The sequence below is a fragment of the Camelus ferus genome, chromosome X (genome assembly GCF_009834535.1).
Source record: "Camelus ferus isolate YT-003-E chromosome X, BCGSAC_Cfer_1.0, whole genome shotgun sequence".
Taxonomy (NCBI): Eukaryota; Metazoa; Chordata; class Mammalia; order Artiodactyla; family Camelidae; genus Camelus; species Camelus ferus.
In genome coordinates this window covers 49,052,492-49,107,272 of record NC_045732.1, presented here as the reverse complement: position 1 = coordinate 49,107,272, position 54,781 = coordinate 49,052,492, and the positions used below count along the sequence as shown (strand labels likewise).

Genomic DNA, 54,781 nt, shown 5'->3' with positions numbered 1-54,781 from the left:
ATAGACATCTTTATTATGTTGAGCCTTCCAATCCATGAACATAGTATGTCTTTTGATTTATTTAGTTTTCCTTAATTTCTTTCATCAGTATTTTGAAAATTTCAGCATACAGATCCAGTACATGTTTTTCTAAGTGTATACTTATGCATTTCATTTTCTTTGTAATGATTGTAAATGTTGGTGTGTTTTCAACTTCAGTGTCTACATATTCATTGATACTACATAGAAATGTGATTTATTTTTGTCTGTTGATCTTGTTTACTGTGATGTTGCTGAACCACTTATTAATTCCATAAAGTTTTTGTAGATTCCTTGAGATTTTTTACATAAACAATCCTGTCATCTGCAAATACAGTTTTATTTCTTCCTTTCCAATCTATATACATTTTATTTCTTTTCCTTGTCTTATTGCAGTGGCTAGGTTTTCCAGTACTATGTTAAATGACAGTGGTGAGAATGGGCATATTTGCCTTGTTCCTGACATTAGCAGGAAAATATCGAATACTTCCCCATAAGGGATAATGTTGGCCCAAATGCTCTTTATCAAATCGAAGTAATTCCCCTCCATTCTTAACTTGCTGAGAGTTTTTAATCATAAGTGAGTGTTGGATTTTGTCAAATACTTTTTCTGCACCAATTGATAGTATCATATGATTTTTCATCCCTAAGTTGTTGATATGGAACAATACATTGATTAAATTTCAAATATGGAAATAACATTATATACATGGAATAAATCCCATTTGGGCATGGTGCATAATTATATTATTGGATTTGGTTTGCTAATATTTTGTTGCTGAATTTTACATCTTTATTCATAAGGGATATTGGTTTATAGTTTTCTATTTTTTGTTTTTGGTTTTAATATCAGGTTAATGCTTATCTCATAAAATCATTCGGGAAGTGTTTTTTCATCTTAAGTTTCCTGGAAGAGAGTGTGTAAAATGCTGTTAATTCTTATTTGGATATTTTGTAAAATTTTCCAGTGAATCCATATATGCTTTGCTTTTAGGGGAACTTTTAAATTAAAAATTCAACTTCTTTGGTAGTTGTAGGACTATTCAGGTAATATATTTCCTCTTGATTGCATTCTTATAGTTTGTGGGTTTGGGGGGATTTATCTAATTCTTCTAGTTATTGATGTTATGAGTGGAAAGTTGTTCATAGTATTCTCTTATTATCCTTTTAATGGCTCCAGGATCTGTAATGTTATCCTGTTTCATTCCAGGTATTGGTGATTTGGATCATCTCTTTTTATTCAGTCTTACTAGAGGTTGATAAACAGATTTTTTTCAAAGGGCTTTTTGTTTTATTAATTTTCTCTATTGTTTTCCTATTTTCAATTTAATTGATTTCTGCCTTGTATTTCCTTTCTTCTGCTTGCTTTTATTTTGATCTTCTTTTTCTAGTTTCTTGAGGTAGGAACTTAGATTATTGATTTGAGACCATTCCTAATTTATAATGTAAGTATTCTGTGCTATAAGCTTCCCTCTCAGTACTTCTTTAGCTCTGTCCCACATATTTTGATATGTTGTATTTTAATTTTCATTCAGATGTCTGTATTTTTTTAAAAAATCTTTTGATACTTCCTCTTTGATCTATGCATTGTTAAGAAGTATGTCGTTTAATTTCCACCTGTTTTAGAGATTTTCCTGTTGTCTTCCTGGTTTTTATGTCTACTTTGATCCCATTATACAGAGAAAAAACACATTATGTATGATTTCAATTATTTGAAATTTGTTGAAGTTGGTGTTATAACTCAGGATATGGTCTATCTTGGTATATGTTCCATGGGTGCTTGAAAAGAATGTATATTCTGCTGTTGTGAGGTATAGTGCTTCCTAAAAGTTGATTATATCTTCCTGGTTGATGGTGTTTTTAGTTCTTCTATGTCCTTACTGATTTTTCTGTCTAGTTTTTCTAATTTTTGAGATATAGTATTGGTGTCTGCAACTATATTGTCTATATCCCTTTGCTTTCTGTTTTTTGCTTCAAGTGTTTTGCAGCACTGTTTAGGATTGCTGTATCTTCTTGGTAAGCTAACCTTTTTATCATTATGTTTTGTCATTTTATCTTTTGGCAGTTTTATTTGCTCTGACACCTACTGTATCAAAATTGATACAACTACTCTCACTTCCTTTTTATTAGTGAATATATATATATTATAGATACACATATGTGTGTGTGTGTGTGTATATATATATATATATATATATATATATATATATATATATATATGTATATTTGGCATATCTTTTCCCATCCTTTTACTTTCAACCTATTGTTATATATTTCAGAATTTCCTGTAGACAACATATAGTTGTGTCATTTTTTAAATCCACCCTGCTCATCTCTATAGTTGATCTATCTATACTATTTACATTTAATGTAACACTTGATATGTTAGTGCTTAAGTCTGACATTTTATTTGTTTTTTGTTTTTCCCTCTGTTTTCATTTATGGCTTTTATTCCTGCCTTTCTGTGGGTTATTTTAAACTTTTTTTTAAAGAATTCTATTTAATTTCTGAGGGTATTTCTTTGAATAGCTTCTTTAGTGGTTGATCTAAGTATTACATTGTATGCACATAACTTATCACAGTCTATTGGTGTTGATATTTTACCAGTTTCAGTGATGTGTAGAAACCTTACCTCTTTTTTGTGTCTTTTCACTTTCCTCCATTTATAATATTGTCTTAAATAATTTCTCTACATACATTGAGATCCACATCAGACATTGTTATAATTTTTGTTTCAATTGTTAAACATAATTTAGAAAACCCAAGAGGATAAGAAAAACCTGTTATATTTACTCATATTCTTACTCTATTCATTGTATTTTCTTGCCTCATGAAGTTCCAAGATTACCCTTGTCACTTCTTTTTTGTTTGGAGAACCTCCTTTAGCCATTCTTTTAGGGTTGATTTGCTTACAACAAATTCTAGTTTACCGTCATCTGAGAATATCTTGATTTTCCCTTAATTCCTCAAGGATTTTTTGCTGGATTTACAATTCTGGTTTGAGAGTTCTTTTCTTTTGGTACTTGAAAAATGTATGACTTCTTCCAACCCCCCTCTGTGGTTTCTGATGAGAAATCTACTGTTATCCTAATTGCTTTCCCCCTATAATTAAGGTGTCATTTCTCTGACAGCTTTCAAGATCTTTCTTTGTTTGTTTGTGTTTAGTTTTCACATTTTATATGATGTGTTTTAGCATAGATTGTTTTTAGTTCCTCCTGTTTGGGATTTGCTCAGTTTCTTGAACCCATAGGAATATGTCTTTTGCCCAATGGGGAGAGTTTTCTTTTTTCACATTTTTAGATTGAGGCATACTCAGTTTACAATGTTGTGTCAATTTCTGGCATACAGCACAATGTTTCAGTCATACACATACATACACATATTCCTTTTCATATTCTTTTCCATTATAGGTTACTACAAGATACAGAATACAGTTCCCTGTGCTATACAGTAGAACCTTGTTGTTTATCTATTTATATATACTAGTTAGTATCTGCAAATCTCAAATTCCCAATTTATTGCTTCCCACCCTCTTTCCCCCCTGGTAACCATAAGTTTGTTTTCTATGTCTGTGAGTCTGTTTTTGTTTTGTAGATAAGTTCATTAGTGTCATCTTTTTTCTTTTTTCAGATTCCACATATGACTGATATCATATGGTATTTTTCTTTCTCTTTCTGGCTTAGTTCACTTAGAACGATGATCTCCAGGTCCATCCATGTTGTTGCAAATGGCATTATTTTTAAGACTGAGTAGTATTCCATTCTATATACATAAATATATACCACAACTTCTTTCTTATCTGTCGATGGGCATTTAGGTTGTTTCCATGTCTTGGCTATTGTAAATAGTGTTGCTATGAACATTGGGGTTCATGTGTATTTTAGAATTAGAGTTCCCTCCAGATAGATGCCCAGGAGTGGGATTGCCAGATCATCAGTTGGGGGAGTTTTCAGTCATTATTTCTTTGAATACTTTTTCAACCTCATCTACTTTCTCTTCTCCTTCTGGGACTCTGATTATATGAATATTAGATCTTTGTTGTAGTTTTAGCAGACTTCCTCTGACCATGTGCCAGTGAGAGAAAGGGTGCACTACCTCATTACTGTCAAGGTAGAAGTCCAGGTTCCCCACTGGTCCTCCCTTGGCACCCAGGTGGTGAAGGACTCCTCATTACTGCTTCGTGGGGGTGGGAGTACAAGCACCCCACTAGGCTTCCTCTCATACCACCAGGGTTGTAAGGGACAGAGATCCGTCGTTACTATTCCTCACATTTTACTGCCTGGCTGGGATGAGTCTGGGCTCTAAATTTGGCTGGCCTGTGATACCACCATGGTGATGGCAGGGAGAGGTGATTTGTTAAAGCATGGTGAAGGTGGAAATCTGGGCTCTGCACTTTGCCTTTGCCTGCTGGGGTGGAGGTGGGGCCACAATTTTTCCATGGTGTCTGACTGGAGTAGTACAGTTATTGTATAAAAGTTTTCTCTTTCTAGACTCTCCCTTTCCGGATTCTTTGTCCAAAGAGAAAAAAAAAAAAAAAGATTTCCTTGGGCTTTTTATGTCAATGCCCATTGGCATTTCTGGGTTTCTGGCTTCTCTATCACCAAGACTGGGATATGTAAGGCAAAAAGGAAACCTAGAGCATTCATTCACCTCAAGTGAATCACTCTTCAGGTTCTGAGGTCCCTAGCTGTTCTGTCTTCTTCTCTCCAACATTCAGTGTCTTCTTTGGTGTGTTTTGTATATAATATCCAGCATTTAAGCTGTTCTTCATTGGAGGAATAGGGAAAATCAGTCACAGAAATTTTAGTGGACTTTGAGGTACCTATATAAATCCCCCAAAGAGTAATAGAGAGTGCAGTATGAAAATTACTGGATCTGAAGCTCTCAATCATTTCAACTCTGACCTTTTTTTGTTCTTTGACTTCCTCTGGGTAGGACAGCTCTTAATTGTATTGACCAAGGATTATGAAAAAAGAACCTATTTGACTAGAAGAAGGGAATTGAGGTAAGTTTGTTTGTAGCCCCTGTGTTCTGTCAATATAATGTTTAAAGTACTCCTAAAGTTCACTAGTTACAACTATGTACACAGCTACTGAACTGGAACTAGCTTTGCCTAGAACTTGATTTTCCTTGAAAGTTGCTTCTCCCTGCTTTCCAGGCCCAGCCATTGTATTTTACAGGTGAGTCATAAACTTGGAGGGTCCTGGCTTGGATGCTTGAAGCTGTTCACCCTGAAGAAATGGCTTAGGGTAAGATTTTTTGGGATCTGGGAATTTAGAGCCCATCAAAAAAATGTGGTAGCGAGGGGTGTGGATTGCTAGATGACATCAAGCTCCCCTGCAGATATAGGGACTCCCTTAGCCGGGGGTAGGGGAAATGAAGAGGAGGGTAATGGCCGCAGTTACTGAGAGGCATATTCAGGACAAGTCCACCTAACAGCAGTGTGTGGTCAGGCGTCTTAGCATGTTCTCCACTTTTCCTTTCCCTGGGTGCTATCTTGGGAGCTAACCTTCCTTTAATTGCATGATATTTACTACTCCTCAACCCACCCCTCTCTGTAGCTCAACAGAGTGCTGGAAGCTTAGAAGAGAGGAAGCCTCTGAGTTATAGCTGTGTTGACCACTTAGACACATGAATCCTGTCCCATGAAAGCAGGGCCTCCCAGGAACAGTTCCTCAGTTCCTTGCCTCCTCTTTTGACATAATTAGACCAGACAAAAGGTCCTCTGGGGGGTCTGTGGGCAATAAAAAAGGTCCTGGAAATTATCCCTGGAAATCAGTAATGATAATTTTATTGAATAATGAGAGAAGCACTAAGGAAGAAAGGCACAGGAGAGCTCATTTTGCAGCTTTATACCCATTTTGAGGCAGAGAGGAACCCAGAAGACAGTGTTGTGTACTCCCAGAGAAAGGCAGATCAGAGACTCTTACTTGTTCTTCCTCACTCCCCTCCCCATCCCTCTCCCTCCATAGGAGAGGCTGGGGTGGTGGGTGGGGGGCCCATCCTGGCTCAGCTTCTGCTGCCTCCCATGCTTCCATTTTGGGCCTGTGGTACCACTCACACCCAGAGCCCTCGTTGGGGGGCAGAGTGGGCCTGGGGGCAGCAGATGCTAACTCCAGGAGCTGCAAGCAGGCTTTCCGAGAAATCAGGGGAAAAGAGATTTGCTTACTCCCCCACTTTCTGTGAGGTGGGGTGGAAGGAGCCTTGGAGAAGGAGTTTGAAAACTGGCATTCAGCTCCCCTCTGGAGCTTCCTTTCCCCGTTTGTAAAACAGACACAAGAGCAGCTGCTCCCAGGGTTGGAGGGAGGATCAAGCATGATGAGGGATATGGGAGCACCTGTGAACCGTAAAGTGCCCACCCTCAGGTGAAGGCGACCTGTTGTCATGGAAGGGGGCCTCTGTGTCCAAATATGGGGGAGGGAGGCCCTTGTGTTCTTGGAGCTGAAGGAAGGGAGTGTCTCTGTGCACGTGTATGGGGGAGAGGAGGTGAATGAGGAGGCAGGTAGCTGGAAGATCTTGGACTGACAGGCGGAAAATCTGGCCTTTGCAGGCTTTAAGGCAGAAGGATCTGCAAGGCTGGGATCCTCAGAAGACTCCACCCTGGGGGAGGAAGGAGGTATGTGGGTGCGTGTGGGAGGGGAGTGCAGAGGGCTGCCCTGGCCCCCCTTTACCCACACTTAGGCAAGTGGCTGGAGGAAGCGGGTTGACGGAGAGCAGGGTGGAGAGCAAATGGAGGAGGGCAGGTCTTAGAGTTAACCTGGTCCATTCCTGGGGCTCTGTCCGGGTTTGGAGGAGGGCTCTCAAGCCTAGGAAATCCTGCTGGTTCCCCTCTATGACTCTAGGGCAGCTGGTGGGGGCTTACCTTCACCTTGGGTGGGATCTGGGGACTGTGTGATAGGAGAGCAGGCCTGAGCTGGGAGCTCCCACCAGTGAGCTGTGGTTGCCTTTGGGAGTTCTAGCAAAGGTGTTGTGGGGCCAGCCAGCCATCCCAGGGTTGGAGGTTGGAGAGGAGGGCGGAGGAGATGGCTGCTCTGGACCAGAGTGAGGCCTTTCCTGGAGGCAGTTCTCGTTCCCAGTCCCCTCATCCTGGTGGGCCTCCTGCCTGGAATCACTTAGGTCCTTGCTAGTTGTGGGTGGACCCCAGCTGGTGGGGCCTTGGAGACAGATCTGGTAGGGGGAAGAGAAGAGGGGGCCTCTAGTGACAAGGGGTTGTTGGACAGCCCAGCCAGTATCACCTCCAGGGCTCGGGACCCAGAGCTCGATGGGTTCTGTGATGCTGCAATCTCTGGTGATGGTGGCAGTGATGTGGGCAGGGCAGTGGGGGTGGGGGACCGAGCAGGAGCTGAGCTCAGGAAGCGCGCAGCTGCTATCTATCCATCTGGCTTCCCAGACAGTTAGCAGGGCCTGGGGCTGGGCTCTCCCGCCTTCGTTCCCACTCCCTTCCTCAGGGAGGGAAGGCTTGGTTGTCCTGGGCAGGCGTGATTCCTGTCTGAGTAGCAAGGGCAGATGCATCTCCATTGGCACGTCTCCTGGGTTCTTACCCATCATTGCAGACTGGGAAGTGGATAGAGGGCCACAGAGGGGCAGGAACCACCTTCTTCTCTGCTCAAGGTGGCCCGAGGCCAGCAGCAGGACGAGGAGCAGCCGCCAGGGCCCCTGAGACCTCCCAGCCCCATCTCCATCCCCAGCCCTCCCTGAGTGTGGGGTGGGTGTGGGAATATGGTGGGAAATGGTACCAGGTAGCACCTCTATCCCTGAATCTCAGGGTCCAGTCTTTGCAAGGGGAGTATAGTGTGGGTGTGTGGTGGGAAAGGAGGGTATATCTTGCCCCACCTGGTTCTAGCCCTCCATCCCTAGGGCAGGGAGGCCAGGAGAGCCAGGAGGTCCTGGGCCGGGGGTGCTGGATAGGTCAATCCATGTGTCGACTGGCCCAGCAGAAGGGCTGATGGGTCAGGTTTGCCCTCCCCTCCCTTCATCTGGACCTGGATCTTACACTAGTTAGATGTGAGCAATAGGCTAATTTGATCCTGCTCTAGCTCAGCAGGAAACCAACACTGAGGAACTCGTAGTTCTTCCAGGAGGCTCTAGTCAGGGGAGGCCAGTCGCAGGGCGGTGAAGAGGGGGAGAAGCTGAGTCCTCTGTCCCAGAAAGGGCATGGTGGCCCCTGTCCTGTCCCAAAGGCTCTGAGATCTGTAAGATCTGGGCCCTGGGGTCCAGAAAAGGAAAAATTATTTTGGAAAGAAGATAGTATGTATTCCCTCTTGCATTTCTTCTCTTTGTTACCTCCACCTCTGTTCCTTTCATTTCTGAAATTCCTGGGTTCTAGCAAAGTGCCTGACACAAAGCAGGTCCCTAGAAAATTTTGCTGAAATGACTTGAAAACTAGGCATGGAACTCTGCTTCTGGTGACCACTAGAGAGAGCTGAAAGTCAGGAATTGAAATGCCTTCTAAAGTTGAGCCTCCTATCTAATCCCTTTCCTTGTGCCTCTGGAGTCTCCTTGACATTTCAGCTTATTAGGATTCAAAACTTGCTTCAAAAACTCTGGCTCAAACTAGCACCCACCCTATCTAGGCACCAGCTGTTGGATACCAGGGATTTGCTGGGGGCACCTGTAATTCCTGTCAGCTGGCCTGCTCTGCTGCTATGAAATGGCAGGGTACTGCTGGCTGCCTCTTCAGACATGAAAAGGCCCTGGAGGAGAGCATATGCTCATAAAAATTATGGGATTCCATAGCTTTGAAATCTAATGATCCTCAGTGATCAAAACAGACTAGAGCCTTGGGGCTACTAGGGAAGGGACTGAGGGGGCAGCAGATCTTGGGTGGGAGAGCCTGGGGCCAGTCAACAGGACAGAGTAATTAGTCTCAGTGGGAAGAGATGAGGAGGCTGGCAGCTTGAGGATGTCTGCATTGAGTCAGGGGAGAAACGACAAGAGCCAAGAGCAGGGTGGTAAACCACCCTCTCGCAAAGGAAACCAGTCTCCTCCACCCCTCCCCTGCCCAGTGTATGGTCACAGGGAGATAGACTTGTACCTCTTGGGTTGCTGGGGGTGGAAGGACAGTAGGTGGGATCAGCTCTCCAAGGCCAAGGCTACATGAAGGTCTGGAGAACTTGGGAAGAGAGAATACCAGAAGTATAGGTTGGTTGCAAGTGAAAGTAATAGTGAAAAGATGGGCTATGTTAAAAGTCAGATTTTGTTCAGACTCAGTTTTTGCTCAGAGCTGGTCCTGCTGACAGCCTTTTGGAAATAGGCTCACTGTATAGTTGTTGAATGAAGTGGGCAAGTCATTTTCCCCTCCTTGTGTTGGCTTCCTCATTTGTAAAAGGAAGGATTTGGACTGGACTGGAAGTTAATTATCAGAGCTCAAATTCCAGCCTGCTCTGTTGCTGTTGAAGTGTGTGAACCAGCAACAGACCCTTTTTATTAAACAGGTTTCAGTTTCTCCACTTCAATTCAAGGCAGAATATGAACAAGGGAGACTCTACAGTTACTCCTAGCTTTGTCATTGTCACAGGCCTCTCTTTTGCATCACCCTCAATTGCAGGCTGTGTTGCTGCCTGGCTGTTTAACCCAGCTACATTAGTCCCTTCAGGTTCCCCCATCAATAACAAGGGAGAAGAAAAGGGCTTTAAATGGATTATTGCTAAGGTCTTTGCCAATTTTCAACATGGCATGCTTGTAGCAAGGTGGTGGCCTTGGTGGGGCCTCCACTCCAACTCAGTCACTAATCATGTTCTCATTTTGTGAAGTAACCACTTTTCTACTTCAGAGCTCCCTAAAAAAAAATCCAATCCTGAATAGTTCATCCAGCTCTAAACTCCTTTTCCACTTTCTGCTCTCAGAGAAGATTATATATCTTGGCAGAAATTTGACTTGAAATGAGAGTTCAGTTCTGAAGCTAAACCTCCTGCTGTTAACCAGGTTAAGATTATTTCACCCTTGGAGGCAACATACAAACCAAAGCTAGATTTTTAGATCTGTTTATTTTGTTCCAAACCTTTTGAGGATTTAAATGTCCCAGATCTCAAGCTCCCAAATTTTGTTCGTTCTCCTAGATTTAACTGTGGTGCAAAAGAGGCTGCATCTTTCCCTAAGTATTAATACTGTGCTGCTTTCACCAACCAACATTCTCTCCAAAAGTGCATAAGCACACACATGTACATACACATGTTTGGGAGAAGTAAATTGACACCCGGCCATGCCATGTTATGTAATACCTGATAGGGCAGATTTGAGACCTGTGAATGTTTTCCCTCATCTGGAGAGAAGTGGGTGGCAGCCTAATTCTTAAGAGCGATCCACACTTTGAGCAACAAAGGAGGCCCTGCAGAAGTGCCCTCAGGTGACTTGGTGGGGGTCGGGCAGGGAGGAATGGGAGCAGGGGCTTTGTTGCTCCAGTATTCTCAGTGGTCTCTCCTGGGAGTTAAAGTGCTCCTGGGGCCCAGCTTCTCCTATTTCAGTGCTGTTTGAGATAACAGGATAGCAATTAGGCAAGCCCCTTCCTATTCACGAGCTAAAAACCAATGGGTTTTCCTTTGGGGAGTTGATAAGAGCTGGACTGGGACCAATGTAGAGGGCTCAGGACTTTGGCCTTGAATGAAGCCATCAGAGGCCAGCCACGCCCCAGCTGCCTGTTTGTAACGGAAAAACTCATGGGTAGGGACCACTGTCTTCTTTGGAGCCCCTCAGGGGCAACCTCATACTCCTGGCCCCGGAATGGCCCTGGCTTGGGGTGGCAAGTCACTGTTAACTCTAAGTGACCGCCAAGGATGCCTGGCAAGAAGATGACGAAAGGTGAGGGTAACAAGAACACAATAGACAAAGACCCAGAATAGGGAGAGACACAGAGGCAAAGTGAGGAAAAAGGCTGAGCTCCTAATGAGGTGAGTTGTGCTGGCTGGACACAGCCTGGATGGAAATGCTCTTCAGTAGGAGTGCTGCCCAGAGCCTAGGCATAGGGAAGTATCTGGCACCTATTTCAGAGGGATAAAAATGGTCCAGAGTCTACCTTTTCTGGCAACTTTAATGCCCACTAAGTAGAGTGGTCAAGGATGCCCAGCATGGGGACACATTGGGTGGTAAAGGCTAGGATGGTTTCCCTTTCCTAGAAGAAACTGTCCAACAATGTGCATTTCCATCTCTACCTTTTGAAGGATCCAGGTTGGAGATGGGATTTTTCCCTAAAACAGCTCATTTTCTGGCCTGGCCCAGGTGGAAATGTTGACCTGTAATGAATAATGAGAGATGGAGGAGTTGGTCCTTCACCGGTCAATAACTATTGGCCCTTCCCCCCACTATGCCCTGTCATCAGTCTTCCTCTGCCTGCTGAGATGAAAGGAATTTCTTCACATTTTGACAGGTGGATTCAAGGATGGGGAGCTAGGAGAGCCTGCAGGTTAATGCACTGGCCTGGGAAATATGTAAAAATCAGTGAGTGGAACTTTATGGCATGTAAGGTTTCTTCCCTATGTGATATTCTACTTTTCCAGTCTATGATTATAGCAGCTTGAGCCAAAAAGTGAGATGTGGTTCAGCCTGAGATGAGTGGGATTGATTCTAGTGTTACAGGTGGGCTAAGCCAAGGTTAGGTTGATTGGCCCAAGCCCTGGGTCCCTCCTTTCTTCAAGCACCCATAAGTCTATGACAGTAATAAAAAGAAATAGAGGGGAAGGAGAAGGGAGAAGAGGCAGTAGAGGGAAAGAAAGGAGGAAGGGAAGAAGGACCAACCATATGATGTGGAAACTGTCTGTACACTTGTAAAATGATGTCAGCCACAGCTCTTGGGAAGCCATAGCTCTTACAGACTTTGAGGATAAACAAGGTTCCTTGTCTCATTTTACCTCTATGCCCTTCCCCCCATGCCCCCAAACAGTTCCAAAGGACAGATGGCAAGGAACTCCTCTGCACACAGGGGCTTGGATCTTCCCACCAGGCTTCTGGGGACACAGTAGCACCTTTGGCAGTTGCTTTTAGTGAGTGACTAATAAGCTGGGCCAGGAGTTCCCATCCCCCAAGAGTTGAAAAGTATATGGAGAGGTTCCAAAGGCCAGGGGATGAACCCAAGCTTTGCTAGATCCTGGGAGAAGAGAACCCTGGCAAGTTTAAAGGCATTCATGGGGAGAATTTGATTAATGAGTTTGGAACACCTGGAGCTTTGGCTCCAAGGGATGGTCAGGTGGCTGAAATGCTGTGTGTGCAGGTTTGGGAACAAGTGTGCTGGTGGCAAAAATGTAAATGCTGAGCAGGGCAGGGTGAAGGGAAAGGTTTGGGGAAGAGCACACAATGGCAAAGAAGAGGCATTAGATTTGTTCTTCAGGGTTGGGGGAGCCCGGCAGCAGCTCCCCGTTGGGATCTGGGTCAGGGGCCAACATCTTATCCTTGCTGGAATCCCTTTGCTCTTTCTTGAACATCCTTTGATGCATCAGAGGGACGAACAAGAGGATTACAGCCCCGATGATAGGGGGCACACCGGCAAAGTAGAAGGCCACATGATAGTCCCCAAAACAGTTGCGGAGGAGGCCTGAAACAGTCAACAGAGACAAGTCAAGCTCAGCTTTGCCCTACTGCCCAAAAGTGCTCTCTGCCCCTTCTAGGGGCCATTAACAATGCCTATCCAGAGAATCTTGGACTGTACAGCCTTGACCTAGAAGCCCCTCTCAGTTTAAATATGCCTGGATGGAAGAAACAAAACCTCTATTATAAAGGCAAGTGGCCTTTCCTTGAGGCACTGGGGCTACAGGTTCGTGAGGGTAATGCTCATTATAAAATAAGCTAATGAAGCTTCTCAAAGATCTCCATTTTTTACTTTCATGAAGCTACAGCTAACTTCTAGTCACTCCTAGGTATGGAGTTAGGAAGGAAGCTAGGTTAAAAGAACTCTACAGAAGATGGCCAAGCCTTGTCTGGCTTCACAGTGATATACCCGCCTACACCCTAACTTGGGCTAGAATGTTCTTGTGGAACAATTCAGCCAAGTTCTCATTTTCCCTTTCTCTGAAGTGCCTGCTTGCCCTAAGAGGAGGCTGGATGTGTCTCTTTCCTTCCAGCTGCAGATATGTTTGGCTCTTCTGGGTTCCTCTAAGTTGTGGATGTGTTTGGCATGGAACACAGGGCCTCCCCTGCTCACCTCCAGAAGCTAATGTGGGCCACCTCATAGGGAGGATGGGCCCAGAAACACTACTGAGGAAAAGTAAGTCAGCCTGGAGGCTGTTTAGGAGGTAAGCAAAATGGACAAATATAGATTCTGGCATCCACCCTTGGGGTCAGAGCAGGTAGAGGCTGCCCTCCCTCAGTTGGCAGTATGGCTGTTGTACAAGGGCCTGAGTAGAAGGTTTTGTCACTATAACACAGCCTGACCAGTGCTCTCACAACACTTTGTGCAGAACTGATGTTCAAGGAATGTTTTTTGAGTTAGCTCAGTTGGCCAGCCTAGGAGAGGCTAGCCCATGAATCAATATTTGCAATAAATCCTAAAGAGAGAAAATGTTCTCTTCTTATTAGTTTTTCTTGTTTCCTATGTTCCCTGGAGCACCAACAATGCCTTTCTTGAAAGTGGAGAGAGTGCTGAAAGATAGCAAGCCAGAACTTTTGCCTGCTGCCTGCTGCCTGCTGCCTGCTGCCTGCTGCAAGTGAGCCTCATTGGTCCAGTCCTGAGTTGTGGTCTTAATCAAATCTTCTCTACAGTTCAATTCAGAAGCCAGTAGAGGAGAAGGGGGATGTCTCTAAGTCTTAGTAAGACCATGGCCCACTTTCTCTTCTCTTCCTGCTCAACTATCTTTCTAATAATGACTTGCCTATGAAGAAAGAGAAGATTCTGGACCAATAGAATGGCCAAGAAGGCCAAACCCATTTCTCTCTCTACCCTCCTGGAATGTCTACAGTAAGACTCCACTGAAGCAGATATACAGCCATGAAAAGCCCATTTCCCAATGTGAATCCATGCACATATACTGTGCTTAGTCACTTTCACCAATAGTGCTAAGGGGTTTCGTGCACTCTGACAAGGCTGCATAAATAGAGAATGAGAAGAAAAGGGACTTCAACCAGAAATTCTTAGGAGAGCTAGATCCCAAGGAAGACAGGACTCCCCCACTCATACCCTCCCTATATATCATCCTCACCTGCAATGGGGGGTCCAGCAATCATTGGCAGGGCCATCATGCCCAGGAGGTAGCCAATGGCCTGTGAGGCCTGCATGGGGCCCACCAGCTCAAATGCGATGGGAGCCATGATGGTGATAAAGAAGCCATCACACAGGCCCAGGAAGAGGCAGACGACGATGAGGCCCCCGAAGCCCCGGCATAGGGGAATCATCATGGACATCAGGCCCAGGAGCAGGAAGGAGATGACCTAGAGGAGCAATAGACTGAGGTCATGTTGTGCTTGCCCGCCAAGACCACATAATAAATCACATCTCTTTCCTTAGGGCCTCATTTATACCATCTGTAAAATGGGGCAAAAGGATGTCAACAGAAAGACTAGTTGGACTAAATAGTTACTTAGGCCCCTTCTAAGTCCTGCTTAGAGGGACTTAGGATTCAAAGTTCTTAAGAGATCCCTTATTTAACTTTGATTCTGTCAAGATTTTTTAAAAGGTAAAGGGCATGGTCCCTGTCTTCAAGAAGTTGTCTTTTCACTGGACTCTAAGATAAACAAAATTGCTGTTTCTACTTTCTGATTCTTGTGTTTGTCTGCCCCAGGCATCAGGGTCTGGGATCAGACCATGCTGGTGTTCTTAGATCCAAGTTAGGTATGGGAAAAGGAAGGGGAGGAAGTGAGGATGACTTGAATAATGATTGGATGCATGAATGGAAGGCACAGCTTCCTAAAATGGGAAAGGAGCCAGTGCCCATTTCTGTGGGAGACTGCTTTTAGAAAACATCTTGGTGTGAAGACCATTGGGAGGTTCACCCAGGTTCCTTAGGCTTTAGGTCATGGGACACATTACCCATCACAGATATCTTAGGGTGGCTCTGGGGACTTCTAGGCTTGTCTGGGCACCCTGCAAAGGCAACAAAAGGGTCTTTAAGGAGAACCAAGACACTAGGAGGAGGTCTAGGGAAACTGAAGCCAGCCCAAGGGCACTAACTAGCCACTGGGCTTTCTTTGGGCTGAGAAAAATGACTCTGAAGTAAAGAAGCTGCCTTTCCAGAGGCTGTTTTTCCCATCTCAATAGAGAGAAGGGCCACTGGAAACACAACTGGCCTTTTGATTGAGGTCATCTGCAACCTATGTCAGTGAGCCAGACTGAAGAGCTGGGCTGTGGGTAGAGAAAGGAGCTCTTTCCCCCACCCACTTGTAGCCAGTGGAGTCAGGTTGTCCCAGGGTCAGGGCTAAGACCTGATCTGTTTACCAATGCCTTGACAGGACCTAGGATTTTCCAGTAGTTCACATAAGCAGACTGCCTTACCCAGGAAGGGTAAGTCACCGCATGATAAGGATATGTCACCATTATCACCACATGGAAGGTGGGTAGGAAGGTCAAGGATGTCTCAAGCCCTAAAGATTTCCTGTTTTGTTGCTGGCAGTGGGTTTGTTAGGCTAACTGGTTGGTTTTTAGAGAGGATAAGAAATGTCCTGGTCATGCCGTCTGAGGAAATCTCTTTGTTGAGGGACTTTTGAACTTTGCCAAGGCTGTCTTGGAATAGCTACTCAGAATCTAGGAATAAAGACTTATATATCTTAGTTTCTTCTCTAGGTATTCATGCACAACTGTAAGATGAAACCAAGCTATATCAACCAAGCTATAATAGTATGGCAATTAAGAGTTAATATCATCATATAATACAAAGGACCCCATTAACTGATTTCAATTTGCTCTAATTACTACCTATTGTGTCTAACTGCCTCTTAACATCTTCCATGACGTCTTGCCAAGATTTGGAATTTAAAAATCCCTCTTGGAACTGAGAATCAGGCCTCAAGAATTGGCCCAAAGTGTGGTTGTCCTGCAGGTTGTCATCATTTCCTTTCCAACAGACTGTCTAGGGGCTTGACACCAGACAGATGTGCCTGTCTTCATCAATAGTAGGAACCACAGGGTCTAGTGGATGGCTCTTCAGAACCTGAAGCTCTGTGTACCTACTTTCCTCTCCCAGACCCTCATTCTTGCACCTGACCCAGGGAAAAAAGGAGGCAAATTCCTGCGATGGATTATCTTGAGTAGCTCAAGAGAAAGAAGTTCATTCATTGTCTTGTGCTCTCAGCCTGAGACACTTACCAGCACAAAGACTTTAGACAAATCACTTTCCCTCTCTGGGCCTTAGTTCCTCAGTTTGTAAAATGAGGGAGTTAGACTACAAGTTGATGAAGATACGTTTCAGCTATAAAGTTCTCAGATTATTTTTAATTATTCTAAATGGTAAAGTGGGGTTTAAATAAGAGTGGAAAAGGGGAGAGAATGATGGGTGGGTAGGGGAAGTAATAAACAGAAGAACTGGGCCTTAAGCCTAGCTCTGCTTCTGATTAGCTAATGTCTCTGCCTCCCTTGGAACTCCCTCTGCACTATAGAAAGCAAAAGCTGCTTTGGCCCTACGTCTCTCCTAGAGGCTATGGTGAGAAATGAGCTATATGGCTAGGCAAGGGCTGTTGCCTTTCCTGAAGATAAAGCCGTGGCCCAATGCTAGCTTATCCTGATTTCCAGCACCATTTGGCATCTTGGAACTGCTGATACTGACAGGGAAGATCCACAGGCATGGTATGCAAGAGGCTGGGAAAGCCACATATATGGTCCTATGCAAAAAGCCACTCAGGTAAGGGATTTGCTGATATTTTCACAGGAACTAAAAATGTCATAATTGGTTTATCTCAATCACAGGCTTTTGGTTTGACCTTGGTCAAGTCACTTATCATGGCTGGGACTTGGCTCTGCCATCCATCACTTAGGGTAAAGTGGAATATGGGAAGAGTGCTACATAGCAGTTCAGCTCTGCCACTGCTGTCTAAGTCTTCCCTTCAGTTTCTCCATCAGTGTAATGAGAGATTGGACTGGATGGACCATAATGGAACCCCTAGTTCTGACAAAGCAGATTCACTAGCTCTTGCAAATCTAACACAAAGTTAAACACAACAAGAAACCTTAATCATATCCTCATCCAAGACATATAAGGGTATTTAGGAAAACACTTGGGGCTGTCAGAAGACAGAGAAATCCCTGCTGTGAGTACAGTCAGGGCCCGTTGGAAGTGCTTTTAGGGCTTCTCCAGGGAGTCAGAACTCAAGCACCTTCCTGATGGATTATTTATGATCACATGTTTTCTGGGGCTGCCATTGCCCCTCCACAGGGTTCCACACTTGGGCACCTTCTGGTAAACCCAGCTGCATGAGCCAAAAGCATGAGCCAGTTCAGAAGGCTATATTGTTGCCAGGTACACAAAGACAGACAGCTTGACTGGTAGTTTGTATTCAAGCTGGACTAGAGCCCAGTTTACACAGAAAATGGCCTCCCAGGCATCCCATAATATGAGGCCACCTGTGTCAGTGTGAGAAGGATTTGTATGGCTTTGTATGGCTATAACATTTTTTACTTCTCAAAGCCAGGTCACACCTATACTTATTTTGATCCTCACCTACGAGGTGAGATAGGAAAGGCAAAAATTATTCTTAGTGCACAAAGGAGGAAAGTGAGGCCTAGAGAGGGGGAAGTGAGGTCTGGGCTTTTCTGGCACTTTTTTTGCATCCATCAAGAGGATGGCATTTGAGAGCCAGTGTTTAGTGCCAAGTAGCTCTGGAAGTATTAGAAGTGATGACCTGGGCCTAGGCCTGGAGGAGAGAGACATTGGGCCACAGAGCACTACAGAAGCCCAAGACCCTCCAAGAGAGTATAAGGTAGCAATGAGATCAGTCCTTACTGGGGGCGGCATTTAACTCCTGGCTTCAGTTTCCCTCTTTCAGGTGAGAGAGCCTTCATTAATAAACATTTTCTTTGAAAGTGCTTTTAGAGGTTCCATTTACACTGCTCTCACTGGATACTCACTTGAAGGAAGCAGAACAAGGATGATGGCCTTCACTTAAAAGCAAAGGAAACTGAGGCTTAGAGAATTTGATCAACTTGCCCATGTCACACAACAAGCTGATGTCAGAGCTAGGGCCTAGGGCACAGCAGTTACACACCCTACCATTCTGTCCCAAAGGTTGGGGATAGGATACCATAGCACCTGTGGCAGGCTGTTCTCCCCACAGTAGACAGGGTGGTCACACTCACCTGCAAGTAGATCTTCTTAAGGCCAGGAATGGAGTCACTGACACGGCCTGACACAAGGCGCCCAAGGCCTGAGGTAGCCCCAATACACACCAAGAGCACCCAGGTCTGCTTGATTTCCAAGAACTCCTCTTCCACATACTTCATCTGAAAAGCATAGCACCAGGCCCCACAGGATATGAAGAAGAAGAGGAGCTGAGTGGTTGACTGTTGGCATACCCAGAACCCTCTACTGCTTATTCCCTTGGACTATGGCAGAAGTGCCTTCTCCTGTAGCCTCCTCCCCTGTAGCCCTCGTGCCAGGACAAGCTCTCTGGCTGCTTCTAACAGCTTAGTAAGTTGCTTATCCCTTAGCTGTCTGGATTCTGGGCTTCTGAGCAATAGCTGAGGGCAGTGAGTATCTCCAAGCCCCTTCCAAGTTCTGGCAGGACAGAATACAGCCTTCACAACTGAAAAAATCCAAGGGTTCCCATATAATCTCCCCATTCTCAGACCCGGAACTGATAGCCTGGGGAAACAGCAGGTCATGAGGGTAGAAAGATCCACCAACCTCCAGATAATATTCCAAAGTGTGTTTTAAGAAACACAAGATCTGTGGAAGATAACAACTGGACTAAAATCAACAGTTCTGTGACCATATAAGTTGGGTGGATGCTGGTTAAAGAAAGCTGAATTGATTACTGCAGGCTTTTTGGTATCTTTAAAAGATTGATACACATTATGAAGCTAGAGAGATCTAGTTATTTCCTAAACAAAATTAGCTGACCACAAAGACCAGCATTCCATAAAACACACTCTTAGAAAACCCTATCTTTGGGTCCCCTAGGGCAGTCTCCTGTATCCCAGTGATGCTTATCTTCTCCTGAAAATCTATCTAGCTTTATCAGTGGGGGCAACCATAGGCATAGGCCTTCCCCTAAGGAACTTCCCCCATTTCCCATTGAGGTCTTCCCTCAGGCTATGCTCTTTCCTACTCTGGGTCTTTCCAACCACTGTTATGTCTTTTTCTAAAGGTCCCAGCTCTGCCCTTTCAGTGTCCTTTGCTCCTACCCTCTGGATTTCAGGCAGGTTAAGGGCAGCTTCTTGGGGCCAGGTAGGGTAGACCCACCCTGGTATTCCTCACCAAGTGTACATAGGGAACGAAGTAGCCAAGGGCAGCAGCAGCAATCCCGAAGGCCCAGATGCGGTAAGTACGTTGGCGGAACACTCGCATGTTGAAGTACTTCCTGAGCTGAGCCAGAAAGCGTTGGCACAGGGTGTGAACACCTCTCTTGCTTGGGGTGTCCTGGGAGCTAGGCAGGAGGGGCCGGTAGGTGAGTGAAAGCAGCGTAAGAATAAACATAAAGGTACTCAGCACCTGGAAGGTTTGGGCGAGCTGGATCTTAGCCCCCAGCGTTTTGATGAGGAGGGGGAAGGATATGGAGAAGATGCTACTCCCAGCAGACACCACACCATTGGCCAGACCCAGGCGACGTTGGAAGTAGTGGCCCAGGATGACGAGAGATGGCTGAAAGGCGAAGGAGCAGCCACAACCAAAGAGAATCCCATAGGTGAAGTAACGCAGGCTTAGCGAGCTGTGGAAGAGACACCAAGAGCTATCATTCAGAAGCCTGACCAGCAAGCCACCTGCCCTTCTCCTCCCACCCTCCTGAGACCTTAATTCCCCCCATCCTTAACCTACAGCCCACTTATTACTGACCCTCAGAGCAGACAAGGAACAGGACCTTCTGATCCCCATTTTGTAGATGGGGAGACAGAGGCCCAGAGAAGTGAAGTGATTTACCCAAAGTAGCATAACTGGGGATCAGCAAAGCTTGCGCTTGACTCTAGGTCTGTGTGACTCTAGTCTGAATCCTAGCATCTCATCAGAGAGGATTGTTCAAAAGTCACAGCTAGCCTATGCAAAGTCTGGATGAGGGCCTACAAGGAGTAAGTCAGTGCCTTAAAGAAAATAGTTCCACCTACTGCTCACCTAGATGCCAGGGGGAGGCTGATACCGAAGATTTATCCCAAGTAACAAGAAAGTTCTGCAAGGAGCCAAGGTCCTGGAAGGTTGAGACCCTCCATAGGACTCTTCAGTGTCTTCCTCCATGCTCAAGGCCCTTAATATTTCAGAGAATGGTTGGTGGTATCCTGAGAGACACCCCCTCCCCAACCATGCCCAAGGTCTGGATATCCTAAGACCCTTTACTGTAGGCCTTAGATAATAGTCATGGAGATCCTTAGGTAAGGAGTCCCTGTAACTTCCAGAGCCTGGCTTCTGTTGCTGGACATGATATAGACTAGCTTTCCAGAGTAGTTTGGCTGCTTGATGGGAAGTAGTGCCTCAAAGAAGTTGTGGGCCTGGCCAAGTAAGACATTTCTCGCTAAAATTCTTGGGCTCTGCCTTGGCCATAAGCTCCTATTAACAGAAGGCAAAGTGTCAGAGGGAAAAGGCCATGGGAAGGTCAGCTCGGCCAGCCATCTGCCCTCAGACAATATTAGCACAACCTAGTGAAGAATTTTGTCTTCTTTTTGATGCCTCCACATATTTTGCAATAGTTCTTATCTGACCTTTTAATAACCTAATACTCTCCATGGTCAGGCAGTTCCTCTCCATAGGTAGACCCAGTCCTCATACTAAAGGACTGGACTTATGCCACAGAGATGAAGTGGTGCTAGTACTCATGATTCTAAGATAGCTATCATCATCATTGCTTTCAATCTGCCTGCATTCATTGGATATGAGCAAGGGCTTTGGTGCCAAAAGGGTTGCTTCTAGTTAGAACACATGGCTAAGTCAATTGCTCCTCTTATGTCAGATTCTTTGGGGCCTCATCCCATTAGGGTCTAGATACCCTTTGGCACTAACCTGGGCTGGGGGCCTCGTCTAAGGGAGAGGAGTTAGGAAAGTCTAAGGGAGACCTTCAGGGAGAAGGGTCAGAGGGAGCAAACATGGGATTCAGTTCAGGATGCTGTGTGGTGAATCTATTTCTAGCTGGGCCCCATGGCAGGAGGTCCCTGAGTAGGCTTGCCAAGGCCTCCCCAGCTCTGCCTGAACTTTGCCCCACCTCACACCATCCAAAGGAACTCAGAGCCCTGATTCAGAGAACAGGAAGGATGACCTGGAATTCTAGCCACAAGCAGAACCATTCTTCCACTAGACGTGAAACCATCCAGAAAGTTTCTTGGCTCTGAAGATGTTATTACAGAAAGGGCAAAGTGGGTGGGGGAGGATCCTAGGGGCTGGAGAACAGAACGCCTACTCCAATGTGCCTAAAGAAGAGTGCCAGAAGAAAGCACATCTGAGCTCCTTCCCCTGCTGTAACTGAGCTCATGTAGATTGGAAGGAAAATGGGATCCGTATGTTGCTAATTTGTTTACACTTTGCTCTGCTTGGCTTTAAAAAACAGGCCTCTGCTATGTAGTGCTGAGACTGGAGCCGCTTCTGAGGCCTAGCTCCTTCCCACAAGGAGCCAGGCACCAGCTTGCTGAGGGCAAATGAGGCCGACCACCAGAAGGGTCCTGAAAGTGTTTGGAGCTGCTGCCCTGGGGGTGCTGAATGGATTACAGGCAGGACATGGTTTTCCCTGCCTCTGTCCCAGTTGGATGGTACCAAGCCAAGAAACCATTGCAGGCCAGATCCAAGCTCTGCTGGAGGCTAGGCTGGGCAGCCGGAAATGCTCAAATCATAAAGAAAGCTGGCTCAAACTCACAGGGCCCAATTGCAGCAGAACACAATTATCATTCTCTGCTGTGAGTAGAACCTTAGGCCTAGAGAACAGAACCATGGTACTTCTCTGGGGAGCCAAGCTCAGAAAGCAAGTCTCTGACAAGTTAGCTGTGTCTCCAGGCAGGCATTCTCCTACACCAACCCAGGCAGATTGGAAGTAGGAGGTACCATAACTTCCAAAGTGTCTTTGGCAGAAAGTCAACGGAGTTCTTTAGGAATCCCTTATTCCTCAGGCAGTGGTAGAGGGTTTTTATTTCTCCCCTCCCTTACAGACATGCTTCTGCAGAGCTGGTAGAAAGAAAGCAGAAAGTGAACTTGTAGCCTGCTCCTTGCCTGATACCACCAAGTTCCACCAGTGAGACCAATGGGACTAGAGTTTGAGTTTACCCAGCTTAGGCTTAGCTAGGTAGCTGGGTTCTTGGTCTGTAGCTCAGTGAGGGATGCTGCTAAACATCCCTTCTCATGCTCAAGACATGAATCTTTATCTGTCCGTCCATACATTGGCATCCAGAAATACCTGGGAAAAGACCAGAAATGCTAAACAGCCTTGGGCTCAGCTGACCTCTTTTTCAGCATAAGATTCCCTGAGGAATACTGTAGGTAGGTGTTCACATGGGCTTACTCTAGAAGTTCATTCCCAAGAGGGCAGTTGAGGTCATGAGATGTGCAAGATGCGTAGCACACTGAAGAGAAATGGAATGGCAGAGTTGGAAGACACCTGAAAAGACCTGATCTAATCTCCTCATGTTACAGATACAAAAATTGAGGCCCAGAGAGGGGAATGGTATTCATCAATTGTTCCATTGCCATTTGGTTGCCAAAACTGGACTTGAGCCTACCTGTATTAACTCCCAAGTTTGGACTCCTCCCACCATTTTGGAACTCTTGGGTCCTTTTGGGGTATATTCCCTACCAATGTGTAATGGGGACCCACCCTAGATGAATCCCATTAGACAATAATTCTTGGGAGCAGGGCCTTTAAGGACCCTTCATGGAAAGAGCCATAGGGGACTCTGCAATGAGAAGAAGGTCTCTAGCTGAAGCTCAGAAATAAGCCAAACCTCAGCCTTGGGCAAATGGCTAGCAACACCTATCCTTACCTGGTGAAGGAGCTGGTATGGAGGCCAATGAAAGCGACAGCAGCCCCTGCAGTTGCTGTGATTCGGCAGCCCAAACGATCAGTGAATATACTCACAATGGGAGAACAGAAGAAGATCATGCCCATTGAGAGGGCTCCTACCCATGCTGCAGAGAAAAGAAGAACAAAGACACCTTAGTTTAATGTGGTATCTGGTGGTGTGGCTGGTATCTCAGTTCTTCTCTGGCCTTTCTCAGAGCGTGTTGCATTAACCTGCACTGCCAGCCTGCCAGTCCCTAATGGCCAAGGAGGTTAGGCAATTTTCAAAGTGCCTATAGCAAGGCAATGTGAGAACCAGGAGTCTAGTTCATAAACACACCCAGAACATCAAAGTTGGGGCAGGGGGCCTTTAGAGATCAAGTCTATGATGGAGTCTTCTAGCTAGCCACCACATAGCTGCACTATATTTATCAGCCTATTGGGCTGTTTGGTATGACCATGTGACTGAATTCTGACCAATAGGATGTGGGTAAAAGTGACACACAGCACTTCTAGGCCTGGACCATAAAAAGAATCCATGATGTTTCTAATTTCTTGTGGGCTATATAACTGCAGAGTGACCTAGGAAGCCATGTATTAAGACTGGCAGAACTGCCATTAGTTCTGTTTCAGTCCCTGAATAACTATATGGAGCAAAGTTCCCCCTCCCTCTCCAATCTGGAACCCCTGCCCTGAATATTACATAAGAAATAAACTTCTTGTCCTTTAAACCACCAAATTTCTTAGGGCCATTTGTTACAGCAGTTAAATCAACACAAACTGAAACAAAGAGATTTTCCACTACCATTTTACTGATAAAGAAACAGGTCCAGAAATGTGAAGGGATTTACTTTCACACAGCAAGATCATACAGCAAGTCAGTGGCAGAGGTGGGACTCAAACCTAACTCTTCTTATTTCTAGTCCAATGTTCATTGTATTATCTCCTATTGGGATGAATGAAGCTTCCCATCATTGGAGGTATGCAAGCAGAGGCTAGATATAAAGCAGAGGATTCAAGCATTCGGGTCAGATTTGGACTAGCCAACATTTCAGGCTAACTTCCTGGGATTCTAAGGCAGATTTATAGCTTTAGGCACTGCGCTACTTTGTTTCAGGGTCAAGGAGCATGGGAGTTAATTAAGCATTCAGAAGCTAAGGTAAGGCTTGTCTTGTCATTGGAAGAGTCCTGTGAAGATGCTAAGACTAAGGAGTAGGGAAGGCCACAGAAAACGTCCTGGAAATGCGTGAGAACATAGGACAGGTTCGGAAGCCACCCAAAGATTGATAAGGACACTGTGCAAGAGGGTCATGCAACCCTCATGTGGAAATCCTTCATCAGAGCCCATGTTTGGCAAATCCCTGACTCCAAACTCAAACAAGAGTTTATTCTGTTTATAAAGGCTCTTAAGTGTCTGTAACAATGCTCAACAGGGAGGAAGAAATTTGCCCTTTTACTTAGATTCTTCCAGCCCATTTCCCCTTGCTCAGCCCTCGGAAAGCCTAAGCTATTTTTCTGTTTGTTTGAAGGCTGTTATCAAGTTTCATCTTGGGCCTCTCTTTTCTAGGCTAAACAATCTTAGTTTCCTTAACTTTTCCTCTTAGCTTTAATTTCTAACTCTGTAATTACTTTGAGAGCTCTCCTCTGAACACATTCCAAGTTTTCATCATCATCATCAAAAAGTACTCATTGAGTGTCACCTGAGCAGGGTGCCAAGCCAACTTCTGGCTTTCTTCAATTGTAGAGCCCCTAATGGGCCAGAGGAGTACAGCTGAGGTTAGACTAGTCCACTGTCTGTGTCTCTTACCTCAGAGCATAACACATTGCTCAGATCTCCACTGGGAATCTTTGCCTTGCTGAGGGTGTCATCTTGAGTCCTAGCTGGCTGGCTCCAAAAGTACTGGCCTGAGACAGCAAGAGAACTGAACTCTCATCACAATTTTACCTCATACCTTGCAACTTGACCTCTTATCAGCTATGGGACCTTGAGCAAGTCACACAGCACTTCTCTAATCCTCAGTATTCTCATCTGTAAAATGGGGATTAAAATTCCCCATGTGCCTTCCTCAAAGTTTTTTGTCTAATGATGATCAGATGTGATCATATGTATGAGAGCTTTATAACTACCAAAAGTCACACCAGATACAAAAATTAATACAAATGGATCATAGACTCACATGTTAAGCTTAAAACATCTAGAAGAAAGTCTAGGAGAAAATCTTTCTGACCTTTAGTTAGGCAAAGATTTCCTAGATATTTACAAAAAGTATGATCCATTTAAAAATTGATACATTAAACTTCATCAAAATGTAGAATTTCTGCTCTTTGAAAAATACCGTTATAATATGAAAATGAAAGGGCAAGACACAGACTGGGAAAAAATATTTACAACATACACATATGATAAAAGACTGGTATTCAGAGTACAAATGTGAGTTGATTCTCACAATTCAATATGAAGGAAGCAAACAATCCAGTTTAAAACATGGGTAAAAGAAACAAGTTTATACTGTATAGCACAGGGAACTATATTCAATATCTTGTAGTAACTTATGGTGAAAAATAATATAAAAAATAAATATATATATATTCATGTATGACTGAAGCATTGTGCTATACACCAGAAATTGACACATTGTAAACTGACTATATTTCAATAAAAATATATTTTAGAAAACATACATAAAAGATTTGGATAGACATTTCACATACATACAAACACACAATGTGAATGGCAATTAGGCACATGAAAAGATGCTCAATATAATTAATTATTCAAGAAATGCATATTAAAACCACAAGAGATACCCCTATAAAACCACTAAAAAGTATTTTTATTTATTTATTTATTTTAACTTTTTTTTATTGAGTTATAGTCATTTTACAATGTTATGTCAAAGTCCAGTGTAGAGCACAATTTTTCAGTTATACATGAGCATACATATATTCATTGTCACATTTTTTTCCACTGTGAGCTACCACAAGATCTTGTATATATTTCCCTGTACTATACAGTATAATCTTGTTTATCTGTTCTGCATATACTTGTCAGTATGTACAAATTTTGAACTCCCAGTCTGTCCCTTCCCACCCCCTTGGCAACCAAAAGTTTGTATTCTATGTCTATGAGTCTTTTTCTGTTTTGTATTTATGCTCTTTTTTTTTAGATTCCACATATGAGCAATCTCATATGGTATTTTTCTTTCTCTTTCTGGCTTACTTCACTTAGAATGACATTCCCCAGGAACATCCATGTTGCTGCAAATGGCGTTATGTTGTCAGTTCTTATGGCTGAATAGTATTCCAGTGTATAGATATATCACTTCTTCTTTATCCAGTCATCTGTTGATGGACATTTAGGCTGTTTCCGTGTCTTGGCTATTGTAAATAGTGCTGCTATAGAGGTGCAGGTGTCTTTTTGAAGTAGGGTTCCTTCTGGATATATGCCCAGGAGCGGGATGACTGAGTCACATGGTAAGTCTATTCCTAGTCTTTTGAGGAATCTCCACAGTTTTCCATAGTGGCTGCACCAAACTGCATTCCCACCAGCAGTGTAGGAGGGTTCCATTTTTCTCTATTGCCTCTCCAGCATTTGTCATTTGTGGACTTTTGAATGATGGCCATTCTGGCTGGTGTGAGGTGATAGCTCATTGTAGTTTTGATTTGCATTTCTCTGATAATTAGTGATATTGAGCATTTTTTTCATGTGCCTATTGATCATTTGTATTTCTTCCTTGGAGAATTGCTTGTTTAGGTCTTCTGCCCATTTTTGGATTAGGTTGTTTGTTTTTTTCCTTATTAAATCATATGAGCTGCTTATATATCAATGTGCATAGCAGCACTACGTACAATAACCAAGACATGGAAACAGCCTAAATGTCCATTGACAGATGATTGGATAAAGAAGTAGTATATTTATACAATGGCATACTATTCAGCCATAAAAAATGACAACATAACGCCATTTGCAGCAACATGGATGTCCTTGGAGAATGTCATTCTGAATGAAGTAAGCCAGAAAGAGAAAGAAAATTACCATATGAGATCACTCATATGTGAAATCTAAAAAAAAATGAACATAAATACAAAACAGAAACAGACTCATAGACAGAATACAAACTTGTAGTTGCCAGGGATGAGGCGGGTGGGAAGGGACAGACTGGGAGTTTGAAATTTGTAGATATTGACAGGCATATGTAGAATAGATAAACAAGATTTTACTGTATAGCACAGGGAAATATATACAAGATCTTGTGGTAGCTCATGGTGAAAAAGAATTTGACAATGAATATATGTCTGCTCATGCATAACTGAAAAATTGTGCTTTACACTGGAAATTGACACAACATTGTAAACTGACTATAACTCAATAAAATAAAATTTAAAAATAATAAAGTAATACATTTACATATTCAAAAAAAGTTAAACATACAATTACCATATGACCCTGAAATCACACTCCTGGGTATTTACCCAAGATAAATGAAAACTTATATTTACATAAAACATGTACCTAGATTTTTTTGCAGATTTTTCATAACTGCTAAAGCCTGGCAATAACTCAAAATGTACTTCAGCTGGTGAATGGACAAACAAGTGGATATACATTAATACAGGGGAATACAACTCTGCAATAAACAGGAATGAACTATTGGTACACACAACAACTTGGACAATTCTCAAAGGCATTATGCTAAGTGAAAAGAAGCTAGACACAAATTATTTCATTTATATTTAATTCTGAAAAGGCAGAACTATGGGGTCAAACAGATCAGTGGATACCAGGAGGAAATGTTGGGAGAGAGGATTCATTATAGAGGACCATGAAGGAAATTTTTGGAGTAATGAAATATTATATACCTTGACTATAATGGTGGTATCTTTTGGTCAAAATTCATAGAACTGAGCATACAAAAAGGGTGAATATTACCATATGTAAATTATACCTCAATAAATCTGGTATTATATTAAAAATGAGAAGGTGCAGGGAACCAGAAAGTGCTGGTAGAATATCTCAATTATGATGTATGTATATTTCTTAAAAAAATTAGTTTGAGTGTATTGTCAAAAATGAAAAAAATACTTAAATTTTCAGTAAATTATCTTACTGGCATTTTATTAACTACAACTCACCATTATTTGGCCCTTCTGAACATCTACAATACAATGAAAACTGATGATTTGGCTTGAAAGTATCTTTTGTACAGTCAAAGAAAGTTTGAATTATATTTGATATAGCTTTTTATGTTAATGACATGTATTCATCATTATGGTATCATACAGAATATTTTCACTGCCCTAAAAATACCATGCTCTGCCTATTCATCCCTCCTCCCCTCCTGACCTCTGGCAACCACTGATCTTTCTACTGTCTCCGTAGTTTTGCCTTTTCTAGAATGTTATATAGTTGGAATCATACAGTGTGTAGCCTTTTCAGATTGGTTTCTTTAGTTATATGCATTTAAGCTTTCCCCATGTCTTTTCATGACTGGATAGCTCTTTTTTTTTAAGCGCTGAATAATATTCCATTGTCTGGATGTACCACAGTTTATTTATCAGTTCAGCTACCAAAGGACATCTTGGTTGCTTCCACATTTTTGGCAGCTATGAATAAAGGTACTAAAATATGCATGTGCAAATTTTTGTATGGATTTGAGTTTTTCACTTATTTGGGAAATAATTCAGAGGAGGAATAGGTCTTGTTACCACTGAGGATGACATTCCTGGCTCTCTACTCAGTTTTCTCTGACATTACCTTGGAATGGTAGGGGGACAGACTGGGTGATTGTAGAAGTCAAAGTTCCTCACTAGGCCTTTGTTGGTAAAGGTCAGAGGGGATGCATTTTTTTCCCATGGTGTTTGGCTGAAGTGGAGTGGTTATTGTCTAAAAGATTTCTGTCGTGCAAGGCTGCCCCTTTCCTGGTCATTTGGACAGAGAAATCAGTCTTTTCTTAGGGCTCATTTTATCTGTTCCTGTTGGCATGTCTGGATTGTGTGCTTTTTCAGCTCCAGGTCTAAGATGTATGAGGCAAAAAGAAAACCCAGGTAATTCATCACTTTGTTGTTCCTTGGGTTCTGAGGTACCTAGTACATCAGCTTTCTTCTCTCTACCTTTCAGCCTTCTCATATTTGTTTTATATATAATGGCCAGTGTTTTTAGCCATACTTCATAGAAGGAATAGGGGAAAGTTACCTTGATATAGTTTTTAATGTTAAATCTACATTAAAAAAATGAAGCCATCTACATATGATATTCATTTATTCAACAGTTATTTAATGTCCTCTCTGGCCCAAAAACATGGCTATCCCAAAGGCACTGAGGATGCTAAATGAGTGACATATGGTCCTTGCCATTAAGGATCTCATAGTAGAATAAGGAACGCTTTTCTTAAAATAGGGCAATAAAATGTAAAAATCCCATGGTTCAAGACCAGAGTAAAAGTTTCTACTTAAAGAGTTTTAGAGAAGTCAGCCATTCCAAGTGAAAGAAAATTCACTATGTTAAGGGAAAAAAAGGTAATTTAATAGCTACATTATTGACTGAAGAAGAATAGCATGGTATAACAAATATTTAAAGGGTTGTTAGCATGAAAGGTTGTCAGAGGAAATTCAGTAACAGAAAAATTATCAAGAGATGACTATATTTAAGAAAGAAGAACCAATAGTGATGATAATAATAATGATAATTATAATCATATTGATAATAAATGAATGCTATTGGTTACCCTTTAACTTTCTTTTACTGAGTTTCCTTTTTTTGGAAAATATAAGGCATAGATACTCATTTCTAGAGCCCTCAACAGTCCTTGGACTCAAAACTAGGGAGTTTTTGTTGTTTCCCATATTACCCTTGCTCTCATATGAGGCAGACAAAGAGATTTTAATGAAGCAGCTGAGATATGGGAGAGTTCGGAAGGGTGAAAAGTAGATTTTAACAGGAGATATAGAGGGTCATCTTTATAAACAAACTTGGCAAAATCAGGGATGGCATGCCACAACTCCATCAGGCTGAGAGCATTATTTTCAATGTACAGCTGTGCTAAGTGCTAAGCAAGCATCTAATTTCTGACTAATAAACTTTCTGTCCAATGCACCATCCACAGCTTTCATCCAGTGATTCTCAGACTTCTCTTCAGCCTCAACCACTACCCTCAGGTGAGTTAAGTACTCCCAGAGAGTTGGCCCCAAAAGGCCTGTACCTGAAGTGAACACAATGTCTGTATTTACCAGGCATCCCCCCCCCCCCTTTCCTCTAAGCACCCATAGCCAGCTGAGCTTCTGTTGAGCCTGGGCAGTACAAAAGCAGAACTCTGGCCTTTCCAGCTCCATCCTGGACCTATTGGCCCTCAAGTTTCCTTATATTCAAAGTCTTTTCACTCAAGTGCCCAATTAGTGCCCTGGCTCCTTACCCAGGCTCACAGGCTAATGTCTTTGAAGTACAGGGAGACTGCTCAGAAAAGAACTCAAATGCGAGACCAGATTCTTCATTCCTTGGCTGCCAAAAGCCAACCTCTCTGAGATCTCCCTCTGAGTTGAAAATGGGGGAGAGGGTACTCCAAGAGCCAAAGTCTCCAAATAAATTACAGGCTTTCACAAATTCCTGTTGTTGTGGGGAACTAATAAAAGCTCAAATGAGGGAATGATGGAGCAAAGCCAAAGAAGGAACAAAGCCAAAGAAGGGGCAAAGCTGGGGAAGAGGTAGATGAGAGAGAGAGGTGAAGGGGCAGAGATGGCTCTATTCAAGAGCCCAGGCTTCCTGGCAAGGTGAACATAATGACAAACTAACAAATAGGATTAGGAGGCCATGTTCTGAGGCTTGCTATCCAACTGTTGTACCCAACACTAAGTGGAGAACATGTCACTATGAATTGGAGTCTCTGTTGCCAGAAATATCCCCCTGTTTCTGCCCCATCTCCACCCTTCTTCAGAGTCCCCAGAACATAGTAAAGATACTAAACCTGATTGGGATAAATGAGCATGGTCAGAATGGCATAAGTAGGGCATGGAGGCCATGTAGGGTTGGTGGCAGGTAGCTCAGGATTGTGCCAATTGTATGCTGGCACACCTGGCTGGGTTGCCAGCAAATATTAGTAAGACAACTGAAAGCATTGGTGGAAAACACTTAAAAGGAGGCAAGTAAGGGCACTTCAGGGGTTAGTTGGGGAGCTCCAGAGGAAAGAAATGCAACACCCTGGCCTTCCTTGGGGACTGAGATGGCAGGATCCCTGCTCTTCATTCTCTCTGTGTCTGACTGGAGAGTGACCTACAGCTGAGCTTCATTTATTAACTATTTCTCTAGCCTTGTGCAGGACCTAGAGTTAACTGCTAGATAGTTATTTTTTCCAATGAGTAAATGAAATGCTCTTGTTCAGGGAAGCTAATTTCAAAGCTTTTTCTATTTTCTAATTAAACACCACGTTGAGAAGCTCTTTCTTCCAGTTCTCAGCCTCTCTAACTCCATTTACTTTGGTAGCTACTCACCACCCATTGTGTCTAGAACTCTACTCCAGATTTGTAGCAAGCCTTTATTTAAAAATTCTAGAAGTGTTTTCATATTTATCCTGGCATTTAATCCTGCCAATGTTTTATTTCTTTTCTTCATTAGAATGTAGTGGTGTTTTTCTGGGTTGGCACAGCAATACTGGAAAACATTCTTTTCCAAGCATTCAACATCTAAACAAATCCCATGTTTAACCTTCCACACTTTGTCTCAAAACATGCCAACTTTAACAGGCTACCTATTTTGAGGGTCAAAACTTGTAAAGTCAAATAATCACTGAAAACATAAGTTGTCTTATTAGCACCTTATTACTTTATTTGGCCTCCTTCTCTGTGCTGCTATTGTTTATTTACTTTCATTTTTGGAATCTAGAGATTCAGATCTAGAGATCCAGTTCCTAATTTTACAGGTAGTCAGACTGAGGCCCAGAGAGACTCATACTTAGAAGTATCCATGTCAAGTCTGAAAATGCAGTCCTTCTAACTCCTGCCTCAGTCCTTCACAGGTGACTGGGTTTTACTTACTGGCTTATTGCCCATTGATTTGACAACCACTGGTTTAGGACAATGGTCAGTTATCTACTCTAGTGACTAAGGTATATTACAACCATCAGTGCTTTGGAGAAACTACAAATTGAAACAGTTTCCTCAGCTTTCTCTGAAATGGCTGGCCAGCACCTACAGACTCTGTCAGACACTCACCTGACAGAGACTATGGGAAAAAGGCAGGAGACAGAGACTGACAAGAAATAAGGAGATAGAAGGAGAGATACACACATCTAAAATGGAAAAATTGATGATAAATATCTTATTAGAACTGCAAAGTGTTAAAAATGAAAGGGTCCTCAAGAATCACAGAGGGGTAACCAAGATGTCTTCACTGGTGAATAACAAACATTTAAGGAAGAAATAATAATAATCCAACATAAACTCTTAAAATATAGAACAGGAGGTTAACACTTTCCAACTCATTCTATGAGTCCAGTATTAACCTACTATCAAAACCAGATAAAGACATTACAAGAAAAGAAAACTATAGATGAATGCCCCTCATAAACACAGTTGCAAAACCCTTAACAACATTTTAGCAAATTGAATCCAACAATATATTAAAAGGGTAACCATCATGACCAAGTAAGTATTATTTATCCCAGAAATACAAGATTAGTTCAATAACCAAAAATCAAAGGAAAATAAACAAATGGCACACAGGTCAAGGAAGAGTTTTCTTTATGATTAAAAAAAATCAGTCAATGCAGTATGTGATTATAATGGCTACAAATTTTTTAAATCCCATATGATTATCTCAATAGAAACAGAAAAAACATTTGACAAAATTCAATACCCATTCAAGATAAAAGCTCTCAGCAAGCCAGTAACAGATGGGGACTTCCTCAACCTGATAAAGGGCAACTATTGAAAAATTATAGTTAACATCATACTTGATAACAAAAGACTAAAATCTTTCACCCTAAGATGAAGAGTAAGGCAAGGATGTCTGCTCTTGCTACTTTTATTTAATATTGCATTGGAAGTTCTTGCCAGTGCAATAAGACAAGAAGAAGAAATAAAAGACATACAGATTAAAATAAGAATTACTTATAGTTTTACAACTATCTCTATTTACAGACAACATGATTGTCTATCTAGAAAATTCCAAAGACTACAAAAAAGCTACTTAGAACTAATACATGAGGTAAACAAGCTCACAGGGTGCAAGTCAGCATTCAAAAACCAATTGGATTTCTGTATACTAGCAATTAATAATTAAAAATTGAAATAAAATTAACATTTACAAATTACATCAGAAATTTGAAATACTTATAGATAAACTTGATAAAAATATGTGCAAGACCTATACACTGAAAATTACAAAATGTTGATGAGAGACATTAAAGAAGACCTAAATAAATGGAGGGATGTATCTTGTTCACAGGTCAGAAGACTCAATATTGTGAATATGTCCCCAAATTGTTTTATAGATATAATTAAATCCCAATCAGAATCCCAGCAAAGATTTTTTCATAGAATTTGGCAAGCTGATTTTCAAACTTACATGTAAATGTAAAGGATATATAGAATTGCAAAAATAACATTTACATTGAAGAACAAAGTTAGAGGACTTATTATAACCTGATTTCAAGACATACTATAAAATTCCAGCAATCAAGACATTGTGGTATTGGCATAAAGATAGACATATAGATTAATAAAACAAAATAAAGAGTCCATAAATGGGTGCACACATATATGGCTAGTTGATTTTCAACAAAAAAAAATGTCAAAACAATTCAATAGAAAAAGGATAATATTTTTCAACAAATGGTGCTGGGTAAATGGGATATCCACATCGAAAACAATGAAGTTGAACTACTATCTTGCACCGTACTCTAAAATTAACTCAGACTGCTTTGTAGACCTAAATGTAAAAATGAAAACTATAAAACGTCTAGAAAACATAAGAGAAAATCATAGTGAACTTGGGTTAGGCAAAGATTTCTTAATTAAAGCACCAAGAATAAAAATACATAAAATTGACTTCATCAAAATTTAAAAATTTAGTTTTCAATATACTTTTTAAATAATTAAAACACAAGCAACAGACTGGGAGAAAATATTTGCCAATCATATATCTGATAAAGGAGGACTCATATCCAGAGTATACGAGAATGATTGCTTATTTTCAAAAATAAGAAGCTAAAAACCCAGTTGAAAACAAGCAAAAGATTTGAACTGACACTTGACCAAAGAAGATATATGAGCGGTAAAGAAATACATGATAAAATGCTCAACATCATTAACCATTAGGAAAATGCAAGTTAAAACCCAATGAGATGCCAATATACATCCATTAAATCATCTAACATTTTTTTAAACTGACCATACCAAGTGTTGATGAGGATTTGGAACAACTGGAGCTCTGAGTTCCAGTTGCATAGCTGCTGGGAATGTAAAATGATGCAATCATTTTGGAAAACAGTTTAGAAGTCCCTCAAATGGTTAAACATAGAGTTACAATGACCCAGCAACCCCACCCCCGGACCCAAAATGAAAGTATATTGTCCACATCAAGACTTCTACGTGAATATTTATAGCAATTATATTTACAATAGTAAAAAACTAGAAGCAACCCAAGTATCCATCAATATGTAAATGGATAAACACATTGCGGTACATCTATAGCAAGAAATGGTATTCAGCAATAAAAAGAAATGAACTATTGATATATGAAACAACTTGGATGAATCTCAAAACAACTGTGGTGAGTAAAAGAAGCCAGATTTTAAAAATACCTACTTTTTGTTCCATTTATATAAACGTCTATAAAATGCAAAGTAATCTGTAGTGACAGAAAGAAGAGCAACGGTTGCCTATGGATAGGAGGACAAGGACTTTGGAAGATGATGATAGATATGCTCCTTACTTTGAATATAGTAATGGCTTCATGATATATACATATATTAAAACTTATCACACTATGTAGGTTAAATATGAGCTGTTCATTGTATATCAATTATATCTCAAGAAAGCTGTTTAAAAATACAGTAACATTTTCCTACTTTTTAAAAAAGCTGTGTATTTCCACAACTGAAAAATTAGAAAAACAAAGAAGCAAGGTGCAAAAAATCTTTTTCCACAATTCCAATCACTCGGAGACAAGTATTTTTACCTTGATATGTCTTTCTCCAGGTTTTTCTATACATATATCTGTATAGTTTTGTTCAAGACAGCATATACAGTACATATCACTTACAATCTGCTTTTAAAAATTTACTCAAGTTTTAGATACCTTTCCATGTTAATAAAATTCAATACCACTTCCCCTAAAGAAAGAATGGAAGAAAGGGAGGGAGGAAGGAAGGAAGGAAGGAAAGAAGGTGGGAAGGAAGGAGAATGAGCAAACAATTGATACATGCAACAACGTGGGTGAATCTCAAAATAATTATGTTGAGTGAAAGAAGCTAGAGCCTGCCAAAAAATACATACTGTATGTCTTCAGCTATGTAAAACTCTAGAAAAATACAAACTAATCTATAATGACAAGAAAGCATATTAGTAGTTGCCTAGAGGTGGGGAGGGGCAAGGAGTGGGGTGGGAAAAAGGAATATAAAGACACATGAGAAAACTTTTGGGGGTGATGGATATGTCCATTACTTTGATCGTAGTGATGGTTTCATGAGTGTGTACATATGTCAAAACCCATCAAACTGTATACTTGAAATACATGCTGTCTATTGTATATTAATTGTTCCTTAATAAAGCTTTAAAAAAACTATTGATGAGGAAATTGAGGCTCAGAGAGGACACAGACTACTCAAGGAGACACAGCAGGTCCATTGCTGAGCCAGGACTAAAATCTCCATTTTTGGACTCTTAATCTAGTGCTCCTTCCAGTGTTCCATGATGTCTGACAGGCCTCCAATGATCTATCCAGCCACCAGGGAAGAGCAGCAGGGGTCAGATGCTGATTTTCTAAGCTCTGCTTTCAGGAAGCATCAGGGCCTTTGCAGAGCCAGAACTAAAAACAAATGCCTAAATGATGAGTCCCTTCCTCCCACACCCTCAGCTTTGAGAACACTTGCGCTAAGAAGGTAGCCAATTTGGGCAGTTGAGTAGGCACTCCAAGGAGACAGGTGATCACTCTGTCTCCGGAAGCAGCTCTCCCCACACCTGTAGTCCAGCACTAGGAAGGAAACTTTGGATGATCGGCCTGAGACAGAAGACAAGGTAATCAATCCAGGGAAGACTGGCTGCCAGGATCAATAGGGCTTTGATCCTCAGAGCTGAGATAAACACTCATATTAGCTTCACAGTTGGGGGCCTCCTGCTATGGCCTTATGAAGTATCAAAGCCAGAGGAAATCTCACTTTGAGATTAGGCCATGTTCCTGCCTCTGAGCAGAAATCTGTTGACAATCCGTAGCATCTTTGGATTCCTTGTTAGAACAGAGGGATGGAGGTAGGGAAAAGATGGTAGAGGGAGGGACTGAGAAAACATGGGCAGAGCCCATTTTTCAATGTAAAATGCCTTTTCCAGGGATACTGACCCTTTCTGTTAAGTCTTTTCTGAGAAGGTGGAGAAAATGAGGGACAAAGTAGAGGAAGAACATCAAGTCCCTGCAAGCCAGAGGATATTACAATGGTTGGCAACCTGCTTTCCAACTGGAAAATTTCCTTAAGCCTCAGCTTGGCCATCCTGGAACCAGGCTGGGACCTGTACCACTATAAGGAAGGCTCTGGGATGGATTAGTCTTTCTATAATGTATAGGTTAAGAGTGCAGGCTCTAAAGTCAGACAGACAGGGGTCTAAGAACAAGATCTACTTACTTGCTGTTTGACCTTGAGCAACTTACTTCATATCTCTAAGTCTCAGTTTCCTCATCTGGAAAATGGATATTATAAAAGTGCCAACTAAATGTTTTGTTTTGTGAAGATTAAGTGAGGTCATATAAGAGACCTGGCATGTAGATATTAACTAATGTTCTGGAGAGAGCAGATGAAGACAGTCACTCCTCTCAAGCTGCTCCTGAAGGGAAACCCACATCCACACACACATACCCCTCCTTTAGCTGGTCCAGGTTTGTTAAATGGTCATTATGCAACTGTGTCTTTGTGTGCAGAAGTTAATGACTGCTCAGAGCAGTGAGCCTTCATGGCTCCCTGTGGGCTCCAGCACACCCCAAAACCTGAAATGCAGCAGCAGGAAGCCTGACCACTGGCATCTAAGAGCCAAATCCTGACCAGAGCAAATGCGAAGTGCAGTCTGGGTTTGGGCCTGGGCTGGGCACTGGTTACTTATTTAAGAGGTGACTCTGCAGGAAGTGTGGGAGTGGCAGAGTTGACAGAGGGATGGAGGTCAAGGTTTCAAATCCCCTCTTCCAATTCAATCTACCAGGAGGAGTAAATCACCATGATGGCAAGGATGGGTAGGTAAAAGGGGAAGGAAATAGCCACTCATGCCAGCACTGAGCAAGCCAGAGCTCATAGTCAAGATAAACCTTTTGGCAGCAAGGGAGAAGGTTCCAGCACCTTTATGTTTTAATTTCAATACCACCTTACCTTTGAAAAGTCCTTTTATCTTCCAAACCCTTTTTCTGCATTTATCTTATTACATCCTCATGGCAACTGTATAAGATAGGCCAGCAAATGTCCTCCTCTAACTCTTCTTTTTTCATAGTAGTAGTAGCAGTAATAGCTGACACTTGTATAGTGCTTACTATGTGGCAGGTACTATGTTCAATTCCTTATGTATATTAGCTATGTAATGTCATTTAATCCTCATGACAACCTCATAAAGTAAATACTGTTAGCATTCCCATTTACTTTCTCTCAAGTAAGTAAACAGGCCAAGAGGAATTTGGTGACTAGACTAGGTCACATGGCTAGTAAGTGGTAAAGCTAGAACATCAACCCAGGTCTTTCTGACTTTAAAACCCTTAGCTAATCATAGCTACTCTGCTATATATACCCTATTTTGCAAAGGAAGAAAATGGAGCTAGAGAGTTTGAGTGGCTCGCCCAAGGATACAAAGCAAGCTAGTAACAGAAGGAGGCCTAACTTGGGGCCTTCTGACTTCAGTCTAGTGTTCATTCCCTTATTCCCAATTGTATCCCACACCATCACTGGCATGTTTTTCTGGCCATTGGTACTACTTTCCAGGCACCATGTACTTGGATTACCAGAGATCAGGTAAACATGTCACCTACCAGCAAAGTCAGAATTTAATCTTTCATTATTTTATGATACTTGCTCTATAGATGAAGTAACCAAGGTGAAAAGAAGGTAAACAGCTTACCCCAGGTTTCCCACTGTGCCAGGAGCAGAGAAATTCCTCGAAGTTATTAACTCTCAAGTCTGGGCTTGTTTCACTTGAATACCTATGTGTGTGCCCACAAGGCAGCAAAGAAAGCAGTGTGGGTCAAAAGAAAATAAGACAAAAGAAACCCAGTATACTTCCTGTCTCCTTTTAATTGGATCTGTGGAGCCCTCAGGGCTGGGACAAAGGGAGCTGACACAGAAGTGAGATGGCTGAAGAGAATGTCAGGGGTTTGCAAGGATAGGAAAAGAGAGGTTTGAAAAATCATATAATTTGGGTAGAGGTAGAGGGAAGGAAATGTTAGGATCTTGAAGGCTTGGAATGTCTTTTTGTAGAGGCTTTGTGGTGTCCTCAAACTGGGTGAGGAGAGAACAGGAACACAGGCAGAGTTGTAAATACATTTCTACTTTGGTCTTCAGCCATGAAACCAGCACTGACTAAAAACCTGCCAGGATTTTGGACTGGTACCAGAGACTGGGGAGGCTATGGTCCCAGGGACTGAGGTCTGGCCAGTCCAAGTAAAAAGCTAACACACGCGTAAAGGGAGCTTGTCCGGTGATCCCAAATGCCAGCCTGGGGACCATGCTTGTTTGGTTGCACCTGTATCACCTAGGTAATTCAAAGGCACTGCCAAGTTTGGGAGGCTCTGGATTGGCTCAACTAGTATTGTTCATTGTCAGGGACAATGGTGGAGAGTAGGGAGAGCAGGAGGAGGAGGTCAGAAGGACCATTTGGCTGGAGCTCTCATTCAGAAAAGGTCTCCAATGTAGACCTCATTAATCTGGTAATTATCTCATGAATGACATATATTGATTGTGCCGTATTTATGTGATGTGTGTTAAAATGATTAGTTGCTAAAGGTAAATATTTCAAAAATACCACAGTTTTTGACAGCATATTTTGGCACTTCTTTATTTAAAAGTTTCCAGAGAACCTCACAAAATGGGTATGTCTTGAGCCTTTCTCCAACTCTGAGTGTGGGGAAGCTTTGAGTGACAGGGTCAGAAAAAGGACCTGGATCTTCAGGCACTGGAAGAGACTACACTCTTCATATGTTTATATGGAATGTTAAAAATATAACTGTGATCATTGTGTCTGTAAGTTTGGAGGCAGAGTTAGAAACCACCACTGAGGAGGCCAGTGTCAGAAATTTTTAGGGAGCGTAGGAGGTAAACTGAACTAGGGACTTGCCATGGGTGCAGACTTAAGACTGAACCACACCTCTTTGCCGCATCTATTGTGAGAATGAAGACCATTCTCAGCAATCAGAAATTTCCAGAAAATGTCGACATCACTTTGAAGGGACTCACAGTTATTGTGAAGGGCCCCAGAGGCACCCTGCAGAGGGACTTCAATCACATCAACGTAGAACTCAGTCTCCTTGGACAGAAAAAGAATAGGCTCTGGGTTGACAAGTGGTGGGGAAATAGAATAGAATGGCTACTGTTCGCACTATCTGTAGTCACATACAGAACATAATCAAGGATATTACACTGGTCTCCTGTTAGAAGATGAGGTTTGTGTACGCTCACTTCCCCATCAACGTCATTATTCAGGAGAATGGTTTGCTTGTTGAAATCTGAAATTTCTTGGGTGAAAAATACATATGCAGGGTTCGGATGAGGCCAGGTGTTGCTTGTTCAGTATCTCAAGCTCAGAAAGATGAGTTAGTTCTTGAGGGAAACCACATTGAACTGGTATCAAATTCAGCTGCTTTGATTCTGCAAGCTACGACAGTTAAAAACAAGGATATCAGAAAAATTTTGGATAGTATCTATGTTTCTGAAAAAGGAACAGTTCAGCAGGCTGATGAATAATACCTAAGTTGTCCAGGTACAGAAAGAGCAAGACGGGTACAGAAAGAGCAAGATGCCAGATGACTCTTCAGATTCATTTGTGATATCTTAAGGATACAATAAAAGCTGTGTTGATTGGGGGTAAAAAAAAGGCTGAACCACATAACACAAGAGTTTGGCATAACAACACTGCTTATCTAAACCAACCTTCTCATTCTATGCATGGAGAAAGTGAGGCCCAGAAAGATTAAATGTATCGCCCAAAGAAGTCACTAATCTTTTAGTGCCAGAGCCTAAACTAATATGTTATATATTTCTAGTACACAAAGACTTAAGATGTTAAAAAGTGACAGGACTCTTTCTGGAGAGGGGGGAGGAGAGAACTGAGGAGGACTCCAACGTTTCAAGTATGTACATGCATCCCAGATAGTTCTTGAACCCAGGACCCTCCCACCCTGTGGAAGATAAACAGGATTTCAGGAAACACTTCAAAGAAAGTGGCTGAGGTCCTACCCCCAGGGGCTCTTGCCATGTAGTGGGTCAGGGGCTGGTCTGGGCCCTGGGTGAGGATGCCCACCTGGTAGGTTTTGGTGGAGCAGCAGGTATCAGTAAAAGCCAGGCTGCCCAGGTCCTACTGCAGCCTGTTCCATTCTTCTATGTGGGTGGCATTTCCCAAGGGCCAGGGTGGGGGCAGGGTGAAAGAGCTAGCTAGCACCAAGGTGAAAGGAGCAGAAGCTATTTGTTGAGACATGTGCTCTTTGGAGGAGGTGGCCTCCATGCCAAGACAAACTCCTTCAGAAATAAATATTGTACATAAAAGACTAATTATGGGTTTGGAGTTTGGGGTTTAGTAGGAGAGAACTGGCTCTATTCAGGATGAACTTTTGCCATCTGCAGTGCTAGGCTGCAGCCAGGGAACATGAGAGGGCAAGGTGGGAAGTGAGTCTCTCCGGTACCCATCAGCAGTCTCCTCTGGCTAGGAGGTGATGTGTATCTAGGGAGAAAACAGTTTTACAAAGTTGGTTTTACAAGGAACTGAAACAGAAGGGAGCTGGAACAGAGATGGCACCCACCAGAGATGGCGGCAGCTGCACTGAGATCTTCCCCCTTGCCATTTTTGCCCAAGGGACTACAGTTGTATCCTCTCCAACCTTCCTACTAAACTGGCTTGTGCTGTTGTCAACAACTGCCACTAAAAAGGCTCTTCACCACCAACCTGGAGATAGTAGCCCTCTGTCCCCTCCCATGCTGCATTGCTTTCTCTCTGCATTGTCTGCCCAACCCAGGTAAATGATATCTCCAACAGGGCACAAGTGGAAGCCAAGCAGCTGTTCTGTACACATCCCAGGCCTCTCTGGTGAGAGACATTTCAGCATAGTCTGACAATTAAATGCCCAGCTCTAGCTTCATCATTTACCTTCTATATAACTTCAAGCAATTAACCCCTTCAAACTAATTTTTCTATTCTGTAAAATGGGGGTAGTAGTAGTCACATTATATAGTTATTATAAGGAAGGACTGTATAAAATAATGCATCTGAAGGAAAATGAGTGGCATGTAAGGAAGGAGAGCACTTGATTTATCACCCCAATCATGCCAGTTTTGAGGGCGCATTTCCATTTCAATAATTAGAATGGTGGGGTATAGCTCAGTGGTAGAGTGCCTGCCTAGCATGCATGAGGTCCTGGGTTCAATCCCCAGTACTGCCATTAAAAATAAATAAATAAAACCAATTGCCTTTACCCTCCAAAACAAAATAAATTTTTAAAAAATTAGAATGGGACAATATTCATAAACTGATACATACAGTTATTCTATTTATACAGGTTACCTATTATTAAGAAACTTGAGTTTCCATCCTGCAAATGATAGCTACATAACACTGAGCAAACTCCCTCCTTTATTTGAAATGCAGTCTGTCTATCTATGAGGTAGAGTAAATAGGGAACAGGAGTAGGCTCAGAAATGCGCTGAGTTTGAAAACTATTTCTTAGCAATTCATCAGGATTCTGCATTTTACTCCAGAATATAACCCTGTAATAAGCATGGCTTTAAATTACTAATAACTGAGTAAAATACAGATTTCCAACTTTCGGATCTTCGCAATAAGGGCAAGATCCCTGTGTTCTCTGGGTCTCAGTTCCCAGCTCTGAGAAGGAAGAGGCTGGATGCCATCACCCCTGTGCTTTCTGTCTCAAGTCAGATAGGGGTGGGGCACAGCATGGCAGAGAGAAGGAAGTGTCAGCCCCAAAGGAACAGAAGCCCACTGGGATCACTGTTTTTCATGGGCACAGGCCCCAAACGAGGGCCAGTGGCAAAGAGAGACCATATGGACAGAGAGTCGGAGGGAGAGATGCCCCAGGGCCCTTCTGTTTCTTTTCCAAGAAAACAAACAGTTCCTCAATAGCTCAGTACTTATGAAACAGCCTGGAAACCAGAAAACTCAGAAACTAAACAACAGAAATGACCAGGTAGCTAAAATAAGGCATTTCCCTACTTTTCCCCTGAACGTTCCACTTAAACATCTCCGTGTGTCACTGAACTCAGTAACTAAAGAATCCACAAGTTTCCCCATGCTTACCCCCCTTCTTTTCTGTGTCACACACCTCCCCCCTTAACACACACCCAGGGATGGATGGAGAAAAGGGGCAGACTTGCTCAGTGCCCTTTATGTTAATTGCCAAGGTCAAAGGAAGCAAAATCACAAACACAGGTTTAAAGAAAGAAATGTCTTGGCCCTCTGCATGAGTGTGGGAAAAAAGAAAACTGTTTTTCAGAACAATCGAACTGTTATTGAACTTTTGAGACCTCACACTCCACACTTTTCATCACCCAACCAGCAAGAGTGAGGGCACCCAGCTCATAGGCAACTTCTGCTCAGAAGAGCCCCTAGAGACTCAACAGGGAGTTTTGGGGTCCCGACCACTACTTTGAGAACCCCTGACAAAGGGGAGCCTCACCTCTTCTCCAAGCCCCAGAAATGACCCAATTCTTACTGGCCTGACAAAAAGTTCCAGAGGGTCAGCCACACCCATGGCCACAGTTGCCTGCCCTGAAGAGGGAAGGCCAGTTGCTCCCCAAGGCTGCCTTCCCAGCCAACCAGAACCAACTCCTCCAGAAATAGGCACAGGCAGCCAGGAAAGTGCCTGCAGGACAGGACTGTCCCTGAGTCCATGAGGTGGGCTCTGCTGGGTTCCACAGCCCCCGGCTTCCTTCAGCCTGGGGGTAGCGCCATGGGTTGGACTTTCCTCTCAATCACTGGCCTGTCTAGCTAGGCTGCCAGCTCTGCAAGGTCAGGGACCACGTCCCACTTGTTCACTGCTCAGTTCCCAGTCCCTGAGTCACTATCTGCTGAATAAATGAAGTAGCTAGGATACGCAGTGTCTCCCGGTGGGGTGGACAAGATAGAGTCCCAGCTCAGGCACTTGGTAGGAGACGTGCTTGTGATGTCTTCTCCTGTGGCCTGTGTGCACATGTGAGTCCGCACATATGCATGTGTGTGTGTGCAGGTGCAAGCACGTGTCCTGTGTTCCCCCCCGGAGATCCCAGGAGCTCCCTGAGGGTGGATTTTCATTCACATCAACTCTGCTCCTTTTGAGGACTCCTCGCCATCACCTGCCCTACCCGGGAAGGATCCTGCCTGAGGAGGTCCCCAGCTCTTTCCTGCCCCAAGCTCCTCCCTGTCCCAGCTCGGTGTGACCTTGGACGAGTCCCTGTTTCCTAGTCTGGAAAGTGGAAACATTGGGCTCCACGGAGGGCACGGAGCCGCAGTTGCTCATCTACATGGTTTCTGAGCACTGTTATCTCTTGAACACCTCGGGGATTGCAGCAGGGACGTGAGGGCTGCAGGCCCCACTCTCCCACCGTTGTGACTTGAATTGTGGTGACGAAAACGGCTGTCACTCCCCCAGGTCCTTCAGGATCAACCAAGAAGCTTATCCAGACTCAGCCTCAGCCAGAGGAAACAAGGCTTAGAAGAGGGTAGGACGCAGGCAGGAAGACCCTCCTGACTGTAAAGATCATTAAAAGCAGCCAGCACTTACCAAGGAGTGTTGTGGGTCTTCCTTTCCTGGAGATCACAGAAACATGGAAGCTAATGGACCCCTGGAGATCAACTAGTGTAGCCCCTCATTGTATAGATGAGGAAACTGAGACCCACAGGGAGGAAGTAGCCCGCCCGGGCCACAGAGCAGCATAACGGAAGAGCACAGACCCAGACCTGCCACCAGGGCTCTCCGGCCAGAGCAGATTCCATTACTCCAAGCTGATAGGCCGCCTTCAACCACAGGACAACCTGGGCGATTCTCTGGAGCGTCTTCCCTGCCCAGATGAAGACTCTCTGAGGTCCTCAGAAGGTAAATGGCCTGTGGGAGGGAGGGGTGAGGCCAGAGGCCCCTGTCCTCAGGACACCCAAACCCAGGCTGCTCCCTGGACACGCCCTTGCCTCTCTCTGGGGGCCAGAGAGATCACTGTCACTCTGGAGTGTCCGATGGCTGCTCCTGCCTGGGGTCCAGGATCTCTCCTCAAAGATTCCCTTATACATCCAGCCCATTCACCCTCCAGAAGGCCACTCAGTCAGTCAGTCAGTCAGTCAGTGAGCCACCCTTTGGGGAGCACCATCCAAAAGTGCTCTGGGTGAGGCTCAGCTGGGGCGGGTCACAGGCATCCAGAACCAAGGTCCCTGCACTTGGGGAACTTCTGGGTGAGAACTTCTGGGTGAGGGAAGACTGAGGTACATGCACCCAAGGGCAGACACTTGGGAAGGGAGAAATGGGCCTTGGGAGGTTAGAGGGGGTGGGATCGCAGGGGTCTTTGACAGATGCTGGGTAGGACCTGGACTAGAAGGTGGGGACAGGGTGGAGCCCTTCCCTGCCTCTTTCTTAAAGCCTTCCCTCAGCTTTCTGGAGGCAGGACAGGTGGAGGTGGCAGAAGATGGTTGTCAGAACACACACAATTCAGAGTTTAGATTTCAGACATGAGTTCCCGGCCTGGCCCAGTGCCTCAGTAGCTTGGCGACCTTGAGCTCTTCATTTCACCGCTTTGAATCTGTCTCCTCATCTCAAAATTTGGGAATTAATAATGTCTCATGTAACTCAAGGCAGAGCTCACAAGAAGTCTCAGGAAGAGCCCGGGGGTCTGTGGTTTCCAGGATCACTCCGGTCCCATGTTATTTCAGTATACTGTGGGGACCTACCTGGGACCCAGAGTTGGTATAAAGATTGTTTTAACTGAAGACATTTGAGATTCAACAGACAACGAGGAAAACAGCCTTCTTGGAGCTTCCCTTATCTGACTAAAAACAGCAACTTCTGGGAAATGAGGCTGCCAAAAATTCCTTCTCAGGGTGGGTCTACTCCCAGAAGGTAGACTGTGAATAAAACCGACCCCAGATCTTTTCTCCAAGTGAGTTTTGTGGTCCTGAAGAAGACAGAAAGGCCACTCTCACATCTGTATAGACAAACATTACAAGCTCTCTTATCAAGTATTTGTTCTTCTGAAAATCCATGTGTCTTTCCAAAAAGTCCTTTATATACCAGGCAAATGCTTTCCCCCCGCCCACTTCACCTATTAAGATGGTATATATACCCCAAATTCCAACCACTCCTTTGAGTCATCATCACTGAGTTCTTCTGTGTATATGGAGGTTGTGCAGATAAATAAACTCTGGGCTTTTTCCTCCTGTTGGACTGTCTTTTATTGGTTTGATTTGCAGGCCCCAGGCACTGAACCTAAGAGAGTAGAAGGAAACTTTCTTTCCCTAGAATATTCAGAAAGGGGAACCTATAGGTTAATGTGTGGACTTTATATCTTGAGTCAAATAAACTGAAAAAAAAAAAAAACAGTCAGCACTTCATGACACTGATAAGGCATTTGAAGTTTGAACACTGCCTAGGTATTTGATGCTATTATGGAATAATTGTTAAGTATTTGAGGTGTTATAGTGGCACTGCAGTTCTATTAAAAAGAGAGTTCTTGTGGTTCAGAATTCCATACTGAAATGCAGATACAATGATGTGATACCTGGCTGGCAGTTGATAATTGCTGATGCTGGGTGACGTCCACAGGAGGCTTATTATGCTATTCTACTTGGATATAGGCTCGAAGTTTTCCATAACAAAAAGTTTAACATATGAAGCAGAAAAAGGTGGATCGAGGAGGTGTTTACCCAAATGTGGCTTGTCTGCCTTTGGAAGACTTATTATAGGGAACAAGAAATCACAAATTCAAGGAAAGGCTGATATCTGTTTTGAGAGCAACAGTGGCATATGACTGGAGACAGTGATTTCGCCCCCTCATTTCAGCCCCCTCATTAGGCAGCATCTGTGCTGCTCTTCTCAGCCTGTGGCAGCCCAGTTTGGTTGCCAGGCAATGGAAGCCAGAAGCCAGAAGCCCTTTTCTTGGGAGGGAGAAAGGGGGAAAGGGAGGGAGAGAAGCAAAGAGGGAGAAGGCAGAAAGAAGCTGCTCGGGAGGAAGGCTTGTCCCTGCCGAGGGGCCCGGCCCAGGGGAAAGAAGGGAGGTGGGGGCCCCTTGCTGGATGCTGGTCTCCCTCAGCCCCCACTTTCCTCAGTCTGTTCCTCGGGGGACCCTCATTGTCAGAGCTTGAGGCCGCACAGAAGGAGTAGGGGGCTATGCAGGCAGGTGCACCTCCTGCAAAGACCAGCGAGGTCTGTGATTAAGTAAGACACCGTTAGCATCCATTCAGAGTCAGAATTCCAGACAGACCGCTCCTCGCCAATGCTCCTGAACTCTTACTGGGTTTTAAAAAAAATCTAGGAAAGGAGCTCGTCAAATGCGAAACCTGTACTGGTGATCACCCTGAGTTGGGGCCAACCCAAAAGGCAGGAGGGCAGGAAGCTTCTTCTTCGGGGTGGAGAAACCTGTCCTCGCTGTCCTTTGGGGAAGGAAGGCAGAACCCTCTGGTGCTGCGCAGTGGCCTGGCAGTCTCATGGATGCTGACGGTGTTGAGGAACTCTGTTCTGGCAGTGGTTCAGACCCAGCTATCACTGAAAGGCTGTATGGGCCTGAGCCCACCTCTGACTCTCAATGTCCTGATCTCTGGAAGCCCAGGGAGTTACCTTGTATTACCTTGCATCCCTTCAGCTCAGGCGGGCTGGGATTACAATGTGCCCCCACCCCCACCCCTGGGCAGGAATTGCTCTCACCCAGGGCCAAAGGAGCCTGGCCCACCCTACTCCCACCCACAGGGCCAGACTGGAGGAACCAACAGAGCCAGTGACCTCTGAGAGACAGAGGGAGGGCACTTCCTAGAGCTACCCTGCTGTGATCATGAACCACCTCCTGCTGGCCTAGGGGGTGGATTCAGAGGGGCTCCAGGAAGGCAGGATGGGGGTGAGGTCAGGCAGCTGCCCCAGAGATAAGCCTTTCAAGACCCAGCATCTGAGACAGGAAGGCTGTGTGTGCTCCATGAGAAAAACATCAGGGAGGCCAGCAGTCAGGAGCTGAGCAAGAGAGGGCCCAGACAGCCCCCCCTTTTCTGCAGCATCTTTGTGGCTTCTAGTTGCTAGGAGCAGGCTCTTCCGTTGCTAAGCAACTGGAGCCTGGTGGATTAAAACCAATTTCCTGAGCTCACTGGAAGGGGGAGGGAGAGAAGGTGCAATGCAGATGCCCTGAGGAAGCTCATCCCTGCCTCCAACCTTTGTTGGCAGATGCAGGTGGAGGTGAAGGGCAGGTGAGGTGCAGCTGGGAGCTGATCCCTAGGGAGGAGAGGGGGGACTGGGGGAGGGCTATGCACCAGGTATTCATTATCAAGACCAAAAGACCAGAGTGAGACTGGCAATTAAGATGCCAATTAGAGCACTAATGAATACTAATGCTGCTCCTTTCTGAAACCCCAGAAAAGGCCTGCAGTCCCTGGGGTGTTCCTGAGCCACCTGACCAGGCCAGACAGGACTGGGCAAGGTTTGTCCTCCAAAGATGGGACGATTAGAGCATTTTAGGGTCCACGGGCCACCAAGAGTCCTGGGGTCCAACCTCTTGTTGAATGATAAAGGCCCCTCAACGTGCTGCCCTCTGCTCTCTGCTTAGATAACAACCCCGGGATGACAGGGAGCTCAATTCCTCCTGCAACAGCCCTCTCTTACCTTCCCCCTAGAAGGCGCCTCAGGGGCCAAGGGAGTCCCATCTGCCTTGCTGTTGGGACCTGTAGAGTCTCTCTTCTGTGCAGCCTCCCTCCCCCACCTCTTGCCTCTTGCCACTACTCAGAATAGATGGGAGCCTCACCATGACATGGTGCCTTCTGATTCCCCACGCCCAGCCTGGTCTTTAGATTCCTTAAGGGGCAAGCCACTATGATTCACAAATTTACAAGAGGTCCTGGACCCAATTCCTGCTCATGTCCAGGCTTCTCCTATAACCCTGCTCTGATGGGATCTTGGTTCAGAGAGAAAGATGAAGCCTATGTGAGAGGTGTTTACAAACTTAACAGAGAGAGTTCCAGTTCTGGGACAGGGATGTTATGAGCCTTGTGGACCCATTTTCTAGTGAAACAACCATAGTTGGTGTAATTTATTAAACTTATTAAATATTTGTTCTAATGTCATACAGCAAATGGAGCAACATATATTCAAGATATTCTAATAAATCTTGGTGAGAACAGCAAGTATCTATGACATTTGAGCCATGACTTGCTCCCATCCCTGCCTTCTCTAGTTCAGTGTGATATAAGCTCTATTCTAGGTGAGCGTGGCCAAAAATAGGGGGCTCTGTCTTCCTCTAGCTCCTAGTACTGGGCTACAGTTTAATTCCTCGAAGGATAAGTTGCAGGAATCTCTCATCCCTTCCCCAGCTCTTTGTTGCAGAAGCTTTGCATCAGACAAGAAGGGCCAAGATGACTGGGGACACTTTCTACCACCCAGCTCCTACTGGTATGATCCAGGCATGGCGGGCTAAGAATATTGTCTCTGATAACCTCTTCCTCAATTCATTCATAGGGTGGAGGTTACATGCTAGTAAAGACAAGTCAAGAAAAGCAGTAGCTACCATCTTGCCTAGCACCCTGTTCATACAGCAGTGATGTCACTCTGGGAGATATGGGATACTGTCCCCACCTCCAGCTCAAGTTCCGCCCAACTCGTTCCACCAGAGGAAAAGCAGTCTTTTAAGATTGGAGAGCTCCTTAGCTCTTCCTAAAAGGACTAATTTTATTTAGAAAAGAGAGCGGTTCTTTCCTAAGAGTATTATCAGAAACAATGAAGCTCTTGGTGGTGAGCATTTAAGAGGGGACTGGGAGCATCATGATTTTATTAGCAACTGTAGAATGGTAGGGCAGGTAGAAGTTTAAGAGAGAACTTGGGAAAGAACTAAGAAGAACTATTCTAGGGTCTTAGCAAGCCTCCAAGACTGATAGCACCCTTTCCCTGCAAAGGAGCAGCAAGTTTAATCAGATTGTGGAACAATTTATGCCCACAGGCATCATTAAAAAAACAATACTGAAATTAAGAAGCAATTAGTAGAGGTTAATAGCTGAGTGTGATACCGCTAGAGATAGATCAGCCAGAAGCTAAATGGTGATCTCAGTGAAATAAACAGAGATCCAATATGAAACCACAGTAATCACTGGTAGTAGTTATGCTGTGTACATGCCCATGGCTGTGACTTTTGAGGAGAGACACAGAGGTTGTATACTGCAGGGGATAGACTTCACCAACTTAGTCCAGAAAAGTTAGTAACAGTATGTTGAGTTGCTACAATATATTATCTGATATATCTAGTTTTCAACAAAAAATTATGAAATATGCAAAGAAACAGGAAAGTGTAACCCATAAACAGGAATTAAAATCAGGCAATAGAAATCTTCTTGAGGGGACCAAATGGTAGACTTAGGAGACAAAGAAGCTATTATAAATATTTTCAAAGAAATGAAGGAAATCATGCTTAAAGAATCAAAAGGATGCATAATGACAGTGTCTCATCACAAACAGAATACCAATAAAGAGACAAATTTTTAAAAGGAACCAAAGGGAAATTATGGAGTTGAAAAGTACTATAAGTGAAATTAAAAATTCAATAGAGGAGCTCAACAGTAGATTTGAGAAGAAAGAAATCAGCAAATTTGAAGGTAGATCAATATGTTATGCAAATTGAAAAAGATTGAGAACATAGAATGAAGAAAAATAAACAGAAACTCAAAGAAATTTGGGACACCATTAAGCCCACCAATATACATGCAGTGTGATTCCAGAAAGAAAGGATATTCAAAAAAAAAAAAAAAGAAGAAAACATTAATCTACACACCTAAGAAGCTCTACAAATAACAATAGGATAAACACAAGGAGAGACATCCCAGACACACCATAGTCAAAATGCTGAAAGCCAAAAACAAAGGGAAATCTTGAAAGTAGCGAGAGAAAAATGATTCATCATGGACCAGAAAAACTCCTTAAGATTAACGGCTGACTTCTACCAAAAATAATAGAGATCACTAGGCAGTTGGATGACATATCTAAGTGGTGAAAGGTAAAACCTCTCAACCAAAAATATCTTCCATAGAATGTCCAAAATAGGCAAATCCATAGAGGCAGAAAGTCTCCAGGGGCTGAGGGATGATGAGGTAGGGAAGAGACTGCTACTAGGTACAATCTCCTTGGAGTGATTGAAATGTTCAAAAATTATAGAGTGGTAATGATTGGAAAGCATTGGAAGTATACAAAAAACACCAAATTATACACTTTAAAAGGGCAAATGTTATGGTATGTGAATTTTTATCTCAATAAAAAATTGTAAAAATAAAGACCACAAAACACTAACCTAATTTTCCAGCTAAAGAAACTAGAAAAAGAAAAGCCAACTAAACCCATAGCATGTAGAAGGAAGGCAATAATTAAGACCAGAACAGAAATAAATAAAATAGAGAATAAAAACAATGGGCAAAATCAATGAAACCACAAGTTAGTTCTTTGAAAAGATCTACAAAATTGGCAAATCTTTAATCAGGTTGACCAAGACCAAAAAAAAAAAAGAGAGAGAGAGGACTCAAATTAATAAGATTAAGTACAAAGAGGGGCTATCACTATGACCTTACGTAAATAAAGAAGTATAAAGGGATACTATGAACAATTGTATGCCACTAAATTAAATAACTTGGATGAAATGGACAAATTCATACAAAATCACAAACTACCAAAATTGATGCAAGAAGAAACAGAACACCTGAAAAGAGATATAACAAAAGATTAAATTCGTAATTAAAACACTCCTCCCCCCTCAAAAAAAAAATAAAAACCAAGCCAAATGCCTTTACTAATGAACTATACCAAACATTTAAAAAAGAATTAATACCAATCTTCACAAACTCTCCCTAAACAGGAGGGAACATTTCCCAATTCATTCTAAGAGGCCAGTGTTACCTGATACCAAAGCCAGCCAAAGTCATCACAAGAGAAGAAAAATCCAGACGAATACCTCTTACGAACATTGATGTGAAAATCCCCAACAAAACACTAGCAAATTGAATAGAGTAACGTTTAAAAGAAGATTATACATCATGACCAAGTAAGGTTTATCTCAGGAATGCAAGATTGACTTAAAATCTGAAAATCAACTAATGTAATACACTGTATCAATAGCATGAAAGACAAAACCCACATTATTATCTCTTGGATGCAGAAAAAGCATCTGAAAAAACACAACAATTCCTTCATGACAAAAGCATTCAACAAACTAGGAACAGAAGGAAACTTCCTTGGCCTGATAAAGGAAATCTATGAAAAACCCAACACTAATAGCATACATATTGGTGAAAGACTGATTACTTTCCCCCTAAGATGATAAACAAGACAAGGATATCTGCTATCATCGTGTCTACTCAGCTTTGAACTTGAGGTTCCAGCTAGGCCAATTAGGCAAGAAAAATAAATAAAAGGCATCCAGATTGGAAAGGAAGAAATAAAACTATCTCTATTTGCAGATAACACAATCTTGTATATAGAAAATCCTAAGGAATCTACAAAAAAAAAAAAAACAAACCCTATTTGAACAAATAAATTAGCTCATCAAAGTTACAGGATACAAGATCAATATAAAAAGATCAATTGTACTGTATACTAGCCACAAACAATCTGAAAACAATTCCATTAACAATAGCATCAAAACCACAAATTATTTAGGAATAAATTAAACAAAAAATATAAAACTTATATTCTGAAAACTATAAAACATTGTTGAAGGAAGTTAAAGAAAATCTAAATAAGTGGAAATACATCCCATTTTCATAGGTACAAAGATTTAATATTGTTAAGATGGCACCCTCTCTAAGTTGATCTACAGGTTCAACACAATCCCTATCAAAATCCCAGCTGTATTGTTTTTGCAGAAATTTACAAATTGATCCTAAAATTTGTATGGAAATTTAAGAGACCCAGATGGCCAGAACAAAACTGAAAACTTTGAGGGCTCACACTTCCTAATTTAACATTTACTACAAATCTACAGTAATCAAGACAGTGTAGTACTGGCGTAAGTATAGACACATCTATTAATGACATAAAATTGAAAGTCCAGAAAAAATTACATTTATCGTGAATTTATTTCTTACAAATGTGCCAAGATAATTCAGTGTAGAAAAAGTAGTGTCTTCAATAAATGGTGATAAGTCAGTTGGATATCCACATGTAAAACATTTAACTTAGACCCCTACATCATGCTAATATATACAAATTACCTCAAAATGAAGCATATTCCCAAATGTAAGAACTAAAACTATAAAACTCTTTGAAGAAAGCATAGAAGTAAATCTTCATGACCTTAGATTAGGCAATGGTTTCTTAGATATGACAACAAAAGCATAAGCAACAAAAGAAAACAATAGATAAATAGGACTTCAGGAAAATTAAGAATAATTTGGGGTTATATGCCCAAAACAATTGAAAGCAGGAACTTGAACAGATATATCCATGCTCATAGCAGCATTATTAACAATAGCCAAAAAGTGGAAACAACCCAAACATCCATCAAGGGATGAACGGGTAAACAAAATGTGATATATACATACAATGGAATATTATTCAACTTTAAAAAGTAAAGAAATTTTGACACATGCTACAACATGAATGAACCTTGAAGATGTTATGCTAAGTGAAACAAACCAGTTACAAGAGGAAAATATTGTATGATTTTACTTATAAAGAGGTACATAGAGTAATCAAATGCATAGACACAGAAAGTAAAATGTTGGTTGCTAGGGGTTCAGAGGAGGAGGAAATGGAGAGTTATTATTTAATGGGTACAGAGTTTCAGTTTGGGAAGATGAAAAAGTTCTGGATATGGGTGTGGTGGTGATTGCACAATAATGTGGATGTACTTAATACTACTGAAATGTATGGTTAAAATGGTAAATTTTGTGATGTATATTTTACTATGATAAAATATTAAAAATGTTTTCCTTCTAAGGACACCAGCAAGTAAGTAAAAAGACAACCAACGAAATGGGATAAAATATTTGCATATCATTTACCTGAAAAGGGTTGAATATCTAGAATATACAAAGAACACTCATAATTCAACAATGAAAAGACATTTTTAAAAGGGCAAAGATTTTATAACTTTGCATGTAAGGAGCTTGGAAGTCATCACTCCATCCTAACAAATAAAAAGCTGAACAAACTGAAAATTCAGCAACTCTTCTTAGATCCATTAGAGAAGTGAGGTCACAGGGCAAAGTACTGTACTAAAAATTATAAAGATAGACTGTTGAATACAGAGAATCCCAACTTTATGGTGCAGGAACCTCTGTGGAGCAAGCATCAGGGTAGGAAAATCTAAACTGTAACTGACGAATTGCAAGAGGCTTAGTGTGGACAAGTGTGAGATTTAAAATCTCCAGCAAACTTATGGTTACCAGGGGGGAAGGGGGTGGGAAGGGATAAATTGGGAGTTTGAGATTTGCAGATACTGACTGGTGTATATAAAATAGATAAACAAGTTTATACTGCATACATAGGGAACTATATTTGATATCTTGTAGTAGCTTACAGTGAAAAAGAATACAAAAATGAATATATGTATATTCATGTATGACTGAAGCATTGTGTTGTAAACCAAAAATTGACATAACATTGTAAACTGACTATACTTCAATAAAAAAAAGTAAAAACTCCAGCAAGCCTATCATGGTGGGGATTTGGGGGCAACGCTTTTGTGAGTTTTGCCTCAAGAGCTCTACTAGAGTCTCATAGTGAAGAATGGAGAAAAATCCTTTCATGTTTCTTTCAAGGTGACACAAAACATGGACATTTCAAAATATATCAGAGCATTCTGTTCTTCTTAATAAGGCCTGTCCTGAGGAGAAACTACTTTACCAGAGCCTAAACTGTTGGAGTTTTATCAGAGCCTAACTGACCTGGGGGAAGAGAAGTACCCAACTCAGCCCCTCCTAGCCATCTTGTCCCACCTAAGGGGGAAAAAGTACTGAGAAGTACTTTTGATGTTCACAATCCAGAAGCACAAGCTCACTAAGAGACAGAGACCTAATCATAGGACTATAAAACACTTTCTCTACCCCACTCCTACCACATCATACCATCACTAAGGGCCTATTTACCAGAGTTCCTTTTACCTAGTACATCATGTCTGACTTTCAACAAAAGATCACAAGAAATTATACT

The 54,781-nt window shown here is 42.7% G+C and overlaps 1 protein-coding gene and 1 pseudogene across 1 annotated transcript; one reads left to right on the top strand and one right to left on the bottom strand.

Annotated features, from left to right (window-relative positions):
- Positions 1-9,985: 9,985 nt before the first annotated feature.
- On the bottom strand, positions 9,986-23,181 carry SLC16A2 (solute carrier family 16 member 2). The gene is made up of 5 exons (XM_032474940.1): positions 23,033-23,181; positions 19,344-19,794; positions 18,224-18,367; positions 14,142-14,370; positions 9,986-12,541 (listed from the first exon to the last, which is right to left on the bottom strand). The coding sequence occupies exons 1-5, from the start codon at positions 23,155-23,157 to the stop codon at positions 12,321-12,323; spliced, it is 1,170 nt and encodes a 389-aa protein (XP_032330831.1). The 5' UTR covers positions 23,158-23,181; the 3' UTR covers positions 9,986-12,320.
- Positions 23,182-39,480: 16,299 nt separating this feature from the next.
- LOC102515073 lies at positions 39,481-40,300 on the top strand (annotated as a pseudogene).
- Positions 40,301-54,781: the final 14,481 nt, after the last annotated feature.

Bases quoted from the DNA above. Each gene is read 5' to 3' on its own strand.
- SLC16A2 (XM_032474940.1), bottom strand. From the start codon at position 23,157: ATGGGCATGATCTTCTTCTGTTCTCCCATTGTGAGTATATTCACTGAT. The intron at 18,368-19,343 runs GTGAGGAATACC...TATGCTTTTCAG, and splicing joins TCGTTCCCTATGTACACTTG to ATGAAGTATGTGGAAGAGGA. The intron at 14,371-18,223 runs GTGAGTGTGACC...TTGCTCCTCTAG, and splicing joins TTAAGAAGATCTACTTGCAG to GTCATCTCCTTCCTGCTCCT.